The 63017-nt window shown below is 44.3% G+C and overlaps 1 protein-coding gene across 3 annotated transcripts; it reads right to left on the reverse strand.

Moving 5' to 3' along the window:
- Positions 1 to 434: 434 nt before the first annotated feature.
- LOC140197830 (nucleotidyltransferase MB21D2-like) lies at positions 435 to 56939 on the reverse strand. Of its 3 annotated transcripts, none has more exons than XM_072258308.1 (3): positions 56843 to 56939; positions 45002 to 45481; positions 435 to 10791 (listed from the first exon to the last, which is right to left on the reverse strand). In XM_072258308.1, the coding sequence occupies exons 2-3, from the start codon at positions 45231 to 45233 to the stop codon at positions 9536 to 9538; spliced, it is 1488 nt and encodes a 495-aa protein (XP_072114409.1). In that variant the 5' UTR covers positions 45234 to 45481; positions 56843 to 56939; the 3' UTR covers positions 435 to 9535. The 3 variants fall into 3 exon arrangements, with proteins under 3 accessions (XP_072114409.1, XP_072114407.1, XP_072114408.1); XM_072258306.1 differs by having other exon boundaries at positions 56750 to 56939; XM_072258307.1 differs by lacking the exon at positions 56843 to 56939 and adding an exon at positions 56529 to 56722.
- Positions 56940 to 63017: the final 6078 nt, after the last annotated feature.

Consider the following 63017-nt stretch of genomic DNA (forward strand, 5'->3'; position numbering starts at 1 on the left):
AATGGATCAGGCCTGATGAAATGGTGGAGCAGACTCGATGGGCCAAATGGCCAAATCCTGCCCCTGTATCTTATGGTCTTATTTGGCCATTCAAGTCTGCTCCACTGGCTGATTTATTACCCCACTCGTCCCATTCTCCTGCCTTCTCCCCATAATCTTTGGTGCCCCTACTAATGCAGAACTTATCAATCTCACCTTTAAATATACCCAATGACTTGGCCTCCAGTCGGCTGCAGCAATTAATTCCACAGATGCACCACCCTCTGGCTAAAGAATCTCTGTTCTGAAGGGATGTCCTTCTATTCTAACCCAGGCAACATTCTGACAAATTTGGAACTGTAATAGTGCAGACATAAGAGATTATTTTGCAACTACTCCACACCTTGTCCTTATGGATACACCCAAATAAAATGCAGGAACAATGATAATTGGATTATATACAACACATTTATTTTCCATGAAACAGAATGACAGACAATTTAAAGCCTTAGCAGCAGAAGAGACTTTGGTACGTGATCAAAATATACAAAAACAAAAGCTTGAAATGTACACCAAATTAATTTAATTGCACAGACATTCAATTCATTTGGATTTTGTGGGGTTTTTTTTGGGATTTGTATGCCAGCCTCTTCCTCCCTGAGTACACGGATAGTAGGTTAGTTTGTGTACTAGCCTGTAACATTCTGCCGGTAGTATAGTGGCATTACACCAGACTTCGGGGCCTTGTGGTCCCAGGTTCAAATCCGGCCAGCTCCTTACATGCTTTCCATCCGTGCTGGGTCAAGTGTTGAGCTAGCAACTCGGCTTCATAAAAAAGACTAGCGCTAAAGAAACGGCAAGGTTGTCGCCCGATGCACCACACGAGGCGCAGGGAGGAACTTTACCTTTTTTTTTACCAGTAACATTCAAATGAAAAGTGCACTCACTGGTCCCGCACAGGAAGACAACACAGAGACCCTCTCACCCACTCCGCAAAGACCACTTATCAAAACTTCCCAAACAAAAGTATTCACCTTTCCCACGCCCAACACAAAACAGACCATTTTGCTTCTAAACAGTTTAATGCATGATAAAAGATGTTACCTGATATCAAATGTATTAGTGGCGCTGCTCCCTCACAGCACCAGTGACTTAGTTTCTGACCTGGCCTGTGTGGAGTTTGCACATTCCCCCTTTCCTTGCAGGTTCTTAAGACGTGATCGTCAGTAGGTTTAACGATCATTGTAAACTGCCCCTCGTGTGGGTGCATAGTAGAATCCAGTGGGAGTGTGGTTGGTTGATGGTCAGCATAGACTAGATGAGCTGCATGGCCTCTTTTCTTGCCGTATGATGCTCTAGTTCCTAAATTCTATTTATTTGCAGATGCATTTGATTACAAGCACCAATTCAGAGAATGATTTAAACTCAGAATTTGCCAAACACATCCGTTTGGGAGCGGAGGTACCACTGGCAGTGCTGGACAAACAATCACAGACCATATAGGCTTGGGTTGAACCATCAGCCAATTCTGAGTTGGCACAGAGTGGCAGCGGCTCAGTAGTGTACTTTATATGCGCACCATGGTTGTTCGAAGGTGAGATGTACCTTCCCAGATGTAGGGCAGACATGCCCATCCATGAAGAACCAGAACTTCAGATTCCCAGTTTTAGGTTTGATTGTAGCTTACCAGACAACATCCTAAGCATTATAAAGGACACAGTCACATGAATTTCAAACCTTGGGACATCAAGGCCCAGGAGTTGTAACCATTCATCCCGGGTCATCCCATACAGAACCACCACCTTGGAGGCTGCGGAGGCGGTTTTAGAAGGTCCTGAGCAGTTTTACGGGAATAATCTCAAGGGTTTACTTATGAGAAGCGTTTGTTAGTTCTTGTACTTTGCTAGAGTCTGAAGAATGGTGGTGGGTGGGGAGAAAATGTTTCCAATACTGTGACAGTCTAACCTCAGAATAGAACAGAGATGAAGAGGAATTTCCTTACCCAGAAAGTGGCGAATCTGTGGAATTCATTGTCACAGACAGCAGTGCAGGCCAAGTCATTGGTTTATTTAAAGTGAAGGTTGATTAGTAAGTTTGTCAAAGGTTCTGGGGAGTAGGCAGGAGAATAGAGTTGGGAGGATTAATAAATCAGCCATGATGGAATGGTGGAGCAGACTCCATGGGCCAAATAGCCAAGTTCTGCTCTGAGGTCTTATGACCTTAACCCGCAGATTGAAGGGACCAAGGCATCCACACTGGGAACAAGAGATCTCGGCCGTCAGAGGTGCCCACCTCAGCCTGAAGAATAAGACACAAGAGTGTAACTCCTCATTGAAGTATTACAGCAAAGATAGTGGAGAAATTTAGCTGACAACGGCAAAGAAGAACATGTATTTCCTTAGGAGGCAATGCTCCAGTGTGACACACACTAGAATAGTGTTTGCTGACCATCTTGTCAAGAAGTCATAGAAAAGTACAGCACATAAACAGGCTCCTTGGCCCACCTAGTCCATCTTGAGTCATTTAAACTACCTACTCCCAGTAACCTGCACCAGGACCTTCGCCCTTCATACTCCTCCCATCCATGTACCTATCCAGACTTCTCTTAAGCATTGAAATTGAGCTTGTGCGCACCACTTGCACTGGCAGCTCGTTCCACACTCCCACAACCCTCTGAGTGAAGAAGTTTCCCCTCATGCTCCCCTTGAACATTTCACATTTCACCCTTAACCCATGACCTCTAGTTGTAGTCCCACCCAACTTGAGTGGGAAAGGCCTGCTTGCATTTACTCTATCTGTACCCTTATTCATTTTGTAAACCTCTATCAAATCTCCCCTCAATCTTCTACACTGCAAGGAATAAAGTCCTAAGCTATTCAATCTTTCCTTGTAACTCAGTCTTTCAAACTCGGCAACATCCTTGAAAACTCTCTCTGTACCCTTTCAACTACGTGGTACCTTTCTAACTGTTGTTACACTTCCATAAACTTGATAAATATTTCCCATTGATCTTTTCAAGCCAATACTACAGCTATCCACCAACCTCTGCTCCAGGTAAATGGAGAAAAGACCTAGGAGCTGGGATCCAACTATGGATGGGATGTTCTAGTGACCGCTGGAAAGGTAGACTTGAGGAATGGACTAAAAGGACTCTGAGCACAAGGATTAAGCCTACAGAAGGTGGAAATGTTTAAGACCTATGCCATCCTCCTACTTAATTTTATATGAGACATTACAAAACTTCCTGGTTGAACTTGACAGGATGTCTCAGGGGCTTTATAAAGGGGGTGAACTCATTGAAACCTGTCAAATGTTGAAGGGCTTGATAGAGTGGATGTGGAGAGGATGTTTCCGGAGGTAGGGGAGTCTAGGACCAGAAGACACAGCCTCAGAAGGGAGGGGCGTCCTATTAGAACAGAGACGAGGAGGAATTTCTTTAGTCAGAGAGTGGTGAATCTGTGGAATTTGCTGTGACAAGCGGTTGTGGAGGACAAGTCATTGGGTATATTTAACGCAAAAATTTGTAGGTTCTTGATTAGTCAGGGCTTGTAGGGATACAGGGAGAAGGCAAACAACTGAGGCTGAGAGGGAAATGGATCAGCCATGATGAAGGGGCAGAGCAGACTCGATGGGCCAAATGGCCTAATTCTGCTCCTATATCTTATGGTCTTATTAAGGAGTTTTTACACCTCCAGAAGGTTAATAGGTTGGCACCAAATGGCCCATGTGGGCTGAGCAGCCTGTGCTGTTCTATCAGTAAACAAAAAGCAGACAGCACACTGTCTTGAAGATTTATCTCAAGCTCTGGGAACAGTTAACCAGGAGGACAGAAGCTTCCTTGAGGAAATACAACTTCCCAGCCTGAATCTCTGGGCTCTGACCACTCGACCCAGAAGAGTCAGGCCTGCTGATTTAAACTGGCTGATGTTACTTTCAAGTCACCGACAGAACAACTCTATGACAGACGCCATAACATTTCTTGACACAGAGAGAAAACAAGGGCACCTATTTTCCTGGATTTCCATTTGGTATTCAACACTGTTGCCCCACAGCCCTTGGGGAACAAATTCCTATTCTTCAGTCTAAGTACACCACTGGGCAACTGGGTGTTGGACTTCCTAACCAACAGGCCTCAGACAGTCAGGATGCACAACTGCTCCCTCCTCCCCATTGTCCTCTACGCAGGTGCACCCCAGGACTGTGTGCTGAGCCCATTGCTGTGCACGCTGCTCACACACGACTGCATGGTCAAATACCCGAGCAATCACACCATCAGGTTTGCTGATGACACGACAATGGTGGGGCTCATCACCAACAGTGATGAGACGACCTACAGAGAGGAGGTGGAAGAGCTTGAGGCTTGGTGCCAGGCAAACATCTTTTCCTTAGTGTCAACAAAACAAAGGAGATGGTTATCAATTTTAGAAGAACTGACAACAGCAGCAGCACAGCAGTGGAAACTGCCATCCACTCATCTCGCACAGCCTCTCTTGGTCCCAGGAGCTGAAGAGAGCTGGACTATGCACATCTAATATTCACCACATTCTAGAGATGTGCAGCAGAGAGCACCCTAACAAGCTGCATCACTGTGGCGGGCAGGAAGGCTCTACAACATAAACCACAAGAGATTCTGCAAATGCTGAAAATCCAGATCAACACACGCACACACAAAATGATGGAGGAACTCAACAGGTCAGGCAGCAGCTATGGAAATGAAAAAAAAAACAGTTGATGTTTTGAGCTGAGACCCTTCTTCAGGAAGGGAGAAGATGCCAGAATGAAAAGATAACCTGGCTGAGGAGACTGGATATCTGCCTGATGACCTGTCAGATGCTGATGACATGGTGGCCCGGCCAATACTACTTTCAAGTCAAGCAAGTACTACCGTGAGTTTGAAGTCAGTGAAGAATACAGAGACTGTAACGATATCCGGAGGTGAAGGTACGGAACGGCCAGGCTTGGTGAGGCTGAAAGAAATTCCTCACCAGGTGGTAGATGAAAATGTGGCAGCGGCGCTGATTATGAAACTCACATCAGTTCAGAAGAAACAGAAATAATCATCACCAGGGTGTGAAGTCTGTACTTTGAAAATAAATCGGGACTTTTGTACAATGTATCTGGTCTTTAATAAGGTTCACTTCATCACTAGAAAATAAATGAGAAGAGTCACACCCGTTCTTAGCGATCCTCCCAGAATGAAAGGGGCAGTTTTGAATTACTTGCTGTGCACACTGACAACAAACCTCAGCAAATGCATCAAGAGATATGTTTCAAACACAAGGTGGCAATGAATTTTCCCTCCCTGAGATATCTGATATTGCCCAGCAAGTGAGCAGAAGATACTGAAAACTTCATTGAGTGAGGTAGAGTTTGGTAGTGCCTGGTGGGACCCCACTGCACCTACTAGACATTCAACCCTGAAGTTGAAAGCAATGTCACATCTCACTGTTTGAACACACAATCATTCAGTACAATACAGAGGTCAATTCTGTTGTATTCACCTTTGTAAGGCGCCTTAGGTATTTTAAAGGATGAATACAACTTAAACTAGCGGAGTGGTTCACAATCTGGGACACCTCGGCTAACGGTAAGGTACCATGGCATAAAGAAGGTTGGGAACCCCTGACCTAGCAAAATGGAGACATGTCCACTTCTACTTCCCAGTGTACCCAGAACAAACACAGGTTTTACTTGGTGCAGACCACCTCTTCTCGCCCAACTTCTTCCAACAAGAAGACCTCCAGGTATATAATCAGTCTTAAAGTATCCTTCTATTCTTCATATACCGCAGTTGGCAGGACAGTATCGCTCAGTGATAAAGAAGCTTTGAGGTTAAGCTAGTGACAATCAGAGTCCTGGACCACAGATTCCACCAAGTAATAAACTAAATCTGGAAATTTAAAAAAAAATGGAAGAACTAGGCCTCAGGAACAGCAGTTTTGAAACTATCAGATTGTCACTAAAAACTTGCCTAATTTCAATTAGGGATGGATGATAAGTGTTAGCAATGCCCATGCAACAGAGAAAAAGGTTTCCCTGTGTATATTCTCACTCCAGCCCAGAATCTTCAACAGGAATACCTTTTCAGTGACATACACTCAGTAGCCACTTTATTAGGTGTATCTACTCACTAATGCATTCTGGTTGAATGCCCTAGATTCTGTTATAGTTATTACTCTACAGAATTTATTGAGTATGCCCACAGGAAATTGAATCTCAATGTTGTATATGGCGACATACTGTGTATGTATCTTGATAATAAAATATACTTTGAACTTCAATGCAAATAACTAATCAGCAACTCAATGCATAAAAGCATGCAGACGCGGTCAAAAGGTTCAGCTATTGTTCAGACTGAACATCAGAATGGAGAAATGACCCAAGTGGATTGATTGCTGGTGCTAGACAGGGTGGTTTGAGGGTCTCAGAAACTGCTGATCTCCTGGGATTTTCACACACAGCAGTCTCTATAATTTACAGGGTGCAAAAAGCAAAAAAAAAAATCCAGTGAGAGGCAGTTCTGCGGGCGAAAACATCTTGTTAATAACCATGTGTTGTTCACTTCAATTCTCTGCATGATTTGTATTCTTTTTCTCTTATGCATTGAGTATTTTATATTTATTCTTTTTTATCTTTAGTTGAGTTCTTTTGGGTTTCTTGCTTTATGGTTACTTGTAAACAGGCAAATCTCAAGGTTGCATAATTTATATGTTCTTTGATAATAAATGTATCTGAATCTTGCTACAACAGTGATGTGCACAGAAGAGCATCTCTGAACACTTATCCCAACAAAACCTGGAAGTGGCTGGCCTACAGCAGCAGACGACCACACCAGGTTCTACTCCTGTCCTAATAAAGTGGCCACTGAGTGTGCAAAGGAATTGCCTCCTCCTTAATCTGCCACTCTACCAACTTGACAGGGAGTGCCCCCAGTCCCTAAAGGGATCTCATAGCAAGATAGGACAGACCAAAAACACATTTTCAGCTGCTTTCAATCCACATATGGATTTCTCCATAAATTTCCGTGAGGTGTTGATATCAGCTCCCCTAAATTCATTCCCTTTACAATTCTAATGCAGGCGGCGAACCCCTTATCCAAAATTTCCCAATCCAAAGCTGTCCGAAATACAGAAACGTTTTTTGAGCACTGACATGACAAGACGATGGAAAGTTCCACAGGACACTAGGAAGGTACCCAGGTAGTGGTGCAGGTCTCTGTGCACCACAGACAGTTCTGAGGAGTCACGGGCAGAAGTTAATGAAAAAGAGAAAAACAACACATAAAGCCAAAAATGAAGATCTTGATCAGGTATTGGAAGTGTAGGTTCATCAGCTTCAGGGCGAACATATGCTGCTAATTGTACGCTGATCATGAAGCAAGCAAAGACCTATCACGATGAACTGAAAATTGAAGGTAATTGTGAATATTCAGCAGGCTGATTGCAGAAATTTAAAAAATAGCATGGCATTAAATTTTTAAAGTTTTATGGTGATAAAGTATTTGCTGATGACGAAGCAGCAGAGAAATTTATTGATGAGTTTCCAATGTCGTCATTGATGAAAATCTAACACACTGAATGGTTGCATCAGTACAAATGGGTGATGAACAAGGGCATGACAAATATCGCTTACCAGTAGCACATATGTTCAGAGTTGGAAATAATGGCAATGTCATTATAGCTGCATGGCCCGGACTGTAGCAACGACTAGGCCTCAAGCCGTGGTGTTGACTGTTTACAGCCACTGGAGGCACTGGAGCCAGTGTTGCCGCCTTCCCACACCCTCCAGTGTTCGCTTGGCAAAGGACAAGTTATATTGTGTCGACTGCAGATTTCTGCGGCATTCATGGACTCAGGGTCTGGACCTTATATTTGTTTTGTGCGGTTATCCTAAATGTGCTTGCTATCTTGTATGTGTTAGGACTCGGCCTCAAGCCGTGGTGTCACCTGTTTACAGCGGCCAGGGGAGAGGTGTCAGAGCTGGTGTGCTTTACCGGGGGCACTGTGGTGTGGCTCCAGGCTGGAGTCAGTGCCCCCAGCGTTTGTTCAGCAGAAGACAAGCGGTACTGTGGTCGACTGCAGATTTCTGTGGCACTCAGGGCTTGGGACGGGACTACTTTTTTTTGGCCGTGGCTGTATCTTATTGATACCTTCATGTGCTTGCAATCTTGTATGTGCTATATGTACCTTGTGCTGTGTGTGACTGTAGGTACTGTGCGTGGCATCTTGGCCACAGAGTAACGCTGTCTTGTTTGGTTGGATTCACGTATGGTTGAATGACAATTAAACTTGAATTGAATTATACATTCCAAAATCCAAACTACTTCCGGCCCCAGGTAATTTAGGTTAGTGTGTCACTGACCAGCAGACACATTGATCACTCGAATCTCAGCTACACGTTTCTGCTTCTGACAGTACAGCGTCCCTAAACTGATCGAAGGCACAATCAACTGGCAATGTCAGTAGCTCCAGCAGGAAGGATCGGAAGGTGGAGAGTGGGGAAACTGGGAGTGACCAGGAAGGGGAAGGGAGCTACACTGCATGATATTGATCTCCCAAGTCTAAAGTTCAACACAATCAGTTACAGTTTTCCCACTGACTAACCAGCTACAGACTTTGTGCTGACCAATCCTGATCTGCGGGCCAGCCAGGTGAAAAACCACAAGTCAAAAAAAACAAACAAACCACGCTCCTGTCAGATCTTGTGATCTACTGGCCGCTAACTGAGCCACGTGAGCACCCACCACCAAATATAACTATCTCACAACTTTAACAACTCAGAGGCGAAACATTAAAACCAATTCAGAAACAAGTTAGAAAGAAGACTGGATTCCTGAACCAGAAGCTCAGCCCCGACAAGCATCCATTATTAAAACAGACACTGCCAAACCATTTTGATTAGGTCAATGGAATCCTAGCCACGTGCCCTATTCATTAACTGCTCGCTGTAGGTCAGTTCCAATTGACAACCAGCCATAATATATATAAAAGATATGCATCCAGTGTTACGACTATTTTGCTCCTTGGTAAAGTTGTCACATACGCATTCAGTGCCCACCCTGGACTCTTGCCGTCTGGCTAGGCGTTCTCTACCGGCCAGTCCAGGGAGGACGGGCTGCGTAAGGAACTAGAGAGCTGCCACGTTGCACACCACCACACAAAAGCAACTGCGTGCCTACCATTACGATCACCCCGCGCCGACCACCCCCCCCCACCCCCAACAGCAGCCAAAGTGTAAAGGGTCTAACTTGCCTCTTCAGTGTTCTGACTCACTAGCATTGGGTTGGATTCTAAAGATTAGTCAGGAGAGCTCAAATAGCAATCAATGCTGGTTAATCTTAACAACTATCCCTGTATCGTTTTGCAGGCAGTCCTAAATCAATACACCAGACCAACTAAAAGGAAGTAAATTAGATTCTGGCAAAGCTACAGTGCCGATAACCATTCTCAATGTCCGCTGGACAACAAGCCCTCTAAAATCCCAGAGTGGGAGGGTCACATCTGGTGGACAACACTGGTCACCTCCCACCCTACTGTTCCCCCGCCCCACCCCACACTCAGAAGAACTTGTCATCGATCCTGAAGTGGGGCTTGCTGACATCATCGGGGTTGAGGAAGACCGAGATCGACTTGCCCTGGTTCTCTGTCACGAGCTGCTGCAGCTTATGGGCCAGCCCATCGTCCTGCCGGGCAGTGCCAGACAGTAGCCCGTCCGGCTGGGCGGGAGACGAGCCCGGCCGCAGCTCCTGCGCCAGTTTGCTGGCCGCCTTGGCGTGCTCAATGGCGCTGCGGAGGTGCTCGGCGGGGTCCGAGCGCACCGAGGAGAGTCGGCAGGCGAGCAGCAGGACAGTGGCGTCGGACAGGTGTCCGAACATGTTGCACTGGGGCAGGAAGTAGTTGGGGCAGGACTTGTTGACCAGGCAGTGGGCCAGGTCATCGAGGAGGCCCAGGAAGAAGTACGCCGTGTTGTCGGCCTGGGAGAGGAAGCTGTGCGGCAGGCGGTCGCATGCCCACAGCATCAGACTCCTCAAGTGGTAGGGGCTGATGGCCCTGGGCCGGGAGAGGAGCTTGATGATCACTGCTTTGTACGCCTGGTAGGCCTGGATCAGGTGGGCCGAGATGCACTTCTTCAGCTGCACCTCACTCCGAGAGAAAGCCAGCCGCCACTCATTGTCCTGATCGCCCCTGTGCGAGCAGGCGGGCACCAGGTAGAAGCCGCTGATCACCTCCTCTTCGGTGATCTTGCCGTCCCAAAAGTGGTTCTCCATCAGCCAGTTCTGGGCCACGGCCGGCCAGCCCTTGAACGAGACCACCGGCACGATGTCGTAGAGGAGCCGGCTGCGGCCCACGTTCAGGATGACAGAGACCGCGGCGCCGTTCTTCTCCACCAACGCCACACCAGGCAGCCCCCGCTGCGGGTGGCTGCGGATCTCCTCGATCACGGTTGTCACGGAGCGGAAGAACCAGTCGGCCACCTTGGTGGGGGAGAAGTAGTAGCCGCCGCTGCTGTCACTGGGCTCTGTCTCTGTGCAGCACTCCATCCATTTGGCCAGGGTGGCCTCGCCGAACAGCCGCAGGCTGAGCCACGAGTGGCAGGGGGCTGAGTGCCGCATGTCCAGCGTCACCGGCTGGCTGCGGTCGTGCAGCTTCAGGGCTGGCACCAGCAGTGTGAAGTCCACGTCGTAGTCCGTGCCCCTGGCATAGTCGCCCAACTCGTCCGGGTTCATGTCCACTACCCCCTCGCGGACGCCCCCCGAGAGCAGCAGGTACTCATTCGACACGGGCAGCTTATGGTCCAGTTTCTGCACCAGTCCTGCGGGAAGGAAGGAGGAACATCATCAGGTTCAGACCGCTCAGCACGCAAGCCAAGGTCAAATTCATTTGCACGTGCACCAGGATAAGGAAAAACTGCAGCCATCACAGGCACACCACCTCGGAGACACTATGTTTACAAGAAAAGCGTAAACACAAACTCTGCAGGAAAAAAATAGAATTAGAGGCGGCTAGGCAGCATAGTTTAATGCTTTTACAGCGACAGAAACCCAGATTCAATTGCCACCACTGTCTCTAAGGAGTCTGTACATTCATCCCAGGGCTACTTGGGTTTTCTCCAGATGCTCTGGTTTCCTCCACACTCCAACGATGTACGGGTCAGTGGGTTAATTGTTCACATGGGCGTAATTGGACATAATCACTGTGCTGTATCTCCAAATAAAACTTAACAAAAAATTAAATTTACTTTGAACTTGGAAGTTAAATTAAATCAAACCTCCTCTGTCTGGTCATATGGGTGTAATTAGGCAGAGCAGGTTCGTCAGGCTGGAAGGGCGTGTTACTGTCTCGTCTCCCCAAATAAAATTAAAATACATAATGAGACCAAAACAAAGACTACTGTTGTGCAAAGAGGTCACAGTGTTGCTATACTGAGGTGGGGGATTAGGGTTGTGCAGGTTACTTCAAGAAATGAATGGTTGAAGGTAAGTAGCTGTTCTTGAACCTGGTATGGTGGGGCTTCAGGCCACTGTACTTTCTGCCCAATGGCCTTGATTCAGAGGATTCAGCTCAAAACGAGTCATTGGTTTGGGAATGACACAACAGTGGCTGGCGTCAGCAACAATGATGAGTCAGGGTACCGAGAGGGAAGTGGAGCAGCTGGTGGACTGGTGTGAGAACAACCCAAATCCGAATGTGGGAAGGCCAAGGAAATGATTGTGGACTTCGGAAACGTGCAGTTGAACCATTCCCCCCCCCCCCCCCCAGCCGCACGTATATGGATCCTCCGTAGAGTGAGTTAAGTCCACCAAGTTCCTGGGACTTCACATCACAGATGACCTCACCCAGTCCCTTAATATCATCTCCCTGAACAAGAGGCACAGCAGCGTCTCCACTTCCGAAGAAGTTTGAGGAAAGCGAGGCTCCCCCCCACCCTCCATCCTAACTGCATGTTTTAGGAGCTCAGTTGAGAGTGTACTGACAAGCTGCATCTCCATCTGGCACGGTAGCAGCTGTGCATCGGACCTGCAGTCCCTACAAAGGACTGTGAGAATGGTTGAGAGGATCATAGGGGTCTCCCTACCATTTATCAGGCGTGCTGCATACACAGGGCTTTTAATATTATCAAGGATCCCACCTATCCATCCAGCACCCTCTTTGACTTTCTACCATCCGGCAGGAGACTCCGATGCACAAAGAAAAGAACGGCCGGGATGGGAAACAGTTTCTTCCCTCAGGCCATTAGGCTTCTGAACTCCCTGCTGCACCATATTTGAAGCGTCATCGGTTAATCTCTTCTGTCTGTACCTTACAATATTTAACTTATGCATTTTAGTTTGCTATTCAGGCATAATTCATCTGTAGATTTCATCCTTACTTTCATAACTTATTGTGTGTTTTGTGTGTACAGTGCTTTACACCCTGGTCCAGAGAAACGTCTTGCTTGACGGTGCAATAAACTTGACTGGAGAAAATGGCAGGGCCCAGGTGAGTGGTTGCAGGTTAGTAGTCATTCTTGAAACTGGTGTTGCAGATTTCAGGCTGCTCTACTGTTACATACCTCAAGGAGATCTGTGATTTTTTTTTGTGAGAATAATGTAATGGTCTTTTGGAGGTCACCTGATGTAATTTTCCATTTTCCTGCCGATGTGAGGTCACGTGATGACATGTGCACCACTGGTATATAAAGGAAGACCTCAGATGACGCTGTTAGTTTTTTAGTTTTCAGTTTTTAGATTTCCAGCTAGAACGTTGATGTGTCTCCGTTTCTGTTGCGTATTTGTTTTTATGACGCAGTTTCATTTTTAAAACAGAGTGTTACGTTCTGTTGCAAGGTGCAATAGTGCTGGACTGGAAATTTTTGCTAGATGTGTTGATGTACCTTATTCCAGCAGTAGTACGGGAGAGTGAAGATTTTATCGAAGTACAGGACCCGAAGGATTGAGAGGAGTCGGTATCGTTCGGCAGTTTAACAAAGGATCGACCTTATTGAGTCTTCGTTGAAGGAGTAGTGACCTGCATCGAAGGTAACTCTCGCCAAAAGAGCAAAGAGTTCATGCAAGGTGCTCTCTAGGATTTAAGGTCAGTTGTTTTAAACTGTTTATTTCCTGCATCGTGAATCCTTTGGACAGAACCAACAGGAAAGTCGCGTTAATGAAGAAATCCTTCTCCAGAGAAGTCTCTCACAATTGAACGTATAAATCTGTTGGATTTTCGAATTTACCATTTTAAGAACTATATCTGACTTAACCGCATTAAGAACTGTTTTCGCATTTACCGCTTTAAGAACCGAGTGACAATTTGTTGAACAGCTGCATAGTAGTTAACTTTCAGTTAAGGTTTTCAATTGTTTTTTTTAATTGTTTATCTGTGTTTAATAAATGTTTGGTTTTTTTTTATATGACCTGTCTCCATTGATATTCATTGTTGCCGGTTACGTAACTTAATCTGTGGGGGCTTGTGGGATATGTTCTGATTTTGAGTTTATGTGCTGGTAATTGCCATTCTGATTTGGAAAAGGAAATTACCCGATTTTTTTTTTAGCTTGATGGGTGTGTGAGTGGTATTCGGCAACAATGAATGTTGACGGGTTTATGGATACACCTGACCCGGTGTCTTTAGTGAATGCGAGAAAACCTGAGGTATTGGAGATTGCTAGGAGGTTGGATATTAAAGGAATTACGAACAATACCACCAAGGCTTTAATACAAAGAAAAATCGCTGAGCATTATATTACTTTGAAAATGTTTGAGGACGAGGTGTTAGATAGGTTTTCAATGAGTAATCTGAAAATGCAGTTACATCTTGAACAAATAAAGTTAAAGCAATTAGAAGCTGATTTGGAAAGAAGTCGGTTAGAAGCTGTAAATAAACAGAAGGAATTTGAGGCTAAGGAGGCTAAGAAAATAAGGGAATTTGAAGAAAGAGAGGCTAATAAAAAAAGGGAATTTGCAGACAGGGAAGTTGAAAACCAGAGGAAATTTGAGCTACAGATACAGAAATTAAAGTCTGGGAATCAGTCTTCTGGTTCTACGAAACAATTTATTGCTAGTCATGAGGTTATTTTGGCTCCTCCATTTAATGAAGCTGAAGTGGACAAATATTTACAGCATTTCGAAACCGTTGCTCTGAGTTTAAAGTGGCCGAAAGAGCAAAGGCCAGTGATGTTACAAAGTGTAATGTCAAGGCACAACAAGTTTATACAGCTTTAAATGCTGAGCAAGCACTGGATTATGATATTGTTAAACAGCATATATTAAACGCATATCAGTTAGTTCTGGAAGCGTATAGAGAAAGATTCAGAAACTTGAAGAAATCTGTGGAAAAAACTTATGTGGAATTTGCCTATGAGAAATCTGTGTGTTTTGAGAGATGGGTTTCCTCTAAAAATGTGAATGGGGAGTGTAATAAATTGAAGGTTGATTTTGCTGGAGGAATTTAAAAGAAGCATTCCTGTTGAAGTAAGGACATATGTGAATGAAAGGGACACTGCTACATTGCAGGAGACTGCTAAGTTAGCTGATGAGTATGCTTTAATTCATAAGAATAAATTTTCTCCAGGTAGAATTTTTAAAAGGAAAAATAGTACAGAGAGCCAAAGTAAACCAGAAATTAAACCTGAAGTTAGTGAGAAAAGTAAGGATGAAGGGAGACATGTGAAGGAAAGACATTTTGGTATTATTTATAATTGTTGTAAGAAACCTGGACATGTCGTAGCTAATTGTTTTCGATTGAAAAGGAAAGAGAAAGAAGTGGCCCCAGATGCTTGTGTGCAGCATATTGAAAAACCTGTAAATCCACAGGGTTCAGCAAATATTAATGAAGATGTGTCAGAGTCTGACCAAGTTAAGAAGGGATATGAAAATGTTATAACAGAAGGATTTGTATCCTTGAAAGAAGGATCCAATTCAGTACCAATAAGAATACTTAGAGATACTGGAGCTTCTCAATCACTAATATTAGAGAGTGTGCTAAAGTTTAATGATGAGTCTGACATTAATGAGGTAAATTATATAAGAGGAGTTGGGAGTGCCCTTATGCCAGTACTTTTACATAGAGTAAATTTAAGGTCAGGATTAGTTACAGGGGTTGTTAAAGTAGGACTACAATCCAGTTTACCTGTGAATGATGTTTCTCTTTTGTTAGGGAATGATTTAGCAGGTGGACAAGCTTTTCCTGAAGTGCATTTGACAATAAATTCAAATTCTGAGGAACCACAGAGGGATCCTAACACAGATTTTAAAAGACTGATGTACAGGATGAGGTTGTTACCCATGACAGTTCAAATCAAGATTCGAATTTTGAGGATGTATCAGAAACTTTCTTACCTACCTTATTTGATCAGGATTTTGGTGGTACGTCTGACCAGGAAGATTTGTTTATCTCGGAAGGAGATGATAGCAGAGCAAGGTAGAGATCCTGAGATAGTTAAATTAAAAGAACAAGCTCTTCCAGATAGTGAAATTGAAAAAGTACCAGTAGGATATTATTTTGAAAAGGGAGTATTAATGAGAAAGTGAAGATCGCCTACAATTCCTGCTAGTGAGGAATGGGAGGTTAATCACCAGGTAGTAGTTCCTAAAGTTTACTGAAATGAGATTTTAAATATGGCTCATAGTATTCCTTTGGGTGGTCATTTAGGTGTAAAGAAAACTATGAACAAAGTTTCTAAACGTTCTTATTGGCCTAGTTTAAGACAAGATGTGGCGACATTTTGTAGAACGTGTCAAATTGTGGGTAAACCTAATCAGGTTACTCCAGTGGCCCCACTGCAACCAATTCCAGCGTTTGGTGAGCCGTTCTCAAAAATCATTGTAGACTGTGTAGGTCCTTTGCCAAAAACTAAAACTGGACATCAATATTTATTAACTATTATGTGCACAGCGTCTAGGTTTCCAGAGGCAGTACCTCTTAGAATTATAACAGCCAAAACTGTGACAAAGGTTCTTATAAAATTCTTTACTTATTTTGGGTTGCCTAAGGAAATACAATTGGATCAAGGTAGTAATTTTACATCGGGATTGTTTCAGCAGATAGTCTATAAACTGGGAGCAAAACAGATTATTTCATCAGCCTATCATCCAGAATCACAAGGAACCTTGAAGAGATTTCATTCTACATTAAAAACTATGATTAGGACATATTGTGTGGAAAATGAAAAGGACTGGGATGAAGGTATACATTTACTACTTCTTGCAGTATGAGAGGCAGTACAGGAATCATTAGGTTTTAGTCCTTTTGAACTTGTGTTTGGGCATAGAGTTCGAGGACCTTTGGCCTTGTTGAAGGAACAGTGGATTAATAAAGAAATACACACTAATTTGCTGGATTATGTTTTAAAATTTAAGGAAAGATTGTATAAAGCTTGTAGCTTGGTCAAGGAAAATTTAAAGTTAGTTCAAGAGAAGATGAAGACTTGGTATGATAAGGAAGCTAGGATGAGATCATTTAAGCCTGGAGATAAGGTGTTGGTTCTTTTCCCAGTGCAAACGAACCCATTACAAGCTAAATTTCATGGTCCTTATGAGATTAAATCTAAGGTAAATGATGTAGATTACGTGGTAAAAACCCCAGATCGGAGAAAGACAACACAGCTGTGTCATATAAATATGATAAAACCGTATTATGAGAGGGAAGCTGCTACTATGACTGTTGTGATCAATAATGAGTCTGATCTTGATAAAAACTTAATGGAGGATTCATCTGAAACTCATTTTAAACCCAACATTATTTCAGCTAGGTTACCAAATTCTAAAATTCTAGAAAATATTGATGACAAATTAGCTCATTTACAGCCAGAGCAGAGAGAGCAGATGAAACATTTAATTTTTAAATATAGAGATTTATTTCCAGACGTCCCTAGAAGAACCACTGTAGCTGCACATGATGTAGATGTTGGAGATGCAAAACCCATAAAACAACATCCATATCGAATGAACAGGGAAAAATGTGAACTTGCTGAACAAGAAATTATATATATGTTAGAGAATGGTATTATTAGACATTCTAATTCGAATTGGAGTTCACCGTGTGTTATGGTGCCCAAGCCAGACAATAGTATTAGGTTTTGTACAGATTACAGGAAGGTGAATGCTGTGACAAAAACTGATGCATATCCAATCCCTAGGGTAGATGATCGTGTAGATAAAGTTGGACAAGCCAAATTCCTTACAAAAATTGATTTGTTGAAAGATTATTGGTGTGTTCCATTGACGGATAGAGGTAGAGAGATTTCAGCATTTGTAACCCCATCTGGGTTATATGAATATAATGTTCTTCTATTTGGGATGAAGAATGCACCAGGTACTTTTCAGAGGATGATTAACAGTGTGATTCAGGGATTAAAAGATACAGATGCCTATATTGATGATTTAGTTACATGGAAAGCACACATTACTGCAGTGGAGAAACTATTTGAGAGACTTTCAAAAACTAACTTAACTATTAACTTAGCTAAAAGTGAATTTGGCTATGTCACTGTGACTGTTAAGGAAAAGGGTTAAGGAAATCAAACTCCAGTTTAGTAATACAGTTTAATGTTACAGGAGTACAATATTTTAATCACTCATATTAAGGGTAAAGATAATGTGATCACTGATTATCTACCTAGATGTTAAATGTACAACGAAAATTTGTTTTTATGGAGTGGTATTTTAACATTTGCAACACTCCTACTGTATATTAGTTTGTAAAGTGCTGAAAGGTATGACTGTATATATTGTGTGTGTTGTAAATTTTATACCTTTGTGTCTTTTTTATATAAATTGTTAATTGTTAAAATTTTGTTTTTTAAGAGACCAAAAATTTTTTTGGAGGGAGGTGTTACATACCTCAAGGAGATCCGTGATTTTTTTGTGAGAAAGATGTAATGCTCTTTTGGAGGTCACCTGATGTAATTTTCCCGCCGATGTGAGGTCACATGATGACATGTGCACCACGGGTATATGAGGGAAGACTTCAGATGACGCAATTAGTTTTTAGTTTTCCAGCTAGGACATTGATGTGTCTCCGTTTCTGTTGTGTATTTGTTTTTATGACGCAGTTCCATTTTTAAAATGGAGTGTTACGTTCTGTTGCAAGGTACAATAGTGCTGGACTGGAAATTTTTGCTAGATGTGTTGATGTACCTTATTCCAGCAGTAGTACGGGAGAGTGAAGACTTTATCGAAGTACAGGACCCGAAGGATTGAGAGGAGTCGGTATCGTTCGGCAGTTTAACAAAGGATCGACCTTACTGAGTCTTCGTTGAAGGAGTAGTGACCTGCATCGAAGATAACTCTTGCCAAAAGAGCAAAGAGTTCATGCAAGGTGCTCTCTAGAACTTAAGGTCAGTTGTTTTAAACTGTTTATTTCCTGCATCGTGAATCCTTTGGACAGAACCAACAGGAAAGTCGCGTTAATGAAGAAATCCTTCTCCAGAGAAGTCTCTCCTAATTGAACGTATAAATCTGTTGGATTTTCGAATTTACCATTTTAAGAACTATATCTGACTTTACCACTTTAAGAACTGTTTTCGCATTTACCGCTTTAAGAACCAGTGCCGAGTGACGATTTGTTGAATGACTGCATAGCAGTTAACTTCCGGTTAAGGTTTTCGTGGTTTTTTTTTACTGTTTATCTATGTTTAATAAATGTTCGGTTGTGTTTATATAACCTGTCTCGATCGATATTCATTGTTGCCGGCTATGTAACACTACCTTCTGCCCAATTGCCTCGAGAAGATGGCAGGGCCCCGGGATCTTTAATGACAGATCAACATACACAAAGTGCTGGAGGAACTCAGCAGGTCAGGCAACATCTACAGAAAGAAAACCATATTGTAAGGCACAGAAAAGATTAACCAATGACACTTCAAATACGATGCAGCAGGGGGTTCAGAAGCCTAATGGCTTGAGGGATAAACAGTCCCCCTTTCTTAGTCCTTTAGAAAGGTGTCAGCCCAAAATGTTGACCATTTATTCCTCTCCATAGATGCTGTCTGGCCTGCTGAGTTCTTCCAACATTTCACATGTGTTGCTTTGGATTTCCAGCATCTGCAGAATCTCTTGTGTTTCATTACAGATGTTGCCTTAAGGAAATGCTTTATGTGGGTACTACCAAGGGTGGGAAGGGACATGCCTATGATGCATTCACTAAGGTTCAGACATCTTGGTGTACAGAGAACAATAAATAAGAGCTGGAGGAACTCAAGTATGTCAGGCAGTTTCGGTGGAGGGAAGAGGACAGTTGACATTTTGGGCTAAGAACGGTCTCAACTCGAAACATTGTCCTCCCTCCACAGATACTGCCTGAGCCACTGAGTTCCCCCAGCACTTCGTATGATGCTCCAGATTCCAGCATCTGCAATTTGTCTCTCTCTTGATTTGAATTGCATTTTACACTAATGTTGTGTTTTGCTCAGTGTTTTTCTTCAGAATCAGGATCAGGTTTAATACCATTGGTATATGTTGTGAAATTTGTTGTTATGCAGGAGTACATTTCAATACATAATAAAAAATTAAAAATTAAAGTATATAAAAGTTTAAAAAGTTAAATTAATAGAGCAAAAAGTGAAAAAAAAATGTAATGAGGTAGTGTTCATGGGTTTGATGTCCATTCAAAAATCTGATATCAGAGGGGAAGAAGCCGCTCTTGAATCATTGAGTGTGCGCCTTCAGGCTCCTGTACCTCCTCACTGATATTAACAATGAGAACAAGGCATGTCCTGGGAGACAGGCGTCCTTTTTGAAGGTGTCCTGGATACTATGGAGGCTAGTACCCATGATGGAACTGACTGAGTTTACAACTCTCTGCAGCTATTCCTTAAAGTTGTTATTAGCTATTATTCAGCCTTGCATAATTAATGTACAATGTATGTACATTAATCCTTCAAAAAGTAGTGGATACAGCCGAGTAACATCACGGGTAAAGCCTTTCCTACCATTGAGCGCATCTACATGAAATGTTGCTATAGGAAAGCAGCATCATCATCACAAATCCCCACCACCCAGGCGGTGCTCTCTTCTCACTGCTGCCATCAGGAAGGTGGTACAGGAGCTTCAGGACTCACACCACCAGGTTCAGGAACAGTTATTATACCGCAACCATCAGGCTCTTGAAACATCGTTGAAATGTTCCCACAACCAATGGACTCACTTCCAAGCACTCTTCATCTCATGTTCTCTACATTTATTGCTTTGTTTTTGTTATTTGCTTAGTTTCTTGTCTTTTGCACACTGGTTGAATGTCCAAGTTGGGTGGTCTTTCATTGATCCTGTTATGGTTACTATTCTATAGACTTACTGAGTATGCCTACAAGAAAATGAGTGTCAGGGTTGTATATGGTGACATATATGTACTTTATTTCAGGGGTCCCCAACCTTTTTTGCACCATGGACCGGTTTAATATTGACAATATTCTTGCGGACCGGCCGACCCGGGTGGGGGGGGGGGGCAGGGGCGGGTTGTGTGTTCAAGTAAGATTAAACTCACTCCAACATGTCTCTTACAGTTAGGGTCACCAATTTTCTCACTCCCAAATAAGGGACATAGTAGCAGTCAAATACGGGACACTTGTGTTTACCCCTAAAAAGACTACCATAACCATGAAACTTGCGTGGGCACCTGTGTGCGCGTGACGTGCGCATGCGTGTACGTGCCAATCTTTTTCCCCCACAAATCAGTTTTGGCTTAATCTTCCCGACTACACTGTACATACATTATTTCTACTTTATATAGGCTGTGTATTTATCATATCATTCCTGCTTTTACTATATGTTAGTGTTATGTATTTTCGGTTTTATGTGTTATTTGGTATGATTTGGTAGGTTATTTTTTGGGTCTGGGAACGCTCAAAAATTTTTCCTCATATAAATTAATGGTAATTGCTTCTTCGCTTCATGCCATTTCGGCACGAAAGGTTTCATAGGAACACTGTACCTTAGTGGGGGAAATATGGGAGAAGGGCGGTCCCGTATGGGACAAACCAATTTAGCCCAATATACGGGATGTCCCGGCTAATACGGGACAGTTGACAACCCTATGTTCAAGTTCAACAGTGCGTGACAGGGAATGAGGAAAGGTGCAGCTGACTGCCTCACGGCCCGGTAGCACATGCTTTGTGGCCCGGTGGTTGGGGACCGCTGCTTTATTTACTTTGAACTCTGATGTTTTTTTTTTCATTCTTTAGCTCTGGTAACAGTCTGCAGGAGAAACTCAGCAAGTCACGCAGCATCTGTGGCGGGGGGGGGGAGGAATTATTGACAGCTTGGGTCAGATGTGACAAATAAAGCTAATACTTTCCTTTTCACTATTTTGTTCTAAAGTGCTCCAGGACCGTCTATATAGTGAGCTCTGAGTTCCTACACCTGCACTGTTTCAGAATACATAGTGACATTCTGCGGCATTATTCCTCATTTTTGAAATCCCAATGAACTAGGCAGGTCAGCTCGTCCAGGAGCCACCAGACAACTTCAAACCCTGGCCTCCTGCAGCCAAAAACTAATTTCAGCACAAAACCACCTCCAATCAGATCATCATCATCATCCTGATGTACCTTGTCATATGAGATGGGTGATCAAGGTTTTTGACCATGATGTTTCTTGGCAAATTCTACAGAAGTGGTTTGCCATTGGGTAGTGTCTTTACAAGACAGGCGATCCGAGCCATAAACAGTACACTTCAGAGATCGTCTGACTGGCATCAGTGGTCGCATAACCAGGGTACCACCTGCTCCCATGGCTTCACGTGACCCTGATCCGGGGATGGTGCTAAGCAGGTGCTACACCTTGTCCAAGGGTGACTTGCAGGCTAGTGGAGAGAAAGAGCGCATTACACCTCCTTTGGTAGAGTCGTATCTCCACCCTGCCATCCAGACTGAAAGATAGAGGATTGGGGATACAGCTGGTACAAACAGGTGGAGAGAAGGGGTGAAGTAAGAGGCAGCAGGTGATGGGTGGATCCAGGTGAGGAGGGGTGATAGGCAGATGGAGGAGAAGAGAGTGGGAATAGTGACCGAGGTTGGGAGGTGATGGGTGGATCCGGGTGAGGAGGGGAGAGTGGGAATAGTGACAGAGGCTGGGAGGTGATGTGTGGATCTGGGTGAGGAGGGGTGATAGGCAGATGGAGGAGGGGAGAGTGGGAATAGTGACAGAGGCTGGGAGGTGATGGGTGGATCCAGGTGAGGAGGGGTGATGAGCAGATGGAGGAGGGGAGAGTGGGAATAGTGACAGAGGCTGGAAGGAAATAGGTGGAAGTGACTGTCCATTTCCTCTGCAGATTCCGCCTCATTTGTTGCTCCAGATTTAAACATCTGCAATCTCTTCTGTCTACAGTTTGAGGAGATTTGGAATGTCACCAAAGACACTCGCAAATTTCTACAGATGTATCGTGGAGAGCATTTTAACTGGCTACATCACTGCCTGGTAAGGGGTGGATGGGGTGGTAGCCTACTGCACAGGATCGAAATAAGCTGCAGAGAGTTGTAAAATTAGTCAGATCCACGACATCTTCAAAGAGCGATGCCTCAAAAAGGTGGCATCCATCATTATGGATCCCCACCACCTTGTTCTCATTGTGTGCGCGCGCACACACACACACACACATATACATACACACAATATCATTCATGTTTGCAAAACTTCTACAGCAGGGCATTGGCTGCAAGTTACATCAGATGATGTTAAACAAAGCCTTTAAAAACTTCCTCAAAAAGTCCAGTGCTCGGCAAGTCTGGAGGTAGAAGGCCAAAAGGTCAAAGGCGAGTCCGGAGGTAGGGGGTGAATCTGAGCCCCCTGGAGGTCGGATACCTGACGTCTGCAAGTTTGAGAGTCCAGGCCAAGGAGGTGGTGGGACAGAAGCTCAGAGGCAGCCTCCCATGAGGTTGGAGGCTGGTCTCTGGGTCTGGGTGTGAAGGTGTTAAAGGGGGTTACCTTGCGCTGTTATTTCTTGTGTTGTGTTATTATTGTGCTGAACATTGGGGGGCATGACATGTTGGCACCAGAACGTGTAGTGACACTTGCCTCCAGCACATCTTGGGTGTTTTGGTTGTTAATGCTAATGACTTATTTCACTGCATGCTTCAATGTACTTCAATGTAATTCTAAATCTGAATTAGAATCTCTGAAGACATCTTTTTAGAACATGGGTTCCCAAACTGGGGTCCACGGACTCCTCGGTAGGGGATGCTTCTGCTGGCGCAGGTGGGGGTGGGGTCAATGCTTTTGCTGCTGTTTCTGCGAAGGGGTTGGGGGTGGGTTCGATGTTTCTATCGTTCTAAAGGGTTTCTTTGTTTCCTGGTTGCCTGTGAAATCCAAGTGGTATATGTACTGATATTAAGCGTACTTTGAACTTTGAAACTCCTGTTTTAGAAGAACAAACGGGAATTCTGAAGGATGTACGGAGGGGCTTTGAAACTTACCACATTCTGAAAGGAGTGGACAGGGTTGATATGGAGAGGATATCTCCATCAGTAGAGTTTATGATCTGAGGGCATGTCTTTGAAACAAAGGGACATCTCTTTTAAAACAAATGAGGAGGAATTTCTTCAGCCAGGTGGTGTTAACTTTGTGGAATTTGTTGCTACAGAAGCCATTGAGGCTAAATCATTGGTCAATTTAACACAGAGATAGATAAACTGGTAAAGGGGTTGATTGCTGCAGAAAGGTGAGAGAATGGGGTTAAAGAGAACCAGCCATGACCAGACTCAATGGGCTTAATGGCCTATTTCTGCTCCAATAAGCTATTACTGAGGAAAAGGTGCTTGGGAAGCTGAAAGCTCTGTAGAATAGTCTCCTGGACCAGATGGACTACACCCCAGGCTTCTGAAGTAGACAAAGAGATTGTGGAGGATTTAGAAATGAACTTTCAAGAACCACTAGGTTCTGAAATGTTCCAGAGGAGTGGAAAATCGCAAATTTCACACCACTCTTCAAGAAGGGAGGGAGGCAGAAGGAAGGAAATTATAGGCCAGTTAGCCTGACCTCAGTGGTTGAAGTCCATTATTAAAGTTGAGGCTTCAGGGTATTTGGAGACACATGATAAAGTAGAATAAACTCAGCATGGTTTCCTTCAGGGGAAACCTTGCCTGACAAATCTTGGAATTCTATGAGGAAATAATAAGCAGGATAGACAAAGATGAATCGGTGATGTTGTGTACTTGGATTTTCAGAAAACCTTTGACAAGGTGCCACACAAGGCTGCTTAACAAGTTATGAACCCATGGCACTACAGGAAAGATACTAGCATGGAAGGATGATTGGCTGACTGGCAGGAGGCAGAGTGGGAATAAAGGTGGCCTTTTCTGGTTGGCTGCTGGTGACTAATGGGGTTGGTATTTGGACTACTTTTTTCATGTTATAGGTTTCATGACATGATTTGGATGATGGAATGGATAGCTTTGTGGCCAACTTTGCAAATAATAAGAAGATAGTGGAGCAGCAGGTAGTGTTGAGGAAGCAGGAAGTCTGCAGAAGGACTGAGACAAATTGGGAGTACGGGCAAAGAGGTGGCAGATGGAACACAGTGTAGGGAAGTGTATGGTCATGCGCTTTGGTAGAAGGAATAAAGGCACAGATTATTTTATAAATGGGAAGAAAATTCAGAAATCAAAGGTGCAAAGGGACTTGAAAGTCCTCATGTACTTAACCTGCAGGTTGAGTTGGTGGTAAGGAAGGCAAATGCAATGTTAACATTCATTTCAAGAGGACTAGAACATAAAAGCAAGGATGTGATGCTGACTTATAAGGGATTGGTCAGACCACACTTGGAGTATTGTGAGCAGTTTTAGCCTCTTGTTTCAGAAAAGATGTGCTGACCTTGGAGAGCGTCCACAAGAAGTTCACAAGGATGATTTTGGGAATGATGGGGTTAATGTATGAGCAGTGTTTGATGGCTCTGGGCCTGTAATCACTGAAATTTAGAACAATGGGAGGGGTGGGGGGGTGTTGGTGGAATCTCATTGAAACCTTTCAAATGCTGAAAGGCCGAGATAGAGAGGATATTTCCCATAATGGGGGAGTCTAGGTTCAGAGGACACAGCCTCAGAATAGAGCAAGGCTTCCCAAACTGGAGTTCATGGTGTAAAAAAGGTTGGGAACCCTAGAATAGAAGGATGTGCATTTTGAACAGAGATGAGGAGGAATTTCTTTAGCCAGAGGGTAGTAAATCTGGGGAATTCATTGCCACAGATGGCTCTGAAGGCCAAGTCACTGGATATATTTAAGGTGCAGGTTGCTGGGTTCTTGATTAGTAAAAGCGACAAAGGTTATGGGGAGATGGGAGGAGAATAGGGTTGAGAGGGATAAGAAATCTGTTGTGATGGAATGGTGGATCTGACTCAATGGGCTGAATAGCCTAATTTTGCTCCTGTGTCTTTGGTCTTGTATATCTTATAAATATTTGCTGGTTGACCCTCTTTCAGTTCAGTGACTGGTCTACCCTCACCTCGTGCCAAACACCATGGGACACTTTATCCCAAGATGTTGCTGGGTCTCAAGGGCCTGAGGTACAAGGAAAGACTGACTAGATGAGGACTTTATTCATTAGAATGTAGAAGATTGAGAGGAGATTTGATAGAGGTATACAAAATTATGAGACTATCAGATAGGGTAAATGTAAGCAAGCCTTTTCCACTGAGGTTGGGTGGGACTACAACTAGAGGTCATGGGTTAAAGGGTAGAAGGTGAAATGTTTAAGGGGAACATGAGAGGCAACTTCTTCACTCTGAGGGTCATGACAGTGTGGAATTAACGACCAGCACAAGTGGGTGCATGTGAGCTCAATTTCAATATTAAAGAGAAGTTTGGATAGGTACATGGATGGGAGGGGTACGCAAGGCTATGGTCCCGGTGCAGGTTGAGGGGAGTAGGCAGTTTAAATGGCTTTGGCATGGACTGGATGGGCCAAGGACCTGCTTCCGTGCTGTATTTTTCTATGACTCTATGACAGTACAATGTACTGTTTATTCTGTTTCCCTGTAAACGAGACCTCGGAAGAGTGGACAAGCCAGCCTGTGGGAATGGGATGACATTAACATTCATAGGGTGGATTCAGGACTCTACAGTGTGTAATTTGAACAGGCACTCTGCCACCCTCAAAACAAAAAAATTCCAGCAGGCCTGCATAACCTTGGAATTTTCCAAAGCACATTACAAGCAATTAAATACTTTGGAAGGGCGGCCACTGTGGTATTGCAGGAAACTCAGCAGCTACCACCACACACCAAGCTACCCACAAATAGCACTGCAGTAATATCCACAGGAACCATCATTGGAAATGCTGATTCAAAGATAGTTATTGACTTTCACAATCTCTGGATGTGCCAAAATGATTTATAATTGATGAGGACATAAGAGTTTCACAGCAGGGAAACAAACCTTATTGCCCAGCCAGCCTATGACGACTGAGTTGCCTACCTCAGCAAGTTCCATGCACTTGGATTTGGCCAATATCCTTCCCACCCTTCCCTTCTATGCACCTGTATAAATGTCTCTAAAACATCAAAACTGTACTTACTGTACCATTGCCTCTGGCAACTCTGTATAATAAAGTTGATTCTTAGCTCCCCTTTCCTACAAAATGTCTACAACCTTGTCATGATATAGAGGCCCATGGGCCTCAGTGACCTGCAGGGCTACATTGGCTGCAGTCAGGGCTTTATGCTTTGGCTCTTGGTATGGTCAAGAGGTTAAAAGGCAGAGGTCAGACCAAGAGTGGTCCACCACTCCTCCAGGTTCACGGCTAACAACTGACTGGCAAAACAAAGCTGTTAAGGAAACAGCAATGAAGAATTCTTCTACGTCTGCGTGGCCATGGACAGAGGAGGAGGACCTTCATTGCTGCCCTAAACACCAGCACCATAATGGGCAGTAAGTTAACTTCCCTTTAAACCTTTCTCCTCTCTCCTTAAATACCCACCCTCTAGTTTCAGACTCCCCTACCCTGGGGGGGGGGGGCGGGGGAAGAGGGTGAAAAAAAGACGAATTAAAGAAAAGAAAAATTGAAAGATTAGCTTTGTTGTCACACAAAAATTCTACAAAAAGTAGTGGATACAGCCCAGTCCATCATGGGTAAAGCCCCCCCCCCAAACACTGAGTACATTTACAAGAAATTCTGTTGCAGGAAAGCAGCATCCATCATCAGGGACCCCCACCACCACGCTTTCTTCTTGCTTTTGTAATCAGCATGAAACTACAGGAACCTCAGGACTCAATACCAGGTTCAGGAACAGTTAGTTATTACCCCTTGACCATCAAGCTCTTGAACCAAAGCAGATAACTTCACTTGCCTCAGCACTAAAATTTCCCACAACCTATGGATTCATTTTCAAAGACTCATCAGGTCAGGTTCTTGATATTTATTGCTTATTTATTTATTTATTATTATTTCTTTCTTTTTGTATTTGCACAATTTGTTGTCTTTTACACATTGGTGGAACACCCATTTGGTGTGGTCCTTCATTGACTCCATTAAGGTTATCATTCCATTATGGATTTACTGAGTATGCCTGCAAGAAAATGAATGGTGACATATACAGCACCATGCAGAAGTCTTAGGCGTATGTACTGCATATTGCTAGGGTACCTAAGCCTTCTGCACAGTACTGTAGTAATTTTATGTAATGATATGGGGATATGGGTTTCTATCGTGGACTGAGAGTGGGGGGGGGGGTTAGGTGAAGGAAAAGGGAGAGGAAAGGGAGCGGGAAGCACCAAAGAGACATTCTGTAATGCTTGGAATCAATTGACCTTGCCTGATGCCCAAGGGCTGGGTATGTCTGCACATGATCTGCCCCAGGCACTCCTCCTCTGCCACCAGCCCCACACCCCTCCCACAGCGCTCCACCCTCATCATTCCCAACATCCTTTGCTCTCGCCAGATTTACAAACTCTCTCTGCGCTCCACGTTGATAAATACAGGACTGTGCAAAAATCTTAGGCGCCCTATCTATAGCGACATGTCTGAGACTCTGCACAGTACTGTGCATTGAAACATTCAGTCAAGTGTGTCATTTGCATCAACGACCCACAGTCCAAGGATGTGCTGTGGGCAGCCCGCCATTGTTGCCATGCTTCCGGTGCCAACAAAGCATGTTCACAACTCGCTAACCCCAACCCGTATGTCTTTGGAGTGTGGAAGGAACTGGACCTGAGGAAACCCATGCAGTCATGGGAAGAACGTACAAACTCTTTACAGGCAGTGGCAGGAACTGAAGCTGATCTTCCGAGCACTGGTGATGTAAAGCATTATGCCATCCACTATGCTGGTGTGTCGCTTTCACTGTGACTGTGACTATCCACCCCCTTTCATGCTTTATGCATCTGAATTAAGGTTGCCCCCCCCAGCCTCCTATTCTCCAGGAATAGAGCTGCAACCTATCCAGTCTCTCCATACAAGACAAGCCCTCCATTCCCAGCAACATAATGACAAAAATGCAAGAAATGTGCTTTGGAGTCAGCACCATGGCGTAGTACAGTGCCTGTGACCTGGATTCAATACCTGCCGCTGTCTGTACATTCTTCCCCGTGACCATGTGGGTGCTTCTGTTTTCTCCCACATTTCAAAGATAAACGGGCTAGTAGGTTAGCTGGTCACATGGCTGTAACTGGACAGCGCAGACTCATTGGTCCAGAAGAGCCTGTATCTCTAAATTTAAAAAAAATTGACACAAATTTGGAATGGGAAAATTTCTTACTGGAGCGACGACATGCTTGTTTGCTGTTTCACCAGAAACAAGCCATATCTAAAGTACACCACACCCCCTCAAGACCCCAGAGCACGTATGAAAGGCACAATTGAATTCAGAATCAGAATCAAGCTTAATATCACCGGCATATGCCATGAAATGATACAGGAAAAAACACTGAATTACAGTAAATGTATATATGTGTGTGTCTTGAAACATCGAGTGTCTGTCTTCAGGCTCCTCTACCTCACCCCTGATGGTGCAATGAGAAAAGGGCATGTCCTGGGTGATGGTGGTCCTTAATGATGGATGCCACCTTTCTGAGACAATGCTCCTTGAAGGTGTCCTGGATGCCAACAGAGGTACCAAATGAGCCACTTCTGACTGTTATCTTCAAGGGCCACAACATCAGCTTGCTTGGTGGCTACAAAAGAACGAGGGTGGAGGGGTGTGTGAGGGCTTCACTTCGACAAAAAGAGCTCATCTACTGCAAAAAATATAGTACACATCAAGATAGAAATAATGCGTGTTCCAGCCACCTGTAAGAACAATGGATTTTGCCCAATGACTTGGGATGGACAGCTCACTTTGCTTTCGCAGAAGCTGCCTGACCCATAGAATTCTTCCACCAGTTGGTTGTTTTTGTTCCAGATTCCAGCATTTGGAGTTTGTGACTTCAATACAGAGATTGACTAGAACAGAGAGGCTATGACTACCAATAGAAATGGAAAACCTAAAGGGAGAGGTTAATAATTATGACAAAGAAGCAAAGGAGTTAATATTATAATTAGGTTCCAAAACACACAGTAGTAACTAAGCACAAAAGGAAGTAAGAAAGCACAGCAGTGCCTCTACTTCCTTAGGAGTCTGCAGAGATTTGGCATGACATCTATAACTTTGGCAAACTTCTAAAGGTGTGTTATGGAGAGCATATTGACTAGCTGGTATGGAAGCACCAACGCCTATGAACGGAAAATCCTACAAAAGGTAATGGATTCGGCCCAGTGAATCACAGGTAAAGCCCTCCCAACCATTGAGCACATCTACATGAAACATTGTTGTAGGAAAGCAGCATTCATCATCAAAGATCCCCACCACCCAGGCCATGCTGTCTTCTTGCTGCCGTCATCAGGTACAAGGCACAAGAACCTCAGGACTCACACCACCAGTTTCAAGAACAGTTACTACCCTCAACCATCAGGCTCTTAAACAGAAGGGGATAACTATTCTCATTTGCCAATCCATTGAAATATTCCCACAACCAATGATCTCACTTTAAGGACTCATTTTGTTATCTTATGTTATCGCTATTTATTTATATTTGCATTTGCACAGTTTGTTGTCTTCTGCACCCTGGTTGATCCTGTTATAGTTACTATTCTATAGGTTTGCTGAGTATGCCCACAAGAAAATGAATCTCAGGGTTGTATATGTTGACATTAATGTACTTTGAAACTTAATCTACTAGACTATAGAGGACAGATTTAATTTTAATTGAGGGAGTGATACCAATGTGAAATATGCTAACATATGGAATGGTTGATGCTAAGATACATCCTAGGACACGCTGGGACACAGTGTCAGTGATGTAACCTGGGGTCATCTGGGGTAACCTGTCAATGATGTAACCTGGGGTCATCGATATTTCAGATCTTTCAGCATCAGACACTCTCGCCCAGGCAACAGAGCCAGAGTTGATCAGGCCCAGGCTGGTGTCCTAGCAGCATCCACAGCCATCTAGAGGCTCACTCAGCAGCCCCTCTGAAGGTCCTGATGGCTTTTCTCTTTACAATCCCTGTAATGTCAAGGAGAGAGTAGGTTCTGCAGAGCAAGCAGTCAGCAGAACCTCTACACCCCACCTCAGTAGGCTCATATTGTGCCCTCCACCCATCCCTAGCACTGCTTTACCAGCTCCTGGTCTTTGGCTGTCTTTACACTCAAACACGTCCTCAATCTGGTCTTCTAGGGAACTGGCAGTTCTACCATGATCACATGGTTTGAGGTTTCTAACGAACGACTACGTCCGGCCTCAGGGACGATGATGCAATGAAATCAGGGAACTTTAATTCCTTGTCAAAAATTGACTTTCAGATGCTAGTCAGAAACTGTGGTGAGCAAACCTGCTGGTGATCTGGGCTGAGTCTGTGATTGGTGGAGGTGCTTACTGTTGTTAATGGCAGAGGGGATACTTTCTGCACAGTTGGTTGGTTGGCTTCAGATGCCAGTTTGTTGTGTCTTCGATACAGAGACTGACAAGAACAGACAGGCTATGCCTACCAATAGAAAAGGAAATGGTCAATCATTATGACAGAAGCAAAGGAGGTAATACTCTAATTATTACACGACAGTAACTAATCTACTGGACAATATGCTTACTGCCTATTACGTCGCTAGTGTTTAGGGCAGCAATGAAGATCTTCCATCCCTGTCTGTATAGAAGGATTTTTCATTGCTGTTTCTGTAATAATTTTTTTTTGACCTGTCAGGGTTGTTAGCCTGAGCTGAACCCCCAAACGTGGAGGAGCGATGGACCACTATTAGTCTGGCCTCAACCCTTTGACCTGTTTGGCATGGGTGACCCTACCAGAGCTAAGGCACAAGGCCCTGACTCCAGCCAACATAGCTCTCCAGGTCATTGAGGCAAACAAGCCTCCCAACCCTACAATAAATCTGTGGCCCTCTTGAAGGACTAGACAAATAATAAATAGCCAGTGTGTGTGGGAGTTGAGAAGCTGAAATTATACCAGTCGCTGGTGAGGCTGCGTTGGAAGTACTGGGTACAATTTTGTTTACCCTGCTGTAGGAAAGATGATATTAAACTAGAGTGCAGAAAAGATTCACCAGGATGTTGCCTGGTCTTGGGGAGAAGGGGATGGTCTTAGTTATAAGAGATTGCATAGAAAAGGATTTATTGTATAGGAGATTGAGGAGAGAGAGTTATATGACAGGGTGAAAGCACATAGTCTCCCCCCCCCCACCCCGCCCCCAGGAAGGGTCTGCTAAAAACAAGAGGGCATATGTTTAAAATCAGAGACAAGTGATCTAAAAGGGATATCAGGGGCAACTTCTTCATGCAAAGGGTAGTGTGTATTTGGAATGAGCTGCCAGATGCAGGCAATGAGCAATATTTAAAGATCATCTGGATAAGTGTGCCTTTGGGGTGTGACCCTGGGGGCATCTCGGTTACTCAACTATGTTGCCAACTGGAGCGTTGCAGGAGATTGAAACATCGAGATGGTGGGCAGTGTGCACAGCTGTCAAAGGCCCCTGCACTCGAGCGATCTCTCTCTCATTGGTGAGTGAGGGAGAGGGGGCCTTGGACAAGCAACTTGGCAGGTTGTCACACTGAAACAGCAAGCTGTTGAAGGAGTGATATCTCCCCCCTCTCTCTCGCTAGTGAGGGAGACAGCCTGTCTGAGATGTCTAAGTGTTGGGATGGACAGTAGTTTTTGACATCATGGTCTCTGGGAGCTTTGCTATTGCTAGCAGGCTGGATGGTGCGAGCGTTGATGCGTTTGCTGGAACAAGCGGGGGGGGGAAGGGTTCATGCTTTTGCTGCTGCTTTTTTGTGGGAGGGGGAAGGGGGGCTTTGGGGTTCCAACATTTTTTTGTCATTCATTCTTTGGGGTTGTTTCTTCAGTTTTGTGGATATCTGTGAAGAGTAAGAATTTCAGGTTGCAGAATGCATACATTCTCTGATATTAAATTCAACCATTGAAGTAGATGGACAGGAAGGACAGAGGGCTAAGGGCTAAACGCGGGTAGATGGGACAAGCTTGCTGGGCAACACAAACTGCATAGACAAGATGGGCTGAAGGGTCTGTTTTAATACTGTTTGACTCTATAGTTCCAAGTGACCCGTAGAAGATCGGGTACATGTTATTACTGGTAGTTAGCTGGTGGACAAAAGCAGTGTCAACGGCCATCCTAATGACCAATGATATGCTGGCCACAGTATAGCGTGAGCAGGTTTAGACCGCTTACCTAAGAAAGGCAAGAAAGGTCGTGCTGGTATTAGGAGTATTAGGGTTGAGAGAAGGTTTACGAGAATGATCCTGGGAATGAAAGGGTTAACATATGAGCAGCATCTGATGGCTTTGGAGTTGGAGTTCAGAACAATGGCGAGACGGGGGGAAATCTCACTGAAACCTATTGAATATTGAAAGCCCTAGATGGAGTGGATGTGAAAGGATGTTTCCTAAGGTCAGGGAGTCTAGGACCAGAGGGCATAGACTCAGAATAGAGGGACATCCATTTTGAATGGAGATGAGGAGGAATTTCTTTAGCCAGAGGGCGGTGAATCTGTAGAAGTCACTGCCACAGATGGCTGTGGAGGCCATGTCATTGGGTATATTTAAAGCAGAGGTTCAGAGGTTCTTAATTCCATTTTTGGACCGGTTTTGAGTCTACACCCACACTGCTCAAGACACAGTTTGTCAAACTTCTCCAGAGTAGGCTCGTTCACAATGCATCTGATTGTAAGATTATGGGCAGAAGGCCAGGAGAATAGGCTTGAGAGGGATAATAAATCAGCCATGATGGAATGGTGGAGCAGACTTGATGGGCTGGATAGCTTAATTCCGTTACTATATCTGATGGAAACCGACAAACAGTTTTACCCTTCTCAGAAGTTAGAATGGCTTTGGGAGTTGGTGCCAAGAGAGACTAAATCTATCTCAAGATGTCTGGTGAAGTCACAACGTTGTGGGCTGGAGCACCTTCCCCTCTTCATTACTTCCTTCTGTTTACATTGATTACATTGGTGCTAGGGTCTGGGGTGTTTCAGATCATGTCCAAGATATCCTGCAGTGGGAGGGAGATCTGCCAGAGGTTGTGGTACATATTGGTACCAATGACATAGGTAGGAAAAGGGAGGAGGTCCTGAAAAGAGTACAGGGAGTTAGGAAGGAAGTTGAGAAGCAGGACCACAAAGGTAGTAATCTCTGGATTACTGCCTGTGCCACGCAACAGTGTGCATAGGAATAGAAAGAGGTGGAGGATAAATGCGTGGCTGAGGGATTGGAGCAGGGGGCAGGGATTCAGATTTCTGGATCATTGGGACCTCTTCTGGGGCAGGTGTGACCTGTACAAAAAGGACAGGTTACACTTGAATCCCAGGGGGACCAATATCCTGGCGGGGAGGTTTGATAAAGCTACTGGGGAGAGTTTAAGCAAGAATTGTTGGGGGAGGAACCGAACTGAAGAGACTGGGGAAGAGGCGGTTGGCTCACAAATAGAGAAAGCTTGTAGACAGTGCGAGAGGGAGGATAGGTAGGTGATAGAGAAGGGACGCACTCAGACCAACAGTTTGAGATGTGTCTATTTTAACGCAAGGAGTATTGTGAACAAAGTGAATGAGCTTAGAGCGTGGATCAGTACCTGGAGCTATGATGTGGTGGCCATTACAGAGACTTGGATGGCTCAGGGACAGGAATGGTTACTTCAAGTGCCGGGTTTTAGATGCTTCAGAAAGGAAAGTGAGGGTGGGGGCATGGCACTGTTGATCAGAGATAGCGTCACGGCTGCAGAAAAGGTGGACACCATGGAGGGATTGTCTACGGAGCCTCTGTGGGTGGAGGTTTGGAACAGGAAGGGGTCAATAACTTTACTGGGTGTTTTTTATAGGCCACCCAATAGGAACAGGGATAGAGGAGCAGATATAGGGAAACAGATCCTGGAAAGGTGTAATAATAACAGAGTTGTCGTGATGGGAGATTTTAATTTCCCAAACATCGATTGGTATCTCCCTAGAGGGAGGAGTTTAGATGGGGTGGAGTCTGTTAGGTGTGTTCAGGAAGGTTTCTTGACACCTACAATATGTAGATAACCCTACAAGAGGAGAGGCTGTACTTGATCTGGTATTGGAAAATGAACCTGGTCAGGTGTCAGATCTCTCAGTGGGAGAGCATTTTGGAGATAGTGATCACAATTCTATCTCCTTTACCATAGCATTGGAGACAAGTTAGAAAAGCATTTAATTGGAGTAAGGGGATTATGAGCCTATCAGGCAGAAAATTGGAAGCTTAAATTGGGAACAGATGTTCTCAGGGAAAAGTATGGAAGAAATGTGGCAAATGTTCAGGGGATATTTGTGTGGAGTTCTGCATAGGTATGTTCCAATGAGACAGGGAAGTTATTGTAGGCTACAGGAACCGTGGTGTACAAAGTCTGTAATAAATCTAGTCAAGAAGAAAAGAAAAGCTTACGAAAAGTTCAGAGACCTAGGTAATGTTAGAGATCTTGAAGATTATATGGCTAACAGGAAGGAGCTGAAGAAGGAAACTAGGAGAGCCAGAAGGGGCCATGAGAAGGCCTTGGCGGGCAGGATTAAGGAAAACCCCAAGGCATTCTACAAGTACGTGAAGAGCAAGAGTATAGGACATGAAAGAATAGGACCTATCAAGTGTGACAGTGGGAAAGTGTGTATGGAACCAGAGGAAATGGCAGAGGTACTTAAAGAATACTTTACTTCAGTATTCACTATGGAAAAGGATCTTGGTGATTGTAGTGATGACTTGCAGCAGACTGAAAAGCTTGAGCATGTAGATATTGAGAAAGAGAATGTGCTAGAGCTTTTGGAAAGCATCAAGTTGGATAAGTCGCCGGGACCGGATGAGATGCAACCCAGGCTACTGTGGGAGGCAAGGGAGAGATTGCTGAGCCTCTGGCGATGATCTTTGCATTATCAACGGGGACGGGAAAGGTTCCGTTGGATTGGAGGGTTGCGGATGTTGTTCCTTTGTTCAAGGAAGGGAGTAGAGATAGCCCAGGAAACTATAGACCAGTCTTACTTCAGTAGTTAGTAAGTTGATGGGAGAAGATGCTGAGAGGCAGGATTTATGAACATTTGGAGAGGTACAATAATGATTAGGAATAGTCAGCATGGCTTTGTCAAGGGCAGGTTGTGCCTTACAAGCCTGATTGAATTTTTTGAGGATGTGACTAAACACATTGATGAAGGAAGAGCAGTAGATTTAGTGTATAAGGATTTCAGCAAGGCATTTGATAAGGTACCCCATGCAAGGCTTATTGAGAAGGTAAGAAGGCATGGGATCCAAGGTGACATTGCTTTGTGGATCCAGAACTGGCTTGCCCACAGAAGGCAAAGAGTGGTTGTAGACCGGTCATTTTCTGCATGGAGGTTGGTGACCAGTGGTGTGCCTCAGGGATCTATTCTGGGACCCTTACTCTTCGTGATTTTTATAAATGACCTGGATGAGGAAGTGGAGGGATGGATTAGTAAGTTTGCTGATGACACAAAGGTTGGGGGTATTGTGGATAGTCTGGAGGGCTGTCACCTGAGGCTACAGCGGGACATTGATAGGATGCAAAACTGGGCTGAGAAGTGGCAGATGGAGTTCAACCCAGATAAGTGTGAGGTGGTTCATTTTGGTAGGTCAAATACGATGGCGGAATATAGTATTAATGGTAATGGTACAGAGGAGATTTACAAGGATGTTGCCTGGATTGGGGAGCACGCTTTATTAAAACAGGTTGAGTGAACTCGGCCTTTTCTCCTTGGAGCGACGGAGGATGAGAGGTGACCTGACAGAGGTGTATAAGATGATGAGAAGCATTGATCGTGTGGATAGTCAGAGGCTTTTTCCCAGGGCTGAAATGGTTGCCACAAGAGGACACAGGTTTAAGGTGCTGGGGAGTAGGTACAGAGGAGATGTCAGAGGTAAGTTTTTTTTTTACTCAGAGAGTGGTGAGTGCATGGAATGGGCTGCCGGCAATGGCGGTGGAGGTGGATACGATAGGGTCTTTTAAGAGACTTTTGAATAGATACATGGAGCTTAGAAAAATAGAGGGCTATGGGTAAGCCTAATAATTTCTAAGGTAGGGACATGTTCGGCACAACTCTGTGGGCCAAAGGGCCTGTATTCTGCTGTAGGTTATCTATGTCTCAATGATTACCATACCAAGGAAACATGGAAACACAGGGACTGCCAGAAGTTTAAAGTAATCTGGTAACTTTCCATTTTGGTGAAAAACATCTGCAACTCTATCCAGTCTGTTCTGTGTGAGAATTGGCACCACACCAGCATGACTGGCCCTGACTGGCCCTCCGAAGTAGCCACAAAAGCCACTTAAAGGGACCACCTGGCAACTAGGACCGAGTCTCTGCCAACCTTGTCCCTGTTAAAAGTCTCAATTGAAGTCTCTTCTGATCTATACCAAGCTCACTAACAACCCAAAAATATCTCAGTAACAAATCCCCATGAATCATTGTGAAGCCAAGTGCTACACAGTTCAACAAACTTCTATAGATATGTAGTGGAGAGTATATTAATCACATTCTGGTATGGAAACAACATAACAGGTGCCTTTGAATGGAAAATCCCACAAAATGTAGTGGATATGGTCCAGTACATCACAGGTAAAGCCCTCCCCACCATTGAGCACATCTACTCAAAACGCTGTCGCACGAAAGCTGCTATCAAGTAGAAGGTACAAGAGCCTTAGGACTTGCACCACCAGGCTTTGAACCAAAGGGGATAACTACACTTAAACTTCACTTGCCTCATCATTAAGATGTTCCCACAACCACTTTCAAAGACACTTCATCTCATGTTCAAGTATATAACATATTAACCATATAATGTACATAGAAATGAGATGTTTCTCCGAACCAGGGTATGAAGCACAGTAGTACACATAACATACGATAACTTATGAAGACAAGGACAAAATCTACAGACGAATCACACAAACAATAAACTAAAGTGTATTAACATTAAATACTGCAAGTTACTGAATAGATTAACCAGTGACATATCTCCGGGAGTCCAGAAGCCTAATGGCCTGAGGAAAGAAGCTGTTTCCCATCCTGACCATTCTTGTTTTTATGCATTGGAGTCTCTTGCATGATGGTAGAAAGTCAGAGGATGCTGGATAGATGGGTAGGACCCTTGATAATACTAAGGGCCCTGCATATGCAGCGCTCCTGATAAATGTCCCCAATCACAGGTAGGGAGCCCCTGTGATACTCTCAGCTGTTCTCACAGTCATTTGTAGGGACTTCTGGACCAACGCTCTACTACTCCCATACCAGGAGATGCAACTTGCCAGGATGATGGTGCTCCAGTAAAATGCAATTAAGAGTGGGGGAGGGTGCCTTGCTTGCCTCAACCTTCTTATAAAGTGGAGGTGCTGCTGTGCCTTCCTATTCACAGAGGTGATATTAAGGGACCAGGTGAGGACCAGATGTGAACTCCCAGGAACTTGGTGCACTTAACTCTCCAATGTTTTCGCAGAGGGTGGAAGGTTCGTTTGCACCTTTCTGAAGTCCATGATTTCCTTTGTCTTCTCCTCTTTCAGGCTTCTTCTCACACCAATCCAGCAGCCTCACTGTACTCCATCTCATCATCGTTGATGAGGCCAGCCACTGCTGTGACATCCGCAAAATCGGTGACGTGGTTTGAGCTGGATCCTGCGACACAGTCATGCGTCAGCAGTGTGAACAGGAGCAGGCTGAGCACACAGCCTTGAGGAGCACCAGTGCTCAGCGTAACGGGACGAGAGACGTTGCTGCCCCCACGGACCGATGGTGGCCTTACTGTTAAGAAGTCCAGTATCCAATTACAGAGGGAAGAGTTGAGACCCAGTGAGGACAATTTCCCCACCAGTTTCTGGGGCATGATGCTGTTGAACGCTGAACTGCAGTCTTTAAACAGCAGTCTGGCATGAGACCCCATTTTGCAGGTGGGACTGGACAGGGTAGAGGCAGAGACCATTGCACCATCAGTGGATTGATTTGAATGATGAGCGAACTGGAGAGGGTCCATTGTAGCTGGGAGAAAGGCTTTAATGTGCTCCATGACCAGCCACTCAAAGCATTTCGTAATGGTTGATATTAATGCCACAGGACAGTCATTTAGGCAGGTTCCTGTCGCCTTCTTTAGCCTGGAATCATGGTTACCACGTTGAAATCCGAGGGACAATGGATTGTTCCAGAAAGATGGTGAACACATCCAGCAGCACCTCCATTATTTATTGCTATTTATTTATATTTGCACTTGTAGAGTTTGTTGTCTTCTGCACTCCGGTTGATCTTTCATTGATCCTGCTATAGTTACTATTCTATAGACTTGCAGAGTATGCCCACAGGAAAATGAATCTCAGGGTGGTATGTGGTGACATGAATGTACTTTGATAATAAAATTTACTTAGTAATGCTGCGACGGAATGGTTAAACAAGCAATCTACAAAGGCAAGTTTGTCCTCTGGCCTATCTAATTTCTCTCACACACGGCTTGTGTATCACAAGAAACACTCGTCAACCCAACTGAAATGATGTAATCTAATTAGATTATAGTCCAAGGAGTTCAATCTTCCCGAATATGTAGGAATTCCACCCCACTTCCACCATAAATGTGAAGTCACAGGATCAGCTCAGTTGCATTCGGTTGCTCAAGCATGTGACCTCACAAACTTTTCTACAAAGTCTTCATTCTGTGAAAGTAATTTCAAATACCAAACTGAAATGCAGTGGAACTTCAGCCCAAATCCATCTACTCTTTCGACTCATTATCACTCAATACCATCTATTGTGCTTTAAAAAAAACAAAACCAAGCCAATCCCCTTGCATGTTGATTTTACAAACATATTTGGAACATAAAACAGTACAGCTCAGTACAAGAACTTTTGGCTTTCTTTCTTAATATAGAAATGTTCTAGCATATCAGCCTGTTCTATGCTGTCCTCAACTTCATCACAGTGAGAGTCCCACAGGTGAATACTGAAGCAAAATATTCATTAAGGACCTCTCCTACCTCCTCAGACTCCAAGTATATGCTTCCTCTTTTATCCCCAATTAGCCCTACCCTCACTATAGTCATTCTCCAGTTCTTCCTAAACATGCAGAATGCCTTATGGGTTTTCCCTAATCCTATTTACCAATGCCTCCTCATGTTTCCTTCTATAAGCAGCTTGTACATTCTCCCCGTGACTGTGTTGGTTTCATTACTCCTACTTGCCAATGCCCTCTCACGTCTCTTCCTACAAGGACTTTGTATGTTCTCCCCATGACCTCGTGGGTTTCCTCTGGGTGCTAAAGTTTCCTCCCACATTCCAAAGGTGTACGGGTTAGGGTTAGTGAGCTGTGGGCATGCTATGTCGGCGCCAGAAGCTTGATGACATTTGCATGATCTTCACTGATTTGATTTGACTTGACGCAAACAACATATTTTGCTGTAAGTTTTGATATACATGTGACAAATCAAACTTATCTTTATCTTTCTAGCTCTCCTAAGATCCTCCCTGGCTACCTTACAACTCCCAAACAGCCCCATCTGATTTGTGCTTTCTAAACCTTAAAAGTAAACTTCTTTCTTCCTCTTGACTGAATGCTCCACATCTCTTGTCAAACCTGGGTGGATGGGACTAATTCACTGGGCTACAGAGTCAGTATGGATGAGTTGAGCCGAATGGCCTGTTTCCAAGCTGTGTGACCATGACCACGACACTAAGGTCGTGCTTTCCTTCAGCGTCTTGTACAATTTACTTATTCTGTGTTATCTGTACCTATGTGCCTTTGATGCTGCCACCAGCAAGTTTCTTTGTAGAGAGAGTGAAGTGCACCAAGTTCCTGGGAGTTCACACCTTGGACGACCTCACCCGGTCTCTTAACATCACCTCCCCGAATGAGGCAGCAAAGCAGCACCTCCACTTCCTGAGGAGATTGAGGAAAGTGAGGCTCCACCCTGCCAATCTTCACTGAATTTTACAGGAGCACCATTGAGATTGTCCTGAGAAGCTGCATCTCCATCTGCTATGGGAGCAGCAGAGCATCAGACTGGAAGTCCCTACAAAGGACTGTGAATGTGGCCAAGAGGATCATTCCCTCCCATCCATCAGGGACGTTTATCAGGAGCTGCTGTGTGGGCAAGGCCCTTAGTAAAATCAAGGATCCTCTTTGATTTTCTACTATCAGGCAGGAGACTCCGATGCATTAAAACAAGAACAGTCAGGATGAGAAACAGCTTCTTCCCTCAGGCCCTTCGGCTTCTGAACTCCTGGCTGCATCACGTTCAAAGTGTCACTGGTTAACCTGTTCTGTCTTACAATATTTAATTTATGCACTCTACTTTGTTTATCTATGCACAATTCATTTTGTAGATTTATTTCTTAATTTCTCAAGTTATTGTGTGTTCTGTGCACTACTGTGCTTTACACCCTGGTCCAGAGAAACAGTCTCGTTTGATGGCATACATGTATATAGTTAAATGGCAATAAACTTGACTTCTCATTGTAACTGTACCTCACCGTATTTGTGCAAAGAACATTAAATGCAGCTTGAGGCTTGGCCCTTGTTTAGCCCATCAAACATTCCAGTGGGGGAGAGGGGTGGTATTGTTTAAAGAGGAAATACGAAGAACAATGTTTCATAGATCAAAAGATTATTGTACAAAGGGCACAATAAATGCAAAGACAGACAGGTACTGATTGTATTTTATGAATTAAGTACATTTTTGAAATCAAAAGATTTCTTTCCCTGCCTGATCTGGTGACTACTACTGCAAATTTTAGCTTTTCATACTCAAGGCTCTGGAATGGGATTTGAATTCAACCTTCTGTCTGAATGCACGAGTATCTCTCACACATGCAGCCATGGCCAAGTCTTGATTCCGTTCTACCCTTCGTGTTTATTCAACTGCTGGTTAAGTGTATTCATGGTTTCTTTCTTTCTTAGAGATAGAGGACAGAACAGGCCATTCCGATTCAACAAGCGGCACCACGCAGTGCCCCTATTTAACACTGGCCTAATCACAGCATCAGGATCAAAAATCAGGTTTAAAATCACCGGCATATGTTGTGAAATTTGTTGTCTTGTACAATGCAAAACATAATAATAGAAAAAGAAAATATATAAAAGTTAAATTAAATTTGTAGTGCAAAATTAGAATTTAAAAAGTAGTGAGGTAGTGATCACGGGTTCAGTGTCCATTCAGAAATCGGATGGTGGAAGGGAAGAAGTTGTTCCTGAATCATTGACTGTGTGTCTTCAGGCTCCTGTACCTCCTTCCTGATGGTAGCAATGAGAAGAGGGTATGTCCTCGGTGATGGGGGTCCTTAATGATGGGAGCTACTCTTATGAGGCATCACCCCTAGAAACTACGGAGGCTAGTGCTCATGATAGAGCTGACTGAGTTTACAACTTCCTGCAGCACAGATCGATCCTGTGCAGTAGCCCCCCCCCACATACCAGACGGTGATGCAGCCAGTTAGAATGCTCTCCACACTACACCTGTAGAAATTTGAGAGTGTTTTTGGTGACATACCAACTCTCCTCAAACTCCTAATGAGATACAGCCGCTGTTGTCCCTTCTTTGTAGCTGCATTGATATGCTGGGCCCAGGATAGAGCCTTAAAGATATTAACAACCAGGAACTGGGAATTGCTCGCTCTCTCCACTTCAGGTCCCTCGATAAATTACAATGACCAATTAAACTACTAACTGGTACGCCTTCGGACTGTGTGAGAAACAACGTGGTCACAGGGAGAACGTACAAACTGTTTACAGATGGCACCATAATTGAACTCTGATGCCCTGAGCTGTAATAACATCAGGCTAACTGCTACACCACCGTATGTCACAGTGCAATGTATTAAAAAAACTATAAATTACAATACGTGTACATTACAGGTTGTGTAAAATGAGAGAAAAAATAATAAAGTGGTGTTCGTGGTGGGCTGGAGATACGTCTCTACCAAAAGTGCTCCTTCCCTCTGCTAGCCTGCAGGTCACCCTCAGGCAAGGTGTAGCACCTGCTTAGCACCCCTCCCCTCCCCGGGGATCAGGGTCACATGAAGCCATGGGAGCAGCTGGTGCGTATCACAAGTCCTGGTTATCCGAAGACTGACAGCAGGCAGACAATCTCTGATGAGTATTGACAGTGACTGGGGTCACCCGTCTTTGTAAAGACAATGCCCTGAAGAAGGCAATGGCAAGCCACTTCTGTAGAAAAAATTGCCGAGAACAATCACAGTTATGGAAAGACCATGGTCGCCCACATCATAGGACACGGCACATAACGAATGAACAAGTGCTCGCGGGTTTGTTGTCCACTCAGAAACCTGTCGGTGGAAGGGGTAGACGCTGTTCCTAAAATATTGAGAGTCTTCACTCTCTTCAATTTTCTAAGGGTTTTTTGGCAAGTATCTTTTATTTCTAGAGACCAAGAGGCTCCTTCCTTCTTCCTCGTCTTATCCACTGTAATAAACAGTCTACTGGAGAAACTCAGCGGGTCAAGAAACATCTGTCAGGGGGGAGAACTGATGACATTTCGTGCCAAAACCCTGCATCAGGACAGAGGGGAAAGAGATTGAATGAGGAAATGCAAGTTTCGACGTGAGGCATCGACAGCTCCCTTTCCTGCCTACAGATGTTGCCTGACCCTGGGAGTCCCTTCAGAAGACTGCTTGTTGTTCCAGCATCAGCAAGCTCTTATCTCTTTCAGTTTGTCTGACATGGTTTTTGCTTATTTATTTATTGAGATACAGCGCTGAATATGCCCTTCCAGCTACACCGCACAGCAACCCATTGATTTAACCCTAGCCTAATCATGGGATAGTTCACAATAGCCAATTAACCTACTAACCGGTACATCTTTGGACTGTGGGGGGAAACAGGAGCGCCCAGAGGAAACCCGTGCAGTCACGAAGAGAACATACAAACTCCTCACAGACAGCACCAGGAAAAATTTTCACTAAACACCAACATGCAAAACTTTTCCATTAATATTGTGCAGTTGTGATGAAGAACTCCGGCTAACTTTCCACAAGTTGCTCGACTTTGAAAAAGCACAAAACTCCAGAGACTGTTGTGTGTGAAAATCACAGATCCCAAGATACTCAAACCACCCTGTCTGGCACCAACAATCTTTTAATGGTCAAAAGTCACTTAGATCACATTTCTTCCCCAAATCCAGTGAGCAGCAGTTCTGTGGGCAAAAACGCCTTGTTAATGGAAGAGGTCAGAGGAGAATGGCCGGACTGGTTCAAGCTGACAGTAACTCAAAGAACCACACATTACAACAGTGGTGTGCAGAAGAACACCCCTGAACACACAACATGTTGAACCTTGAAGTGGATGGGCTACAGCAGCAGAAGACCACGAACATGCACTCAGTGGCCACTTCATTAGGTACAGAGTGTATACCAGCTGTAAGCAACTGAGGAAGGGGAGATGTTTGACGGCTGCTGGTTGAAAGAGATAGTGAATGGATGAGAACAGGGCTGGCACGTGGGATCTGTGCTGCGCCTCCTATGACTCAGTAAATGCACTGTGCAATCTCTACGGACTATAAAAAGATCGTAAATTACAGTCACGGTAAGCAAAAAAAATGACTGGTTCATGTGGCTTTTGCCTCTCAATCACAAGTCTGTGATGCAAGACTCAAGCAGATGACACTCCAGCGCAGCTTCATCTTGGACAAGTGATGGAAAAGAAAGCATCATCTTGGGAGCAGACGCAATGGAGAAAAAGGAACTGAGAAAAAGAAACAGCATTTTTTTTTACTACGTACCAGAGACAGGGTGGCAGGAGGTACAGCCAAGATAGCTGTGGGAATTGGTAGGTTTATAAAAGGTGTTGGTCGAGAGTTTGTCTCCAGAGATGGAGACAGTGAGAGATCGAGAAAGAGGAGGGAGGTGTCAGAAATGGACCAGGTGAATTTAACGGCAGGGTGGAAGTCGGAGGCAATGTGAAAGATGGAAGGAAGTCGGAAGTTGCCTCCCACCGACTGATATCCGCCAAAAGCAGAAGTTCCTGGTGGCCTAACATTTTAATTCTGATTCCTGTTCTGACATGTCAGTCCATGGCCTCCTCTTGTACCAAGATGAGGTCACCCCTCAGGGTGGGGGAGCAACACCAAACATTCCATCTGGATGGCCTCCAGCCCGATGGCGTGACTATCGATTTCTCCTGGTAAAAAACATTCCTCCCCTTCCTCTCTTCTTCTATTCCCTACTCTAGCCTCTAACCTCTTCTCACCTCCTTCTGGATCACCACCTTCTTCCCTTTCTCCTATGGTCCACTCTCCTCTCCTATCAGATTCCTTCTTCTCCAGCCCTTTAACCGTCCTCCTTCCCCTGACACTTCTTTATTCTGGCATCCACCCCCTTCCTTTCCAGTCCTGAAGCAGGGTCTTGGCCTGAAATGTCAAATGTTTGTTCATTTCCATGGATGTTGCCTGACCTGCCGAGTTCCTCCAGCATTTTGAGCGTGTTTAGTGTTGCTATTTACAGTCTACAACTGACCACAACCTTGAAGTATTTCACTGACTGTACAGCACTCTGGGCACATTAAGGTTCTAACAGTCCCCACATAAAAAATGCAAATCTCCTTCCATTACACTCACTTACCTAGCATGGAAAAAATGAAGTCCTTGGCTGTGTGCACTTCCAGCGCGCGCTGGTCATCGAAGTCCCTCAGCTCGTGTTTGCCAAACTCCTGGATCAGCTTGGTGATCTCCTCCATCCGAGCTCCCGAGTGGAAGTCCAGGTCGTTCAACGGCTTGGCGTACGACGGCTTGGCGTACGCCGGCTTGGCGTGTGGCACAGAGTCCCTGCCAGACAACAATGGCAGAGACGCCATTGTCAGATTGCGGCGGGCTAGAGACCGAAACCCAGGCAGAATTTCAAAAAAGGTTTCGAAAGGTTAAAAACAAATTGCAGTCAAATTTCGGAATTCATCTCATGAACCCGCCAACAGTACCAGGATGGGTTGAAGTGAATTCACTCTTTTCTAATTTTTTGGGATGTTTCACTGAGGAGTGAGGGATTTGCTTCTTAGTTGCCCAGGGGAACACAACTAGGGCGAATCAAAGTTCTTCATTACGAAGTCTGCAAGGACAAGACGAAGAGGTTAGAAATGTGAGCTCTAATTATAAATCCCACACTATTTATTATTTGGGATACAGCATGGAATAGACCCTTCTGGCCCTTTGAGCCACGGAACCCAGCAATCCCTCCCAGATTTAATCCCAGGACAATTTACATTGACCAATTAACCTACCAACCCGAACGTCTTTGGACTGTGGGAAGAAACCCATGCAGTCATGGGGTGAAACGTAGTAATTCCTTATAGGCAGTGTTCAGAATTGAACCCAGGTCACTGGTACTGTAATTTTGTATACCTCTATCAAATCTCTGCCCATTTTCCTACACTCCTGGGAATAAACTCCTAACTATTCAACCTTTTCTTATGACTGGTGTCGTCAAGTCCCAGCAACATCCTTGTCAATTTTTTTCATTATACATTCACGGGCGGTGGGTTGGAAATACATCTCTACCAGGGAGGTTTATGGTGCTCCTTTCCTCTGCTAGCCTGCAGGTCACCTTGGGCAAGTGTGGCACCTGCTCAGCCCCCCAATCAGGGTCACGTGAAGCCATGGAAGCAGGTGGTGGATGGTCGTGTGAGCAGCTGGTGCACATCACAAATAAGCAGACAATCTCTGAAGAGTATTGATAATGGCTGCCATCACCTGTCTCGTAAAGATACTGCCCCAAAGGCAGCAATATAGAAAAATCTCCCAAGAACCATTTAAACTGTCTACTCACATTGACCTGCACCAGGACCATAGCCTTCCATACCATCCATGTACAAATCAAATTTCTCATAAATGTTGAAATGAAGCTGACATGCAACGTTTACACTAGCAGCTTGTTCCACTCTCACAATCCTGTGAGTGAAAAAGTTGCCCCTCATGTTCCCCTTAAACTTTTCACCTTTTGCCCTTAACCCATGACCTCAAGTTGTAGTCCACCAGACCTCGATGGAAAAAGTCTGCTTGCATTTACCCTATCTTTATCCCTCATAATCTTATATACCTCTATCAAATCTCCTCTCAATCGTCTATGTTCTGAGGAATAAAGTTCTAACCTATTCAATCTTCCCTTATAACTCAGTCCCTCCAATCCCGGCAACATCCTTGTAATTTTTCTCTGCACTCTTTCAACCTTATTTACATTTTTCCTGCAGGTAGGTGACCAAAACTGCACACGATACTCCAAATCAGTCCTCACTAATGTCTTATACAACTTCAACATTACATCCCATCTCCTGTACTCAATACTTTGATCTACGAGGGCAATGAGACAAGCTGACACTGTCCAATACTGCTGAAAGTGTTCGACACTGTCAGGGGTGACAATTTTGCAGATGAATCATTAAACCAGAAGTCCATCCACCCACTCGGCAAGAAACCCTTTGATATTACACAAACAAGGAGGTTTCCACTGAGTAACAAGTTAATGCTGAAAACCAGGAGTGAAAAAGAAAGAGCTGGAAACACATAGGTCAGGGAGCATCAGTGGAAGGAGAAATAAGTGTTGTGTGAGTGGGGACAGAAGACTTTCACCACTGGTAAGTTAACTGCAGCACACTTCCACTGTTTACTGTTTCCACGGCACCCTCAGCCTGTGATGACCTGGAGAGCGAAAAGAGGCTGCGTGGTTTCCATGCGCTACTGGCGACGTGATGTTATCAGCTAAATGGCAGCTGGTGGGAGGGGCTGCAATGCTCCTTAGACGGGCCAATCGCCACCTCCCATGGGGGAAGCAGCCTTCAATGAGCAGGTAAGATTGACACTTCCTGGGAGTTAATATTAAAGGCTTTCAGTGTTTGAAGTCAACTGAAGCAATGCCTGGGCAGTCGAAATCCATTCCCAAGAAGAGCGCCAAGAAAACCTTACCCTTTTTGACTGCTGGTTTGGGCAAGAAACATAAGAGGCCGAGGAAGGACAGCTACTCCTTCTACATGGTGACGAAGCAGGCTCATCCTCACACTGTAATCTCCCCCAAGGCCATAAGCATCATGAACTGAGTCATGAACAATATTGTTGAGTGCATTTCCTGCCAGGCTTCCTGCCTGGCTCATTACAAGCTCCCAGGAGATCCAGACTGGCATGCGCCTGCTGGCTAAGTATGCCATTTCAGAAGAGAGAAAGGCAGTGACCCAAGTAGGCCAGCTGCAAGTGAAGCTCCACAATGTGACAACTGAAAACTTTACAACAAAAATTATTAATAATATATAGGTTAGGACTTTATTCTCTGGAGCCTCGGAAAACGAGGGGAGATTTGAGAGAAGTATACAAAAAATTTAAGAGTGTTTACATACGATAGATGCAAGCTTTTTCCACTGAGATTGGGTGAGACAATAACTACAGGTGATAGGTTTAGGACAAAAGAAGAAATATTTAAGGGGAACATGAGGGGGAACTTCTTTACTCAGAGGGTGATGCGAATATGGAAGGAGCTGCCAGCAAAAATGATGGATGCAGATTTGACTGCAACATTGAAGAGAAATTTGGATAAGTACAGTATATGGATGGGAGGGGTATGGAGCGCTATGGTCCGGGTGTAGGGTCAATGGGACTAGCCAGAATAATAGTTCTTCACAGACTAGATGGGTCAAAGAGCCTGTTTCCTTGCTGTAGTGCTCTTTGACTAAGGCAGGGGTCTCCAACCTTTATGACATGGTCCAATACTATTAATTAAGGGGTCCATGGACCCCAGGTTGGGAACCTCTGCTCTAAAGAGTGAACCAACATAGTATCCACTCAGTGGCCACTTCATTAGGTACAACTGCTCATTAACGCCATTATCTAATCGGCCAGTCACGTGGCAGTAACTCAATGTGTAAAAGCATGCTATCATGATCAAGAGGTCCAGTTGTTGTTCAGACCAAACATCAGAATGGGGAAGAAATATGATCTAAGTGATTTTGATTGTGGAGTGATTGTTGGTACCTGACGGAGTGGTTTGAGTATCTCAGAAACTGCTGATTTCCTGGGATTTCATGCTGACTCTGGAGTTAACAGAGAATGGTGCAAAAAACAAAAAAAACATCCAGTGAGCAACAGTTCTGTGGGCAACAATGCCTCATGCGGCTGTGCAAAAAACACAAAACATCCCGGTGAGTGGCAGTGCTGTGAGCAAAAATGATCAGACTGGTTTAAGCTGACAAGAAGGTGACAGTAACTCGAATAACCACGCGTTACAACAGTGGTGTGCAGAAGAGCACTATATTAGGGTTAGGGATCTCCAGACGCACAACACCCCGAACCTTAAGGTAGGTGAGCTACAGAAGGAGAAGACCATTGAGTGGCCACAGGAGGTACCTAGTAGAGTGGCCACTTAATGTATCAATGCAAGTACATTCTTTGAAACCACCCAATTCATGAATAAACTCTTCTCAGGCTTCTAGCCGGGTACGGGTATCAACTTTAACCAACGTTTCGATGACAAACTCTGCCATCTTCGTCAGGGATGATGCCTGGGCAAGGCTAGTCCAATGGTATTTATACTCCTGTCGTCTATCCCCGATTGGCTAGTCTTCATCCAATCAGGTCTCCACTGTCCCACCTTGTTTACAATCAAATTCCAGTTCTAGTTCTTATTTGGAGTGAGACCTTTGTCTTTGTTAAAAATTTTTTCCACAAAGGTCTCGCTCTAAGTAAGAAGTGAAATTCTTCACATACACCAGGAAAGCACTTGATCCTTTTTCACCCAATTCATGTTCCCTGATGCATTTCCATTAGTAATCAAATGTTTAAAAACACTAGCCTCTAACCTGGTGGCATACTTTTCCCAATAACTTAGGTCCTAATAACAGAAAATCCAACAAAAAGTAGTGGATACAGCCCAGTCGCCATCTTGCTGCTGTTCTTGTCCCACTTCCTGCGCCGTTCATCATTGTCATTGGACTGAGAATCCACTGCAGCAACTACAGGTAAAACACTGGTAACCATCGGTAACAGGCAACCCACGAGGGTCGCCACACATTCCATCGCCAAGGCGTGCCCACAACGCTCAGCAGAATGAGACAAGCAACCACAACAGCAACAGCTCCCTTCCTCCCTCCCACCCACAGACAGGCCTCCAGCGTCCAGTGGACTCAGGCTACGTCCACACTAGCCCAGATAATTTTGAAAACGCCAGTTTCGAGTAAAAACGACAGGCGTCCACACTAGGCGTTTTTCAAAATATCTCTATCCACACTAAAACAGATATTTGGGCGAATCTACTCCTACTGTGCATGCACAGACACATCTACAGAAAACAAGCGAAGAGGAAACATATACTATTTATGTTTCTGCAGCGGCGTTGTGCTATTTCCATAGAATAAAACTACAGTACCTACAGCAACAGCGAAATAAAGTTTTCAACAATGTCTCCGAGGAATACAAAGAAAACTTGGAAAATCAGACCGGACTTCTTCGTTCAGACAGACAATGAAGTCGAGCTGTTTCTGCGAGTTACAAACGACTACAAAGTCAGCAAAGCAGTGGAGATGTTTAACTCCAAACAAGCTATTAACGTAGACAATAAAGTAAACAACACACGCATGAAGCCAAGATCAACAAGGTCAACAATTACAAAATGTTAAATGGTCAACTCGACATAGACTATCAATCCCACATCAAATCCAAACCTATTAGGAGTAGAAGAGGGCACTCAACTCAATTTGAAATACTAACTACCAAGTCAGATGTGTACAGCAATTCATTTTCCCCCCGCACAATTAAAGCATGGAATAATCTTAATCCTAACACAGTCACTCAACCAAACCCAATTAAATTTAAGGCAGATTTTCTTCTTCAAAAATCTCCTTAAACCCACTCTCCGCCACCCCCAGTTTAAATTCCATGCGGAATATTTTGGAGGATCAAGAGCCAAGAACCTAGAGAGTGGAATCTTCTGCCGCCAGACCTGCACAGTATTTCTGACATTAATATTTTTAAAGGCAGACTCAATCAAATCAATTTAGGGGATCTAGTCAAAAAAGCTCACTTTACAATTTAACTCTCACGCCGTTCACACCAACCGCGCGTTATAACAGCGGTGGTCAGTCAGTGACAGAGCTGGCTTGGAGACCCCGGGGTACAGGACATCGAGGGTACGACCACCGCAGACTGGGAGACCGGAGGGTACGGGCAGAAGAACAGAGGATGCAAACAGAGAAACCGAGAGGACCAGCTTGAAAGCCACCTCCAGTTTAAATTCCATGCGAAATATTTTGGAGGATCAAGAACCAAGAGCAGCCGTCCGGCAGTGCTTGCGCAGCACCAAGCAGAAGCAGGAAAAGCATTGTTGTTGTGGTGTTGTCATGACAACATTTTTAAATCTCTCCGTTTACCCTGTCCACACTACAACACAAAACAACCGTTTTCAAGTTTACACACACTGGAGAGTGTTTTCCAAAATCTCCATTTTCGAGGGATGAAAACGCCGTTTCAATGTGGACGGAAGGTCAAAACGAAGAGAAAAGGCTTCGTTTTCAAAATTATCCGGCGTAGCGTGGACGTAGCCTCAGACTCATGGACCCATGTTTCAGCCATCGGGTCTCAGTTTCCAATCTCGCCGATTCAATATTGATTCCATGACCCCCTACCTCCTGCCCGCATGGACCTCTGATGCGAGGTCAATGGGAGTAACCAGTTTAAATGGTTCAGCATGTACTAGATGGGCCAAAGGGCCTGTTCCTGTGCTGTACTTTTCTATGACCTGCAGACAAAGGGGCACACCAGCCCTCAAGAAGAACATTTCTCTTTAAAGGGTCTCAGCCTGAAACACTGACTGTTTATTCTCCTCCAAAGATACCGCCCCACCTCCTGAGTTCCTCCAGCACTTTGAGTGTGTTGCCCTGGATTTCCAGCATCTGCAGAATCTCTTGTGTTTTGCTTTGTTATCTTGTCAGGCTCTACAGAGCTTTAAAAAGTTAGAACAACTGCAAGTGGATGTAGGATTTTCTTCCACACCTCCCAGTGAGTTTCCCATGGGATCTCCAGAAGGCAGTCAGAGGCCTCCAATCTCCGCCTCACTGCATTTCCCCTACCTAATCTATGACCTCCGTGTAGTCAAAAAAGCTTCCAGGTCGTGAGTAGTGTTGCCTAGTAACCCAGAGGTAGGGATGGGCATCGGCAACCTTGCAGGCACTGCTGGGTGTTAACAATATAAACAAGGTGAGAGACTGACTCATCCACTTCCCTCATCCACACACACTTCCTGTAATGGCCAGAGATTCAAGGGCAAAACACAAAATTAATCCCTGTGACATCACTGGGATCTGATACGTTACTACATTGATAATTGAAACCCTACAAAAGCTCGAATCACCAGAGGATTACGAACAATAGCACTCAATTCCCAAAACACTTTTCCCTTTTAATCTGAGAGGAATATTACCTCCCCCAATAATAACACAAACAATACTTTGACCACACAAATCGGATTAGTCAATGGATTTAGTGTTAGCTTATTCCTTTATAAAGCATTTAAAAACAAGAACTTCAAAATATGAGAGTTTGAGGAGATTTCACCAAAGGCACTCACAAATTTCTACAATTGTACAACGGTGAGCATTCTAACTGGCTGCATCACTGTCTGGTATGGGCTGGGGGACGGAGGCGGGGGGGGGGCCACTACACAGGATCGAAAGAAGCTGCAGAGTTGGAAACTCAGTCAGCTCCATCGGGTGCTAGCCTCCCCAGCATCCTGGACGGATCCAAGGTGCGGCACCTCAAAAAGGTGATGTACATCATGAAGAACCCTCATCACCCGTGCCCTCTTCTCATTGCTACCATCAGGATGGAGGTACAGGAGCCCGAAGGCGCACACTCAACGACTCAGGAACAGCTTCTTCCCTTCTTTATGTTTTATTCCTTGGAACGTTAAAAAAACCTGAGGTATACAGAACTATGAGGGGTACAGATAGGGTAAATGCAAGCAGGCTTTTTCCACAGAGATTGAGTGGGGCTACAACTAGAGGTCATGAGTTAAGGGTGAAAGGTGAAAAGTTTAAGGGGATCATTAGGAAGACTTCTTCGCTCAAGAGAGGTGCAAGAGCGTGCAAAGAACTGCCAGTGCAAGTGGTGCTTGATTTCAACATTGGAAGTTTGGATAGGTACATGGATACATATATCAGATTTCTGAATGGACATTGAACCCATAAACACTACCTCCTCACTACTTTTTGTACTACTATTTAATTTTCTTTCTATTTTATATAAACTTCTTACTGGAACGTACGGATTTTGTTATTCTGTATTGCATTGTACTGCCACTGCATAACAACAAATTCCACAACGTATGCCAGTGATATTAAACCTGATTCTGATTTTTATCAAAGAAGAGAAGAAAACTGCGGGCAGCACGATAGCATAACACTATTACATCACCAGCTATCACCAGTCGGGGTTCAATGTCTGCATCTGTCTGAAAGGACTTTGTACGTTCTCCCATGACTATGTGGGTTACCTCTGGGTGCTCCTGTTTCCTCCCACATTACAAAGACATACAGTTAGCATTAGTGAATTGTGGGCAAGCTGTGTTGGTGCTGGAAGCATGGTGACACTTTCAGGCCCACACAATCCTTGCTGATTTGATGCAAATGGTGCACTTGTCCGTGCCGAACCATTTTAACTGCCTCCTCCCACCGGTCTGCCCCAGGACCATAGCCCTACCGTCCATGTATCTATCCAAACTTCTCTTAAGCATTGAAATCGAGCTTGCATGCACCATTTGTGCTGGCAGCTTGTTCCACACTCTCACCACTCTCTGAGTGAAGAAATTTCCCTTCATGCTCTTCTTAAACATTTCATTATTCGCCCTTAACCCATGACCTCTGGTTGTAGTCCAATCCAACCTCAGAGGAAAAAGCCTACCCTATCTACACCCCTCATAATTTTGTATACCTCTATCAAATCTTTCTATCTTCTATGTTCTGAGGAATAAAGTTCTAATCTATTCAACTCAGGTCCTCCAGACCAGAAACATCTTTGTAAATTTTCCCTGCATTCTACCAACCTTGCTTACATCTTTCCTGCAGGTAGGTAACCAAAACTGCAGACGATGATACTCCAAATTAGACCTCTTATACAACTTCAATGTAACATCCCATCCTCTCTACTCAATACATTGATTTATAAAGGGCAATGTGTCAAAAGCTTTCTTTACAATCCTATCTACCTGTAATGCCACTTTCAACAAATTACGGACCTGTATTCCCATTCAACGAATTATGAACCCGTATTTATGATATGATTAAGAACAAAGGAAGCATTAGATTAATTAACAAAAGGTTGAGCTCGTGTTCTTATGCCATTATGGTGACAGCACAATAATTAATAATAAAAACTGAGCAATCAATTGCAAATTAGTTCAACACCGACATGGGATGTTGTCATCAGAAGTAAATCACTCTAACAGTCCCACAAAAACTTTACCAAAACTACCTCCTTACGACTGGGACCGTCAGCCCACAGCCTCTACCTCACTGTTGAAGTCTGTTGCACTGTGGAAGTCACCAGTTTCCTCAGAAAACTCTGCACTCATCAGAATCTATTTCTCAGATTACTCAAGAGTTGCAACATATACACATCAGCAAATAGAAAAAGCTCATTTAAGAATTACGGCTGATAAGTAAATGACCAGAAAATCTCAACCTCCAGCTAGAATCTTCCCGCACAAGTGGTATTAAGTTCAAAGTAAGAGTTATTTTAGTACCTACATGTCACAACCCCGAGATTCTTTTCCTAAGGGCATACTCAGCAATCTATAGAATAGTAACTGTAAACAGGATCAATGCAAGAGAAAGAGCACAGAAGACAACAAACTGTGCAAATGCAAATATTAATAAATAGCAATAAAACAAGAGGATGAAATAAAAAGATAAAGAGTCCTTAAAGTGAGATTGCTGGTCACCTATCTCAATAGTTGAGTGTAGTTATCCTCCCCTGTTCAAGAGCCTGATGTTTGAGGGGTAGGAACTGTTTTTGAACCCGGTGGTGCGAGTCCCGAGACTCCTGTACCTTCTACCTGATGGTAGCAGTGAGAAGAGCCACAGCCAGGGTGGTGGGGGCCTCTGATGATGGATGGTGTTTTCCTACGACAGCGTTTCACGTAGATGTGCTCAGTGGTTGGGAGGGGTGTACCCGTGATGTACTGGGCTGAACCAATGAGACATACGGTACTGTGCAAAACTTTTAGATAGGGAGTCCAAGACTTTTGCATAGTACCGTAGTAATTTTATGTATTTCACTGTACTGCTGCCACCAAAAAAAAACAAAATTCATGACATATGTGAGTGATGATAAACCTGATTCTGATATGGGTCTCTATTGTGGACTGGGAGTGGGAAGAGGGCAGCGAGAGGGGAATCATGGTTGGGAAAAAGGGAAGGGAGAGAGGAGAGAGCAGGAAGCACCAGAGAGGCATTCTATAATGATCAATAAATCAATTGTTTGGAATCAAATGACCTTGCCTGGTGTCTCAGGGCTGGGTGTGTCTGCACCCACGTCACTGATGTGTTGAAATGATCTGAATGAGTGGTACGCATTTCACCACATATGCCAGTGATATTAAACCTGATTCTGAACTACAGGTCCTGCTGCAAGGTTTTGAACTGAATTATCGATGATTTTCTCCTTCCCTCAAATGCTGCTGAACCCACAAGTTCTCCTCAGCAGGCTGTTTGCCGCTGGAAAACATAGATCAAGATTCACCAAACTGTCCCAACTTTGCCTGATCACAGTGGGGGTGACCGCTGAACAATCAATGACAAACCAGCACACCGCTACTCTAGAGACACAGAGACAGACCAGGAGAAAAGCTTACGGGAAGGAGAACTCAGTGTGTCAGGCAGCATCGGTGGCAGGAAATGGAGAGTCCACAGTGTCGCTCGAGACATTTCATCTAGGCTCATCTACTGTACTTGGGGGAAAGATTTTGAAGGAGGGGCACACTGACACCAGCATTGTGGAGCAGGCCAACATGAACAAGATCTCTACCACAATAAAGCTACACCAACTCCAATGGATAGGTCATGTCACCTGGATGTCTAATTCTCTTCTATCCAAACAGATCCTTTACTCTCAGATGAAGAAGGTCTGTGAACCCCTGGTGGGCAAAGAACACGTTTTAAAGATAACTTCAAAATCAGCCTGAAGAAATTTAACCTTACACCTAAAAACTAGGAAGACATTGCACCCAATAGGTACACCTGGAGGAGATCTGTTCAAGAGGGAGCCGCGCTACACGTGGACCCCCTCTGCTGCCCTGCAGGGAATAAGCAGCCGCTGCAAAAGGAGACTGAACAACCAACACACCCAACCACCCGAGGACCCACTAACAGAACATCATGCTCGACTTGAGTGATGGCACTGCCGCGACCTGGGGGAAAAAAGAGAGTCTTGTATTTACATAGTACCCTCAAGACCACCCTCAAAGCACTTTACAACCAACCTGTTGAAGTGAACTTTGAATTATGGGTGCCTTCCCAGAAGTGCAGACAGGAGTTAAAAGCTGAGCACTGTCGCAGTAGCAATTTAAACAAACCAGCAACACCCCACCCCACACATTATGATCTTTTCTTTGTTGTGGTGCAGCTCTCCCACCCCATACATGTACCAGATCACTACCACCGCAATATGGCATCAGCAGCACGCAATATCTTTGAAAGAATGCAAGTGCACACATGCGTGTGTGTGTGTGTGCATGTGCACCTGTATCTGTATGCATATGCCTACGCATCTGTGCATGCGTATGTATAGGTATGTGCATATATAAGAATGTGTGTATATACTGTATATATAAAACTGCATATGTGTAAAAACATATAAATACGAATGTGTGAATATGCATACATGTGTGCGCATATTCGTCCATGCCTGTGTGTGGATGCATGTGAGCATACACATACATATATACGTGCATTATGTACATGCATGTTTATGTTATGCAGTTGTGTATTCATAAGTATGTGTGCACATAGGTATGTTGTGTTTACGTATACATTGTGCGTACATATATACATGCATGCGTGTATTAAGTGTGCATATATACACATATGTACGTTGTCTGAATGAGATTCCTCTCGCAGTCGAATTACCTGCTCTGGTTGTACTTGTGGGGTGGCTATCTGGCCAAAGGAATCCAGCAACAGGAGGAGGAATGCGCTGAACTGGAGACCGAGACAGGGAAAAGAATCGCGGGAAGGGAGGGAGGGAGGGAGGATACGAGGGGCGAGGACGCACCCAGTGGCCCTCACCTCACCTCACCTCACTACACCACACCCAACCCTCCCACCCAGGACAATGGCCAAGCACACACCTGTTTCCAGCCTCAGCCTTCCGCCTCCTCGCACTCTTATACACCTCAAGAAACACACACACACACAGCTCCCCTTCTTCCTCCTGGTCCTACCCCCGATCGGAGCCCGGACATCCAAATGTGAACACCGCCAACGCCTCCTGCCTTTCCCAGGCCCCAGGGTCTAAATTCCACAGGTCCCGATTTCCATGAGCACACCTCCCACGGCCAACACGCATGCGCGCCTTCGCTCGCCTCTCTGGGAAGTGTAGTACTACTGTAAAACACCTAGATTTATTTTAAATATCAAACTAAATTATCATTAAGAAAAACCCAAATAAAGAGTTAAAATAAATCAAAGAATTTAAAAAGTATAAGTTTAATAAATAACATCTATTTACAGAAATTCACCAGTTCGCATGCGTTTTGGGCTCCTGGGAATTGTAGTCCTTCGGTTTTTGCTTCATATTCAAGAATCAAAATCAGAGTTGAGTTTATTGTCATTGAAATATGTCTTGAGATTTCTTTTTTTTGTGACAACAGTACAGTGCAAGACATAAAAAGTGACAGTAAAAATAAAATGAATAAATAGTGCAAAAGACAAATAGTGAGGTGGTGTTCATTGAACCCATGAACACTACCTCACTAATTCTTTAAATTTCTGTTTTTACACCACTTATTTTAGCTTAACTATTTCATATACATATGTAATTTATTTTTCCCTATATTTGACCATGTATTGTATTGTACTGCCGTCACAAAGTTCACAATTCAGGACATATCCCGGTGATATTGAACCTGATTCTGTTCATGGGCTCATAGGCAGTTCAAAAGTTTGATGGAGAGGAGAAGAAGTTGTTCATACAACATTGAGTGTGTGTCTTCAGGCTCCCATACCTCTCCCTGATGGTAGCAATGAGAAGAGGGCATGTCCCAGATGGTGAGGGTACTTATAAGATGGATGTTGCAGCCTTTTGAAGGTGCCCTGGTTGGTGTGGAGGCTTGTGTCCGTGACAGGGCTGGCTGTGTCTACAGCCCTCTGCAGCTTCTTCTGATCCTGCACATTGGAGCCTCACATCAGACGGTGATGCAACCAGTAAGAATGCTCTCTGTAGTAAAATTAACTAGAGTCTTTGGCGACATACCAAATCTGTGGCATTGAACTCCTCAGATTCACCTCCTCTGACTGAAGAAATTCTTCCTTATCTCTGTTCTGAAGAGACATTCTTCTAGTCCAAGGCAGTGCCATTTTTGGAAACATCCTCTCCACTTCTTTGTGATTGCATCAATATGTTGGGCTTAGGATAGATCCTCTGACATGTTTTCACCTAGCAACTTCAGAATCAGCATCACCCGCATACGTCGTGAAATCTGTTGACTTTGTGGCAGTGCAGTACGTAATAATAGAAAAAATGTGAATTACAGTAAAAAAGTACAGTAATGCAATATTAAAAATATAAAAATTGTAGTGAGGTAGTGTTCATTGGCTCAATGTCCTTGGCAGAGGGGAAGAAGCTGTTCCTGAATTGTTAAGTACCTTCTGTACCTCCTCCCTGATGGTAGCATGGCCTGGGTGACAGAGGTCCGCACTTAATGGTGGATGCTGCCTTTTTCAGGCACCGCTCCTTAAAGCTGCTCACCCTTTCCACTGCGGACCCCTCAGTGAGGACTGGTGTGTGATCATACTGATTTCCCCTTCCCAAAGTCCACAACCAATTCCTTAGTCTCACAGATTGTTAGTGCGAGGTTGTTGTAGCGACTCCACTCAACCATCTCGCTCCTGTACGCATCCTCATCACCATTTGAGATTCTGTCGTGTCATCGGGGATTTTCTGGAAGGCATTTCTGCTGTGCCTAGTCGCACAGTCAGGAGTGTAGAGAGCATAATGGCCTGATCAGGAATCGAACTCAGGTCGCTGGGTTGAAAGTCCAGCACTCTCCCTCTGAGCAAACACAACTGCAGAAGCCGATGGAGACTGAAGTTGATGTGCAGACTCAAAACCAAGTTTTGCTTTCTTTTAGCCAAGATGAACTAAAAAAAACAGCCATGGTTATAAACAGGAAATTAGTCCAACTCAAAAATGCAGTAATCCAAATACAAATTCAGTAATCCAAGTTCTTGACACACAAATAAGATCAATAAATTGAGGTTGATAAATAGATTCTTGATTGGTCAGGGTATGAAGGGCTATGGGGAAAAGGCAGGAGATTGGGGCTGAGAGGAAAATTGGATCAGCCATGATGAATTGGTGGAGCAGACTCCATGGGCCAAATGGCCTAATTCTGCTTCTATATCTTATGGTCTTAAATGGCAGGCGGCAAGCAGACATCAACAAACACAGAAAAGACTCTCAGAAGTATATCAGATACTCTTGCTACTTACAAGAGCACACCTTAAGACTGAACAAAGTAATTTGCAGGAAACATGGTTTAAATACACAGACATTAATTGGGAACATGTACAGTCAACGATCAATAACAAGAGATTCCAACCAGTTCAGAAGAAAACCCTTAGGGAACTATGTCTGCCCCTGCTGGCCAACCCCGGAATAGACTGGAGTCCTCACAGAGTCGAGCAGTGGGCTAAGTACACATCGTTGAGGTTTACCAGCGAAGGGAAGATTTTATTACCTATCTGCACTGACTGATCTCCCAAAGGGAAGCCAAGGATCCAGTTGCAGAGCAAAGTACAGAGGCCCAGGTTTTGAAGCTTGTTGATTAGTACTAAGCTGCAAGCAATAAACAGAAGCCTGGCATAGGTGCTGCTGTTGTCCAGAAGCTCCAAGGCTAAGTGGAGAGAGAGCCAGTGAGATTGCAGGCCAATGTAGATCTGTGTGATGCCTGGGAAACTGCAGAAGGCCCAGGTCCTTGCTCAGGCAGGAGTTGATTCTAGCCATGACCAACCTCTCAAAGTACCCCATCAAAGTTCAAAGTAAATTTTATTATCAGATACATATACGTCCCCACATACAAAGCCTGAGATTCTTTTTCTTGCAGACACACTCAGCAAGTCTATAGAATAGTAACTACAACAGGATGAATGAAAGCTCAACCAGGGTGCAGAAGACAGCAAACTGTGCAAATGAGAATATAAATAAATAGCAATAAATAACGAGAATATGTGATAAAGAGATAAAGAGATCTTGAAGTGAGATAATTGGTTGTGGGAAAATCTCAATGCAAGTGAGTGTAGTTATTCCCTTTTATTCAAGAGCCTGATGGTTGAGGGGCAGTAACTGTTCCTGAACCTGGTGGTGTGAGCCCTGAGGCTCCTGTACCTTCTACCTGATGGCAGCAGTGAGAAGAGAGCATGGCCTGGGTGGTGGAGATCTCTGATGATGGATGCTGCTTTCTATGACTGCATTTCATGTAGATGTGCTCAATGGTTGGGAGTGCTTTACCTGTAATGGACTGGGCCAAATCCACTATCTTTTGTAGGATTTTCCGTTCAAAGGATTTTCCCTTGGTGTTTCCATACCAGGCTGTGATGCAGCCAGTCAATACACTCTCCACTACACATCTATAGAAGTTTGTCAAAGTTTTAGTTGTTATGCCAAATCTCCGCAAACTCCTAAGGAAGTAGAGGCGCTGCCGTGCTTTCTTTGTAATTGCACTTATGTGCTGGGTCCAGGACAGATCCTCTGAAATGAAAAAACCCAGAAATTTAAAGTTTAAAGTCTCTATTCCTATGGTGACTTCTGGTTAAACCTTTCCAGAAGTCTACAACCAGAGATTTGGTCTGTTTTTGAAGTTTGTCACAGAAGATATGAGTGAAACTGGCTGATATCTTGTTCAGGCAGCTCACCCTGTTCTGCTTGGGCACTGGTATGAGCCTCGGAGGCTCGTGGCTCATGGCTCGTGGCTGTGGACTCACCTCCTGCTGCGGTTTGATGTTTAGTGTCTTTAGTGCTGAACGTGATTGACTTTGTGTGATTTGATCGAGGTCTACTATCAGCGGCTGACTCAGTGGCCACGTCCATCAGCTACTGGACTGGCTTTACTTGATCTGGCAGCTCGTGGCCGTGGACTCACTTGTGGGGAATCTATGGTCTGACGTTTAAGTTTTGTGTGTTAATTGTTTGCTTTTTGATGTTTGTGCGATTTGTTCTTTTTTTATCACATGTCAGATGACCTTGCGTTGGCGAGAAAGTTCTTTACACGGGTTCTGTCGTGTTTCTATGTTTCGTGGCTGTCTACAAGAAGATGATTCTCAGTATTGTATACCGTATATATACTTCGATACTAGATTCACTTTGAACTTTGAACTTTGATTGATGCCCTTTTACCTATTGAAGCAACTGAACCCAATGTTAGAATGACGATTTAAGCATCGAGCCAAATCGGAAAGGTCAGGTGCAGGCTGAATTGAGGCAGCAGTGTTCCAGGCCCTATGGCGTTTCTTAGTGACTGAACCTAATGTTTGGACAATGATTTAGGCACCAGGGCAGATTGAAAAGGTCAGGGTGTCGGGGCCCGAGGTGAGGGACAGGCTACACTGAACTAAGGGTCTGTGGACAAACCCTCTTTGTGGACTATAGTTCAGAACGATATTTGCTTGCATTATGCAGGCACGTGGCCAAGTGGTTAAGGCATTGGACTAGCGACCTGAAGGTTGTGAGTTCGAGCCCCAGCCGAGAGAATGTGTTGTGTCCTTGAGCAAGGCACTTAACCACACATTGCTCTGTGATGACACTCGTGCCAAGCTGTATGGGTCCTAATGCCCTTCCCTTGGACAACACTGGTGTTGTGGAGAGGGGAGACTTGCAGCATGGGCAACTGCTGGTCTTCCATACAGCCTTGTCCAGGCCTGCGCCCTGGAGAGTGAAGACTTTCCAGGCGCAGATCCATGGTCTTGCAAGACTAATGGATGCCTTTCATTGTTTGTATGATTTTTTTTCTTTGCATTTTGGGTGTTTGAGGTTCTTCCTTAATGGGTTCTTTTGGCTTTCTTTGTTTTCAGTCTGAATTTACACACACTTTGATAATAAATGTACAAACGTTTGTACTTTGACCTTTTGAAAGAGGTGGACACAATTGAGAGCATCCTGACTGGCTGCATCACTGCCTGGTATGGGAACTGTACTTCCGTCAATTGCAGGGCCCTGCAGAGATTGGTATGGACAGCCCAGTGCATCTGTAGATGTGAACTTCCCACTATTCAGGACATTTACAGAGACAGGTGTGTAAAAAGGGCCCAAAGGATCATTGAGGACCCAAGTCACCCCAAACACAAACTGCTCCAGCTGCTACCATCCGGGAAACGGTACCACTGCATAAAGCCAGGACCAACAGGCTCCGGGACAGCTTCTTCCACCAGGCTATCAGACTGATTAATTCACACTGACACAACTGTATTTCTATGTTATATTCACTGTCCTGTTGTACATACTATGTATTATAAATTATTACACATGGAGACATAATGTAAAGATTTTTACTCCTCATGTATATGAAGGATGTAAGTAATAAAGTCAATTCAATTCAGTTCAACCTCCAACTGCTGCAGTGAGAGATTGAAGGTGTCGTTGAACACTCCAGCCAGTTGGTTGGCACAGATTTTTATTGCCCTACCAGGCACACCACCGGGGCCTGAACACCTTGCAAGGGCTCACCCTCTTGATGGATCGTTCCTGATGACACCAATGAGAACAAGGCATGACCTGGGTGATGGGGGGGCGTGTTCCGTAATAACAGAGACGGCCTTTCTGAGACACTACTCCTTAAAGATGTCTTGGGTACAACGGAAGCCAGGACCCATGATGGAGTTGATTAATTTTAGAACTTTCTGTAGCTCACTTCGACCCTGTGCAGTGGCCAGTCAGAATGCTCTCCGTGGTACATCTGTAGAAGTTTTCAAGTGCTATGTGACAAACCAAATCTCCTCAAACTCCTAAAGAAATATAGCCATTGTCTTGCCTTCTTTATAGCTGTATTGATATGTTGGGTCAGGTTAGATCCTCAGAGATATTCAAATTGCTCACTCTCTCCACTTCTGATCCCTGTATGAGGGTTGGTTTATGTTCCTCATCCTACCCTTTCTGAGGTCCACAGTCAGTTCTTTGGACTTACTGACGGTTAGGCAAATTAATTTCCTAAGGAATTTTAATTAAAGTTGATCACTAATAAAGTGGACATGGACTTCGAAGTGACTAGAGAATACCTTTATTCATGAATAAGAGAAGAATGACTCGCTAACGGTGTGATTGTCAAGTCTTCCAAAGAACGATAGCCTCCACCTTTTTATACATGCTAACAGAATGGCGATTAGATCAGTCAAAGTTGAAACAGT

This window comes from Mobula birostris, chromosome 5 (genome assembly GCF_030028105.1).
Source record: "Mobula birostris isolate sMobBir1 chromosome 5, sMobBir1.hap1, whole genome shotgun sequence".
Taxonomy (NCBI): domain Eukaryota; kingdom Metazoa; phylum Chordata; class Chondrichthyes; order Myliobatiformes; family Myliobatidae; genus Mobula; species Mobula birostris.

What these genes read in the sequence shown, in the direction of transcription:
- LOC140197830 (XM_072258308.1), bottom strand. Translation starts at nt 45,233, where the DNA reads ATGGCGTCTCTGCCATTGTTGTCTGGCAGGGACTCTGTGCCACACGCC. An exon ending in CTTCATTTTTTCCATGCTAG is followed by an intron (nt 10,792 to 45,001) that starts GTAAGTGAGTGT and finishes TCCTTCCCGCAG; the next exon opens with GACTGGTGCAGAAACTGGAC.